This window comes from Somniosus microcephalus, chromosome 8 (assembly GCF_052327205.1).
Source record: "Somniosus microcephalus isolate GS21.2 chromosome 8, FLI_Smic_1.0, whole genome shotgun sequence".
Lineage (NCBI taxonomy): Eukaryota > Metazoa > Chordata > Chondrichthyes > Squaliformes > Somniosidae > Somniosus > Somniosus microcephalus.
In genome coordinates, this window is record NC_140994.1 from 69,793,977 (window position 1) to 69,866,065 (window position 72,089).

The window sequence follows — 72,089 nt, forward strand, 5'->3', positions numbered from 1 at the left end:
CTGGCATGGAGGCGGGTTGGGGGCGGGATGGGTTCGTGCCCCCCGATTTTGCAATTTTAACCCCCCACACGCATCCAATCCTGCCTCAACGGCCCAATGAAAATCGAGCCTGAGGTGTTATTCCTCGAGTTTACGTTGAGCTTCAATGGAACAATGTAAGAGGCTGAGGTCAGAGTGGGAGTGGAGCAGAGAATTGAAGTGACAAGTGACCGGAAGCTCGGGGTCACCCATACGGACTGAACGGAGGTTTTACGCAAAGCAGACACCCAATCTGCGTTTGGTCTCCCCAATGGCCTGGCTAAGTGTTTCCAGCACTTTTTCATACAAAGGTTAAGGGAAATCTGGCGACAGAGAGACTGAGGAGGGAGGGACAGAGGGAGGGAGGGAGGAAGGAAGGAAGGAAGGAAGGAAGGAAGACAGATAGATTTGCATAGCGTAGCCTTGCTGATCAAAACGGAATCATTTCAGGCTTGGTCCTTAAGCTAGTACGATAGCAAAATACTGCAGATGCTGGAAATCCGAAATAACAACAGAAAATGCTGGAAAAACTCAGCAGGCCAAGTAACATCCGTGGAGAGAAAATAGAGTTGGCGTTTCGGGTCTAACCCTTTTTCAAAACTGGAAAGGAAATGAAATAGATCGAAAGGCAGGGCTGGGAGAGAACAAAAGGAGTGAAGAGACATTAAGAGGTATTCAAAACGGGACGAGATGGTGATAGGACTAGTGGAGACAAAAGACGGCCCAGATTAGGTGTGAAATGTTCTGGCAGAATGAGAGACAGCTGCCATGAGAGAAAAAAAAAGGTGGGGGGGAAAGGCCAAAACAAAGATGTGGATAAAATATAAGCAAAAATGTAATGGGGGCCGAGGTTATGATCTGAAATTATGATCTGAAGTTCAACAATTTCAGATCATAACCTCGGCCCCCATTACATTTTTGCTTATATTTTATCCACATCTTTGTTTTGGCCTTTCCGCCCCCCCTTTTTTTTTTCTGTCCCACATGGCAGCTGTCTCTCATTCTGCCAGAACATTTCACACCTAATCTGAGCCGTCTTTTGTCTCCACCAGTCCTATTACCGTCTCGTCTCGTTTTGAATGCCTCTTAATGTCTCTTCACTCCTTTTGTTCCCTCCCAGCCCTGCCTTTCGATCTATTTCATTTCCTTTCCAGTTTTTAAAAAGGGTTAGTCTCGAAACATCGACTCTATTTTCTCTCCACGGATGTTGCCTGGCCTGCTGAGTTTTTCCAGCATTTTCTTTGGTCCTTAAGCTACCTGGACATGATCCAGTGAAGAGCATATTAAAGAGTAAAGTTCAAATCCAAAACTATTACAACTGGCTTGACAATGTGTTCAATATATTCTCACTCACTGCTTCAACAGAAGTCATGTTCTGGTAGAACTCTGATCGGTGCATCAGGTGGGTATTAAAATGTTAATAAGATGTTAATCCGAGACCCCATCTGCTCTCTCTCAAGTGGAAATAGATGATTCCATGGCACTATTTTAAACAAGAGCAGGGGAGTTCTCCCTGGTATCCTGACCAATATTTCTCCCTCTACCAACACCACTACCATAACTTACCTGATCATTAATATATTGCTGTTGTGGGACCTTGTTGTGCACAAATTGTCTGCCACACTTCCTACATTACAACAGTGACTACACTTCAAACATACTTCATTGATTGTAAAGCGCTTTAGGATTTCCTGAGGTCGTGAAAGGCACGATAACAATGCAAGTTCTTTCTTTTATTTCTGGTGGGCATGTTGAACGACACAGAAAACTCCCACCAGAAAAAAGCTGACGCTTCATTTCAATATTTTAACGAGGGTGTTGCCCTCATTTAGGCTACAATGGTGTAAACCCTTTGGGCGTGGAGTATAATGGGCGTCCAATTCGATATCACTCGATTTACACCGTACACCAAAGATCTAATCATGTCCATTTCAGTTGTATTCATTGTAATCAGTAAAAGAATTGTTCAAACCTTGTCATTAATTCAGAAATTTAAGGTTACCATAACTGTAGCTGCAACAAGTGGAAACGTGAATGCAGAATGACAGGGTAAATGAATAGCAACATAACCCAATGTCAAATGGTAAGTCTGTCAACTAATCTTAAGATTATTTTTGAACTATTTACTACAAAACAACACATTGAAAATGGGACTCAGTTTCTCAGGTAAATCGGAGACACATTTTAATATTGCCCTATGTAGCCTGACGCAGCTCACGTAGAGCACTTCGAAATTCTTCATTATCACGATCACACTCCAGGGCTTTCTCAAAGAATTCAATGGCTTCTGATTTCTTGCCATCAACCTGCTGTATTAGCCCCAATATACCAAAGGCTACACTGTCTCTTGAATATTTATTCATTCGATTTTCAGTAATTTGTTTCAATTTTGCGCGGCATTTCTCGTTCTTCCTGGTGTTAACTTTGAGTTTAAAGCATTCCTTGAAATGATGAATGGCATTCAGCTGGGATCCCTTCTCATACAGCTGGTATGATCCATAGTTCCAATGTATTAATTGTTTATTCCAAAGGTTGTAATCTTTATTTCTAAGCAGGTTGACGTAGATATCATCGACTTTGGAATATTCTCCAAATTTTGCAAGGATTTCTGCCAATTCAACTATTGCAAAAGTAAGCAAGGGTTTCTGATCAAACGCTGTTTGAAAATGGTACTTGCAAAGTTCAATCAATTTTCTGCTGTCTTCACGAGCAAAGTATTTACAAGGTTTTCTCTGCAGTGCAATCAGCTTAGTTTGGTAACATAAGCCGATCTGGTGGTGAAGGAGTGCAGAAGCTGATTTAACCTTCAGTGCCTTTTTCAATAGCTGTAAGGAATATTCAACAGATCCTTGTTTTCTTAAAGCTTTGGCTGCCTATTGAATTATATATGGATCATCAGGAGACTTCAGCAGTACTTCATCAAGTAATCCGTAACATTCGTCTGTTTGATTGAATTCCTGTAGTCTTAGAGCCAACATGATCTTGACAAAAGAGTCATTTGGGTTCAGTGCTAACGCGCGGTGTAACTGCTTCACTACCCTGCAGTGTTCAGGACGCTGTGGGTCTCCAAAGGTTTCTTTAATTTGAAACAGAGAAGTTGCATAAGCTGCATTCCATTCAGTGTCATCAGGATCCCCCTCCAGAGCCTTCTCAATACATTCATTTGCCTCTTCATAATATTTCATGCCAAATTTCAACAGTGACCAACCCTTCTCCCCGTATACTTCAGGTATCAGTGCTGTATACCGAGAGCCATCAGTAAATTGTTGACAGATCCTCTCCAGCTTGTCGAGGTAGGATTGGGCCTCTGCCAGTTCTCCCATGTGATAATATACCCAGGCATAGTTTCCATAGGTGATGATGATCCATTTTTCAATTTCAAATTCATGATTCTTCCTCAGAATCTCTTCAGCTTCCCATAAATTATTGAACGACTCCTCACAGTTGCCTCACATACAGTTTACAAAAGCAAGTAGATTGTAAGCCATGGCTTGATATTTCACAATATCAGACTTTATTGTATAATTTAGTCGTTCCTGCAAATCATCACACTCAACCTTTTCCATCGGCAGATTCCACGTGAAGTGACATTGTAGCTGAAGTAATTTCACTTTCAGGGAGTCCCTCTCGGTATCACTGTAAGAAATATGTTTAAATATTTATACAAAAAGAAAATACTGCAGATGTTGGAAATCTGAAATAAAAACAGACAATGCTGGATGTAAGAGCCATAAAAGCTTAAGAAAATACTTTAAAATAGTGGCTAAATGGCATAATACAGTTAATTTACCTGAACGACTTATTGTATTAAGAAACCCCCTATTTTCTTGCTCCAGTAGTATAGTCCGACACCCCCTTCATTCTTGCCACAATGGAACGGTCCCTAAGCCACACATGGGTGCAGCCATCTTACAGTTTTAAACTGCACGTGGTGAAAGAGGCAGAAGCTGTGAGGTTTGGAGCAGTACAGTTTTTGACCGTGTTCGTTTATACGTGTTTGCTTTGTAATTCTGTTTGTTAAGTGTTATAGTAAACCGTTTAAAAGACAAAGCTACGTTTGGGAACGTTTTATTTCGACACGTGTCTACTCGATGTTAAAAGCCCCACAGCCCAGTGGCCTGCCTGTTTGGAAACTAAGAAGCGCCACTACATTAGTCAAAAACTAGCTCCCTAAGAAGGAAGGGACGGAATCGTCGGCGAACGTATACATGAATGGTCACGGAGCCAGACGACAATTTAAGAAAGCGAAGGTACAGTGACTGTTACTTGCTTTGTTCATTCTGTTGAGAAGCTAAATAAGAGCTGCGGGTAAAATGGCCGCAAGTATACTCAAGTATAAGCCCTTCATCAGATCCTTTGAACAAGCCATTGACTCCAAGACAGAGAGCAGCAGTGATAAGTTGTACTACCTGGGACAGTACACCAGTGGTAAACCACAAGACCTGGTCAGAAGCTGTGAACACATGAGACCGGACCGGGGATACATAGAAGCCAGGAAGTTGCTGCAGGAGCACTATGGTAATGAGCTGAAGATAGCCACTGCATATATCGAAAAGGCTACCAAGTGGCCACAGATCAGATCGGAAGACGGAGAGGCATTGAACGCATATGTTCTCTTCCTCATAGGATGTCGCAACACCATGGAGGATGTTGAATTCATGGAAGAGATGGACAATCCTACGACTATGAGAATCGTCATCTCTAAGCTTCCTTACAGGATGAGAGAACAATGGAGAAGAACAGCCTTTGAGATAATGGAGAGACGGAAAAGTAGAGCCAGGTTTGCAGACTTAGTGAATTTCATAGACAAACAGGCTAAAATTGCTAGGGACCCATTGTTTGGAAACATCCAGGATGTCAGCCCGACCGCTGATGGAAGAGTGAAAGCCAAGCCTGCTGAATCAAAGACTCTCAGGAAAGGTGGTTCCAGGGGAAGCAGCTTTGCAACTATCGTCACTCAGGCCGAGGAAGAAAGGCCCCAGAACTCATCTCCCAAAAAGAGCAGCACAGTGACGCCTGCTAATGCCTTTCAGAAACCATGCTTATTCTGCCAGAAGAATCATACATTGGATTTCTGCAGCGACATCAAAGCACAGCCACATAAGGACAGAATCGAATTCCTGAAGTACAACGGCCTATGTTTTGGATGTCTCTCTCAGGGGCACCTGAGTAGAAACTGTAAGCAAAGAACAACATGCAGAGAGTGCACTAAGAGGAGTGAGAAGGTTGTGGAGACTTACGCCTTCATGGATCCAGGTAGTTCAGCAACGTTCTGCACAGAATCACTCATGCGACAGCTGAACGTTAGAGGCAGAAGAACAGAAATCCTATTACGCACCATGGGTCATGAGAAGTCAATGCAAAGCTATATCCTGTCAGACCTAGAAGTGTGTGGACTTGAAGAGAAGGACTTCATAGACCTGCCTAATGTTTTCACACAGAGGGAGATTCCTGTTAGAATAGGGAACCTAGCCCTGCAGAAGGATGTGGATAGATGGCCCTACCTAGAAAAGGTGCGTCTCCCATACATTGAAGCAGAAATTGGCCTATTAATTGGAACCAATGCCTACAAAACTATGGAGCCATGGCAGGTGATAAACAGCAAGGATGACGGACCCTACGCCGTCAGGACAGCCCTTGGATGGGTAATCAATGGACCGGTAAGGAGAGATGATGGCCACAAGTCGAACAAGGAGGAACGACAAAACGTCACAGTTAATCGCATCTCTATCGCAAGCATTGAAGAGCTGTTGATACAGCAGTTCAACGCAGACTTCTCAGAACGCAGCTGTGAGGAAAAGACAGAGATGTCACAAGAAGACCATCAGTTCATGGGTTTGATGACAAGGTCTACACAGTTCATTGATGGCCACTATCACATTGGTTTGCCACTGAGAAGACAGACCGCGAAGATGCCGAACAATCGCTGCATAGCAGAGCAACGCGCCATCAGTCTAAAGAGAAAGCTGAACAAGAACCCTGACTTTCACGAAGACTACAAAGACTTCATGAGAAACATCATAGCGAAAGGCTATGCTGTAAAAGTGCCCGAAGAACAGTTGAACAGAGACGATGGAAGGGTCTGGTACATTCCTCATCACGGGGTGTATCACCCAAAGAAGAAAAAGATCCGTGTAGTGTTTGACTGCGCCGCCTCATTCAGAGGAACTTCATTGAATGACCAGCTGCTTCAAGGTCCTGATCTTACTAATACCCTCATTGGCGTCTTGACTAGGTTTAGACAAGAGCTCGTTGCCATGATGGCAGACATAGAATCAATGTTCTACCAAGTCAGAATCCCTGACGAAGATGCTGATCTTCTGCGTTTCCTTTGGTGGCCAGATGGCGACGTTAGTGAAGCGATGGTGGAATGTAGAATGGCCGTACACCTGTTTGGAGCCACATCATCTCCCAGCTGTGCAAGCTACGCTCTCAGAAAAACTGCAGAAGATGGCAAGGGCAAAGCACCATCCGAGGCTGCGGAGACAATCTTCAGAAACTTTTATGTCGATGACTGTCTGAAGTCCGTGTCAACAGAAGACGATGCCATCGCACTGTCAAGAGACCTTAGAACTCTGTGTTCGAATGGAGGATTCCATCTGACTAAGTGGATAAGCAACAGCAGAGCAGTTCTAGCTTCTATCCCAGAAAAGGAAAGAGCCACTGAAGTCGAAGATCTGGACCTGAGCCACGATGTCCTTCCTATCGAGAGAGCTCTTGGTGTACAATGGTGCATCGAGTCAGACACGTTCAACTTCAGGATAATGGTGAACGAAAGACCATCCACAAGACGAGGGATTCTCTCCGTGGTCAGTTCCATCTACGACCCTCTCGGATTCCTGGCACCACTCATTCTGCCGGTGAAGCTGATGCTACGAGAGCCGTGTAGAGACAAGAGAGGATGGGATGAAGATATCCCAGAAGGTCAAGCTCAGAGATGGCACAGATGGCTGACAGATTTGCAACAACCTTCTAGCTTCAACGTCAGTAGATGCATCGAGCCCGCGAGTTTTGGAGTTACAAAGACGGCTCAACTACATCATTTCTCGGACGCCAGTGGGGACGGCTATGGCACGGCTACCTACCTCTTGCTGACAAATCAACAGGGCCAGAAACATTGTGCCTTCCTCATGGGAAAATCCAGGGTGGCTCCGCTGAAGCAGGTCACCATCCCGAGACTGGAATTGACGGCAGCGGTTGTTGCAGTTAAAGTTGACCAGGTGATGCGTAAAGAGTTACAGCTCCCATTAGAAGAATCTGTCTTCTGGACGGATAGCACGACGGTGCTGAAGTATATAGAGAATGAGAAGATACGCTTCAAGACCTTCGTAGCAAACAGAATCTCATCCATTAGAGAAGCTACACAACCATCTCAATGGAGGTATGTAAACACCTCATTAAACCCAGCAGATCAAGCCTCACGGGGATTGAAGGCTGAAAACTTCATGAGGAGTGAAACTTGGATACAAGGCCCAAGTTATCTGCTGGAAACAGAGAGATCATGGCCAGAAAGACCAGATATGCCAAGTCAGATTACTGAAGACGACGTCGAAGTCAAGAGATCAGTCACAGTAAATTTCATAACTACGAAAGAGAACTTTGACACAGTGAACAAGCTTGTTAACCATTTCTCAGGATGGCACCAGTTGAGGAAAGCAGTTGCATGGTTTCTAAGGTTGAAAGAGTTGCTGCTACACCTGAGCGGTAAGAGAAAAGAGTACCGAGCCACTATCAGTCAGTCTGAAAGTAACCCTGATAAGCAGAGAATGCTTCTACAGCAGTATATGCATCAGCACAAGACCACATTGAGCAAGAATTCATTGACCGTGGAGGATTTGGCCAAGGCTGAGAAGGAGATAGTTTGCTTCAGTCAAAGACAAAGATACCCAGAAGAAACCGAAGCTCTACAGCAAAATACTCCAATCAAGAAAGGTAGTCATATCTACAAGCTGGACCCTACACTGCAAGATGGAGTACTGAGGGTGGGAGGGAGACTAAACAAATCTGCTATGCCAGAGGAGGCCAAGCATCCTGCTATCCTTTCTAAGGACCTCCGGGTTGCTACTCTCATTCTTCAGCATATACACCAGAGTATTGGACACAGTGGGAGGAATCACGTGCTTGCGAAGCTAAGACAAAGATACTGGATTCCAGGAGCTAATTCCGTAATAAGAAAAATACTCTCTGAATGTATTGTTTGCAGACGGTTACACGCTAGAGCTGGGGAGCAGAAAATGGCAGACCTGCCTGAAGACCGTTTGTTACCAGACAAGCCCCCATTTACAAACGTAGGGGTGGACTATTTCGGGCCTTTCGAGGTAAAGCGAGGACGGAGCCTTGTCAAGAGATATGGTGTGCTTTTCACTTGTTTGACCATCAGAGCAGTTCATATTGAGGTGGCACACACGCTTGACACTGATTCCTGTATTAACGCCTTGCGGCGCTTTGTCTGTAGAAGAGGACAGGTGTCCATTATGCGTTCTGATAATGGCACTAATTTCGTCGGAGCGGAGAGAGAACTACGGGAAGCTATTGAAGGTTGGAATCAGCTTAAAATACAGGAAGCCATGATGCAAACAGGAATTAAGTGGATCTTCAATCCTCCGGCTGCATCCCACCACGGAGGTGTCTGGGAAAGACAGATACGCACCGTAAGAAAACTACTCAGTTCTGTACTGAAGCAGCAAGCGCTGGACGACGAGGGACTCCAAACCGTTCTGTGCGAGGTCGAAGCCATCATTAATGACCGACCGATAACTAAGACATCAGATGATCCCAATGACCTCGAAGCCCTGACTCCGAACCACCTGTTGTTGTTGAAAACACAGCCAGCCATGCCCCCGGGAGTCTTCAAAAAGGAAGATCTGTATGCCCGTCGGAAGTGGAGGCAAGTTCACTATATGTCAGACCTCTTCTGGACCAGATGGACAAGAGAATACTTACCTCTGCTACAGGAGCGTCAAAAATGGTCCAAAATAAAGAGGAACTTCACCGTCGGAGACATTGTCTTAATTGTGGATGATTCAGCCCCTAGAAATTCTTGGTTGATGGGAAAAATAATTAAGACCATGCCAGACTCCAGAGGCGTCGTTCGTTGCGTCTGTTTGCAAACCAAGACCAGTACCCTGGAGAGACCGACCACAAAGCTCTGCCTGCTACAAGAAGCAGCGTGAAAAGCTCCTGAACGAAAGAAAAAAGTGGACACTTGTATTGTAAATATGTTGAACTCATTAGTTTATGACTCTTAATGTTTGAGTAATTGATATGCTTCATGTGCCTAGTCAATTAGGGGCCGGAATGTAAGAGCCATAAAAGCTTAAGAAAATACTTTAAAATAGTGGCTAAATGGCATAATACAGTTAATTTACCTGAACGACTTATTGTATTAAGAAACCCCCTATTTTCTTGCTCCAGTAGTATAGTCCGACACCCCCTTCATTCTTGCCACAATGGAACAGTCCCTAAGCCACACATGGGTGCAGCCATCTTACAGTTTTAAACTGCACGTGGTGAAAGAGGCAGAAGCTGTGAGGTTTGGAGCAGTACAGTTTTTGACCGTGTTCGTTTATACGTGTTTGCTTTGTAATTCTGTTTGTTAAGTGTTATAGTAAACCGTTTAAAAGACAAAGCTACGTTTGGGAACGTTTTATTTCGACACGTGTCTACTCGATGTTAAAAGCCCCACAGCCCAGTGGCCTGCCTGTTTGGAAACTAAGAAGCGCCACTACACTGGAGATACTCAGCAGGTCAGGCAGCATCTGTGAAGAGAGAAACAGAGTTAACATTTCAGGTCGATGACATTTCGTCAGAACTGGAAAAAAGCAGGAAATGGAACAGATTTTTAAACAAGTATAGGAGCTGGGAAAGGGGGGAGGAGATGAAAGAACAAAAGGGAAGGTGTGTGATAGGATAGAAGGCAGGAGAGGTTAAGAGACATTAAGAGACATTAAGAGATATTCAAGGCAAAAGGAGATGGTAATGGAACAGGTTAAGAAACAAAAGATGGCTCTAGATGAAGTGTAAATTGCGCTGGCAGAGTGAAAGACAGCTGCCATGTGAGGGAGAAGAACAGAAAACACAAACAAAAAAAAAGGTGTGAAAAAAATATATATATGATAGGGGCCGAGGTTCCCAGCTCCTACACTTCCTTAAAAATCTGTTCCATTTCCTGCTTTTTTCCAGTTCTGACGAAAGGTCATCGACCTGAAACGTTAACTCTGTTTCTCTCTTCACAGATGCTGCCTGACCTCCTGAGTATCTCCAGCATTTTCTGTTTTTATGTTTAAATATTTCTTAGTTTTTTAAACAGTCAGCAAGAAATAGCAATAGGGAAATGATTACACTCTGGCCAACCTAGGAACTCAGGAATAAGCAGCTCCAAAAAAGCTGACAACTGAGATAACAACCAGAAGCTGAAACACAGGAACAAATGAAAACAACAGACAGGAAAAGACCAGCTGGACCATGGAGCCTGTCTCATACCGTCATGGTGCACTTTAACACCACAACCCCCATTGCCCCAACCCACCAGCCAGCCTAGTAGCCTCCCTGAAAATGGGCACAAGAGGGTCACAGTAAAGATCGTCAAAGGCTCAGGCCGCTGATACTAGGGAACTTGCAGCCAGCAGGAATCCAGAATGAGATCCTGGGATCTTTCTGATTACATGGCTGAGCTGCTCAATGCTTTAACCAGATGAGTCATCGGGAAAACTAAATTCATTCAATTGAACTAATACCTGTGTCAACCGTGGCTCAGTGGTAGCTCTGTCTCTTCTGAGTCAGACGGTTGTGGACTTAAGTCCCACTCCAGAGACTTCAGTGTGAAATCTAGGCTGACAATTCAGTGCTGTACTGAGGGAGACCTGCACTGTCAGAGGTGCATTCTTTTGGATGAGACATTAAACTGAGGCCCCATCCACCCTCTCACACAGACATAAAAGATGCCTTAGCAATATTTCATAGAATCATAAAGATACAGCACAGAAGTAGGACATTCGGCCCATCGTGCCTGTGCCAGCTCTTTGAAAGAGCTGTCCAATTAGTCCCACTCCCCATTTCTTTCCCCATAGTCCTGTAAGTATTTTCCCATTTAGTGTTTTTAGTACTCTCAGAGTACGCCATCATACGGCCTTTAAAATGGACCTCAAGTTTGGGATTTCTGCATGCGCTCACGCATACGTTAAATCCCGAACTTGTGATCTGTCAAGTTGACAGATCGTCCGCACCGACACGGCAGCAGCATTGAAAACCTAATTGCTGGCACTGTGTTGGGCTAATTGCCCACCAACTTCCCAGCAATTAGGTATGAAAATTTTACGGTTGGTGGAAACAGGCCAGTTTCCACAGCGTAAGGGGATACCTCCTGACAAATCCAAGTAATTAAAAAAATTTATGAGACCGGAAACGGAAGCATTTTAGGGCTTTCTTTCTGGAAAGTATTTATTTGTCCATGAGAAGTTCGGAGGAAGTGGTTGCTACATCGATAAAATTATTCGTTTTTTGGCATCTATATGGTGCATAAGCTTAAAAAAAAACTAAAAGTGTAATATTTTATCTCGGAAGGTTCGAGTAATGAGGGTTTGTTTTGTTTTGTTTTCCTTTCCGGAGATCGTAAGTGAATGAGAGACCTTCTGTTTGCTGATTGCAGCACCGGCTCACGTGATCCCAGGTACGCTTCCGTACACGCTGCGCCCCTGGGATCCGTGGGCCATTACACTGCCCTCTAGTACACAGCATCAAACAACAAGTCCGCGAAGAAGAGCCCCATCAGGTAAGTTCGCACTCTATTTGGATGCCGGCAGAATAATCCGTAATTCCTCAGGAATTCCTCTTTGCCCTTTACACTGTTATTTTCGCAGTCTATATTAGGATAATTGTAGACCCCCATTATCACTACTCTATAGCTCTTGCCTGCAAATATGCTCCTCTATCTCCTTCCGCTATTTGGGGGTCTGTAGTATACATCCAGAAGCATAATAGCTCCTCCACTGTTCCTTAATTCTAACTAAATACATTCTGTCTTTGAACTCATTTCAAAGCAGACCAGGGGCATTCTCCCCGATCTCCTGATCAATATCTTTCCCTCAGTCAACATGACAAGAAAACAAATTATCCGGTTATTATCACATTGCTGTTTCTGGGACCTTGCTGTGCGCAAAAATTGCTGCCGCATTTCCTTCAGTGACTACATTTCTAAAGTACTTCATTGGCTGTAAAACGCTTTGGGATATCCTGAGATTGTAAAAGGTACAATATAAATGCAATTCCTTCTTCCTTTACCTAATCGTGTTAATCTGAATTGCTAACTATCTGCATGTTGTACAGTTTGAACATTGTGCTGATTAAATATTGGTCTGTTGAGTAAATGTGCTAATTCAGTTTTGGCAGCAAGCCAGCATTTGGTGTCTCCGAGTTCCAGGGCTACAGGTAGTCAGTGCAGGTTAAAGCATTCCAGTGAGACTTGACACTTTGAGAGCCTTTAACCTAAAGCAAGTTACAGTCCGCAGTACCCAGTTTACATTGCTTGTCTACGGCCTGGCTGTAACTGTCCTGTTCAGGAGCAAGCTTTGTGCATGTCAGGAAACAACACGGTCAGAGCTCTCTGCCAAATGTTACAGATTTAAACAATAGAGAATGTGGAGAGCGGAATCTCAATTTCCTAAACATTGAAATTAAGGTTATAAAGGTTTGGAAAATACTCAGGGGATTCAACAAAACCCGAGCGTTTTGCAAACCAGATTTGACATCACACTTCCCTCTCCCCTACATTTCCCTCCATTTCGCTTCCTTCCCTTTCCTGTCAGAGCTGCTGTTGGAGAGAATGTGGGAAATGGTGAGAGAAAAAGAGAGAGGGAAGGGGGAGGAATAGATTGGCAATATCGTGCATTATTGCCAATGAGTATTGCAGGGTGATTCAGCTCAGGTTCCTTGATCTCGCTGGGAGATCCTCTCCTTCTCAGCTGCTGTCCTTCTCCAGGCTGCTCTCGGGTCTCCAGTCATCTCTACGCTGCTCTCTTGAGTTTTCCCCTTGAACTCTTCTACTCTCCAAACAGCTTTCTGGGCTTTATTTACCTCTCTTTGCCTTCCTGCATGCACTGCCCCCCTCCCCCAGTCTCCCCATGTTCCGTCTGACTTCACCCCTATGCCCACTTCACACGCCACCTTCTGAAGTGGCGCACCGCAGCTGTTCACGCTACTTCCAGAGCGTGCGGCATTGTGCCCGGGCATTCTCCCTCCTATCCACTGAATCACGGACAAACCGGGGCTGTAAGTGTCACTGTTAACAGTTACATTCTGACTTGTTCCATTGATAATAACTATGACAAAGAATGGCAACAGCCCCAGGTTGAGCAAGAGACATTACAACACTGCCATCTTAGTCCAACCCACTTCTGTCCATATAACATCTACACACCACCCACAAAACCTGAGAGGCTGAGACTGCAAGAGGAACAGAATTTCCAATTTCCCAATAGACACTCAGATTTGAAGATTAACCAGAATGATACCAGGTGGCCCTCAACTGGTCCAGGCTGTAGGTCGTCGAGGGGCTCGTTCAGCCTGACTGCCTGCCTCTCTTCTGCAGCTATGTTTGCGCCCGGGTGGCTCTGGAGTATGTGGTGTTGGCTGGTATGCTTGAGTCCTTTTGTGATCTGTGGGCATCGCAGGGACTGGAGTACTCCATTGCCCCCCTGAAACTAAATTTTAATTTAATTTGATAAGTTTCATTTAAAATTTGGTTAATTTACAGTTTATTGGTTGTGCCCCTTTAAGAAGATTTTATAGACCTCAATCAGGCCACCTCGCCAGCCTTTTCTTTTCTAGGGAAAATAGCCCCAGTCTGTTCAACTTTTCCTGAGAAGTATGTCCTCTCAGTTCTGGTACCATCCTAGTGAATCTTTATTGCACCTTCTCCAGTGCCTCTATATCCTTTTTATAATACGGAGACCAGGGCCGGAATTTTGCCTAACTGGGTGGGTCCGGTGTGGCCGGTGGCCATGTTGGGTCGCGACCCCACTGCTGGCTCCATCCCGCTGCAAAAATGAACTTGCCTTAATGGGGCCTATTAGGCCCGCCCGGCATGTTAACCGGCCCAATTAGATGGAGCAGGTCTGGTGACGTCATTCATGTCATGTTTTCAGCCGGGATCCTTAAAGGGTCCCTGGCCACATTACCTTTGACGTTTAATCTGACAAAGTGGGTGTTGAATCTTTACTCTACAATAATATAATAAAAGTTATATGAGTGACAAAGAAATATTTAATATCATGAAGTAATATGATGCCATCTACAAATATGATCAAGAACATAATTTAAAAAGTACATTCATTGTGAAGTTATTGGTTCCCAACCCGCTGTCAAAAATAACAACTTTCCCACCTGATCCGCCACCGATATCGCCCGCTACCACCCCAGAAAATTCAGCCCCAATCTCCAAGTGTGGTCTAACTAAGGTTCGATACAAGTTTAATAAACAAGATAAATATTGGCCAGGACACCAAGGAGAACTCCACTGCTCTTCTTCTTCAAAAAAGGGCAATGGGATCCTCTACATCCAACTGAGAGGGCAGATGGGGCCTCGGTTTAACGACTCATCCAAAATTCGGCACCTCCGACAGTTCTGCACTCACTCAGTACTGCACTGGAATGTCTGCCTGGATTATGTGCTCAAGTCACTGGAGTGGGACTTGAACCAACAACCTTCTGACTCAGAGGCTGAGCCACGGTTGACACCTTTACTATATATATTTATATACATGAAAATATCTCTTACCTCATGATGATCGGGATGAATAGGCCAGTTGCTTGTTTACTTTTACTTCTGTTTACTTTTACTTCTGTTATCTGATCAGCTGCAAAAACAGAACTAAGTGCGTTCAGCTCTTTGAAGATATTTATGCCATCAACACCCTTTAGAGTCAGATGATTTTGCATCTTGAGAATTATACTTGAGACTGGAAGTTGAAAACAACAGGTACCTTATCATCTGCAGAAAATGTGTTAATCAACGTCAACAAAACAAAATAACCCCTCCCCGGATTTTATGATTATTTTTGTGTTGCTTAGAACTTGCTGTGGGAATATTGGCTGCTCTGTTGACATTATCTTCTGCTGCAATCAATGTATGTTAAGTGCTTTGGGAATAGGGGAGCGATGAGATCATTTCCATGAACTGTTACCCAGGTGTACAGACACCAACATACTTTCAGTAGTGAGTGGAGTGGAAATTGGACCATACAGCACCTGTTTTTTTGGGTACATATTGGGGGCAAAAAGTATTAATTTCCCACTGTTTCTCCTATGCCCCAAGTATAACTGAAATACCGCCAGCGCCATATTGGGTCGATGATATTCAGGTATCCGTGACGTCTAAAACAGGCATTGGCCCCCTGCATAAGTTAATGAGGAAACGCGCCCCTGTTTCAGGGCCTCTCCTGAAAATTCATCAACGCTGAACAGAGCAGGCATCGGGGCCATGGAAGCCATCTTAGTCCAACCCACTTCTGTCCATATAACATCTACACACCACCCACAAAACCTGAGAGGCTGAGACTGCAAGAGGAACAGAATTTCCAATTTCCCAATAGACACTCAGATTTGAAGATTAACCAGAATGATACCAGGGCTTAAAAGGTTCAATTATAAGGACACGTTGAATAAACTTGTTTGGTATACACTTGAGTTTAGAATGTTGAGGGAGGATCTAATTGAGGTGTTTAAAATGGTAATGGGATTCGATCGGGTCGATACAGAGAAACTATTTCCTCTGGTGAGGGAATCCAGAACAAGGGAGCAGAATCTTATAATTAGCGCTAGGCCAGTTAGGGGTGAAATCAGGAAGCACTTTTTCATACAATAGCAAAATACTGCGGATGCTGGAAATCTGAAATAACAACAGAAAATGCTGGAAACACCCAGCAGGCCAGGCAGCATCCATGGAGAGAGAAACAGAGTTAACGTTTCAGGTCTGTGACTCTTTGTCAGAAAAGCAAAAAGTTAGAGATGTAACAGATTTTAAGCAGGTGCAGGGGGAGGGAAAGGTGGGAGGGGAGGAAAGAACAAAAGGGACGGTCTGTGCTAGGGTGGAAGGCAGGAGTAGTTAAATGTTGTAAATGGGGATGGCAGAATCATCAACTGCTGCCGCCTGAAAACATAGGGGCAGAGGTTATGGTCTGAAATTATTGAACTCAATGTTGAGTCCAGATGGCTGTAAAGTGCCTAATAGAAAGAGGAGGTGCTGTTCCTCGAGCTTATGTTGAGCTTCATTGGAACAGTGTAAGAGGCCAAGGTCAGAGTGGGAGTGGAGCGGAGAATTAAAGTGACAAGTGACCGGAAGCTCGGGGTCACCTTTACAGACTGAACGGACGTTTTATGCAAAGCAGTCACCCAATCTGCGTTTGGTCTCCCCAGTGGCCTGACTAAGTGTTTCCAGCACTTTTTCATACAAAGGTTAAGGGAAATCTGGCGACAGAGAGACTGAGGAGGGAGGGATTGTGGGATGGAGGGATGGTGGGAGGGATTGAGGCAGGGAGGGAGGAAGGAAGGGAGGAAGGGAGGGAGGAAGGAAGGAAGGAAGGAAGGAAGACAGGTAGATTTGCATAGCATAGCCCTGCTGATCAAAGCTGAGTCATTTCAGGCTTGGTCCTTAAGCTATCTAGACATGATCCAGTGAAGAGCGTATTAAAGAGTAAAGTTCAAATCCAAAACTAATACAACTGGCTTGACAATGTGTTCAATATATTCTCACTCACTGCTTCAACAGAAGTCATGTTCTGGTAGAACTCTAATCAGTGCATCATGTGGGTATTAAAATGCTAATAAGATGTTAACCTGAGACCCCATCTGCTCTCTCAAGTGGAAATAGAAGATTCCATGACACTATTTTAAACAACAGCAGGGGAGTTCTCCTTGGTGTTCTGACCAATATTTATCCCTCTACCAACACCACTACAACAGCTTACCTCATCATTAATATATTGCCGATGTGGGACCTTGCTGTGCACAAATTGTCTGCCGCACTTCCTACATTACAACAGTGATTACACTTCAAACATACTTCATTGATTGTAAAGCACTTTAGGATCTCCTGTGGTCGTGAAAGGCACTATAACAATGCAAGTTCTTTCTTTTATTTCTGGTGGGCATGTTGAACGACACAGAAAGCTCCCACCAGAAAAAAGCTGAAGCTTCATTTCAATATTTTAACGAGGGTGTTGACCTCATTTAGACTACCTGCTATTTCCGAGCCTTTAGACTGAATCTACGTTCATTCATAAAAAATGCCCACGTACAAGGCCCAATTAGGATTGCTAGGCAGTTTTTTTTTTTATTCGTTCATGGGATTTGGGCATCGCTGGCAAGACCAGCATTTATTGCCCATCCCTAATTGCCCTTGAGAAGGGGGTGATGAGCTGCCTTCTTGAACGGCTGCAGTCCATGTGGTGAAGGAACTACCATAGTGCTGTAGGGGGGGCAGTTCCAGGATTTTAACCCAGCGACGATGAAGGAACGACGATATATTTCCAAGTCAGGATGGTGTGTAACTTCGAGGGGAACTTGCAGGTGATGGTGTTCCCATGCGCCTGCTGTCCATCTTCTTCTAGGTGGTAGAGGTTGTGGGTTTTGGAGGTGCTGTTGAATAAGCCTTGGCAAGTTGCTGCAATGCATCTTGTAGATGGTACACACTGCAGCCATGTTGCGCCAGTGGTGGAGGGAGTGAATGTTTAATGTGGTGGATGGGGTGTCAATCAAGCAGGCTGCTTTGTCTTTGAGTGTTGTTGGAGCTGCACTCATCCAGGCAAGTGGAGAGCATTCCATCACACTCCTGACTTGTGCCTTGTAGATGGTGGAAAGGCTTTGGGGAGTCAGGAGGTAAGACACTCGCCACAGAATACCTAGCCTCTGACCGGCTCTTGTTGCCACAGTATTTATGTGGCTGGTCCAGTTAAGTTTCTGGTCAATGATAACCACAAGGAACTAGATGGTGGGGGATTTGGCGATGATAATATGAGGTGCACATTTAAAGGGCCAGAGGAAGATAAAGTCCAGGATTTGTAAGATGCTTTCTAAGCACTTCTGTCCTTGTTAGATTCTGTGTTTTTGGCTAACTTAGTTATAGTCCATATAGCATTACAATACATCTTCCATCAAATACTCCTCTTCCTGCTGCTTCCGATTGGTTAACGTTACCGGAGCTCCTCTTCTCAATGAAACTCAGGTGACCTCTCTCCCATCACAAGTTCAAGGGTCAGCTCTTAAACTCAAATTCTCTTTGACGTCAGGTTTGCAGATTAAAGAAACAACATTAGTTTTGATCGGTAACAATGTTTTAACCTTTTTTAGGCGTGGAGTATAATGGGTGGCTAAGTCGATATCGCCCGTTTTACAACATCGACCAAAGATCCAACCATGTCCATTTCAGTTTTAGTCATTGGAATCAGTATAAAATAACATGTTCAAACCTTGTCATTAATTCAGAAATTTAAGGTTACCATTACTGTAGCCACAACAAGTGGAAATGTGAATGCAGAATGACAGGGTAAATGAATAGCAACATAACCCAATGTCAAATGGTAAGTCTGTCAGCTAATAAGATTATTTTTGAACTATTTACTACAAAACAACACGTTGAAAATGGGACTCAGTTTCTCAGGTAAGTTGGGGACACATTTTAATATTGCCCTATGTAGCCTGACGCAGCTCACGTAGAGCACTTTGAAATTCTTCATTATCACGATCACACTCCAGGGCTTTCTCAAAGAATTCAATGGCTTCTGATTTCTTGCCATCAACCTGCTGTATTAGCCCCAATATACCAAAGGCTACACTGTCTCTTGAATATTTATTCATTCGATCTTCAGCAATTTGTTTCAATTTTGCGTGGCACTTCTCGTTCTTACTGGTGTTAACTTTGAGTTTTAAGCATTCCTTGAAATGATGAATGGCATTCAGCTGGGATCCCTTCTCATACAGCTGGTACAATCCATAGTTCCAATGTATTAATTGTTTATTCCAAAGGTTGTAATCTTTATTTCTAAGCAGGTTGGCGTAGATATCATCGACTTTGGAATATTCTCCAGATATTGTAAGGATTTCTGCCAAATCAACTTTTGCAAAAATAAGTGAGGGTTTCTGATCAAACGCTGTTTGAAAATGGTACTCGCAAAGTTCAATCAATTTTCTGCTGTCTTCACGAGCAAAGTATTGACAAGGTTTTCTCTGCAGTGCAATCAGCTTAGTTTTGTAACATAAGCCGATCTCGTGGTGAAGGAGTGCAGAAGATGATTTAACCTTCAGTGCCTTTTTCAATAGCTGTAAGGAATATTCAACAGATCCCTGTTTTCTTAAAGCTTTGGCTGCCTATTGAATTATATATGGATCATCAGGAGACTTCAGCAGTACTTCAAGTAATCCGTAACATTCGTCTGTTTGATTGAATTCCTGTAGTCTTAGAGCCAACATGATCTTGACAAAAGAGTCATTTGGGTTCAGTGCTAACGCGCGGTGTAACTGCTTCACTACCTTGCAGTGTTCAGGACGCTGTGGGTATCCAAAGGTTTCTTTAATTCGAAACAGAGAAGTTGCATAAGCTGCATTCCATTCAGTGTCATCAGGATCCCCCTCCAGAGCCTTCTCAATGCATTCATTTGCCTCTTCATAATATTTCCTGCCAAATCTCAACAGTGACCAACCCTTCTCCCCGTATACTTCAGGTATCAGTGCTGTATACCGAGAGCCATCAGTAAATTGTTGACAGATCCTCTCCAGCTTGTCGAGGTAGGATTGGGCCTCTGCCAGTTCTCCCATGTGATAATATACCCAGGCATAGTTTCCATAGGTGATGATGATCCATTTTTCAATTTCAAATTCATGATTCTTCCTCAGAATCTCTTCAGCTTCCCATAAATTATTGAACGACTCCTCACAGTTGCCTCGCATACAGTTTACAAAAGCAAGTAGATTGTAAGGCATGGCTTGATATTTCACAATATCCGACTTTATTGTATAATTTAGTCGTTCCTGCAAATCATCCCACTCAACATTTTCCACCTGCAGATTCCACGTGAAGTGACATTGTAGCTGAAGTAATTTCACTTTCAGGGAGTCCCTCTCAGTATCACTGTAAGAAATATGTTTAAATATTTATTAGTTTTTTAAACAGTCAGCAAGGAATAGCGATAAAGAAATGATTACACTCTGGCCAACCTAGGAACTCAGGAATAAGAAGCTCCAAAAAAGCTGACAACTCAAATAACAACCAGAAGCTCAAACACAGGAACAAATGAAAACAACAGACAGGAAAAGAGCAGCTGGACCATGGAGCCTGTCCCATACCGTCATGGTGCACTTTAACACCACAACCCCCATTGCCCCTCCCCACCAGCCAGCCTTGCAGCCTCCCTGAAAATAGGCACAAGAGGGTCACAGCAAAGATCGTCAAAGGCTCAGGCCACTGATACCAGGGAACTTGCAGCCAGCAGGAATCCAGATTCGGATCCTGGGATCTTTCTGATTACATAGCTGAGCTACTCACTGCTTTAACCAGATGAGCCATTGGGAAAACTAAATTCATTCAATTGAACAAGGACCTGTGTCAGCCGTGGCTCAGTGGTAGCTCTGTCACTTCTGAGTCAGACGGTTGTGGACTTAAGTCCCACTCCAGAGACTTCAGTGTGAAATCGAGGCTGACAATTCAGTGCTGTACTGAGGAAGTCCTGCATTGTCAGAGGTGCATTCTTTTGGATGAGACATTAAACCGAGGCCCCATCCACCCTCTCATGGATATAAAAGATGCCATAGCAATATTTCATAGAATCATAGAAAGATACAGCACAGAAGTAGGCCATTCGGCCCATCGTGCCTGTGCCGGCTCTTTGAAAGTGCTGGCCAACTAGTCCCACTCCCCATTTCTTTCCCAGAGCCCTGGAAAGTTTTTCCTTTTAGTATTTTTCCAATTCCCTTTTGAAAGTTATTATTGAATCTGCTTCCACCACCCTTTCAGGCAGTGCACTCCAGATCATAACAGCTCAGCGTTTAAAGTTTTTTCCCTCAAGTTGCCTCTGGTTCTTTTGCCAATTACCTTAAAACTGTGTCCCCTAGTTACCGACCCTCCTGCCACTGGAAATAGTTTCTCCTTATTTACCCTATCAAAACCCTTCATGATTTTGAACATCTCTATTAAATCTCCCATTAATCTGCTCTAATCTAAGAAGAAAAATTCCAGTTTCTCCAGTCTCTCCACGTAACTGAAGTCCTTCATCCCTGGTTCCATTCCAGTAAATTTTCTCTGCAGGCTGTCTAAGGCATTACCATCCTTCCTAAAGTGTGCAGCCAAAAAGATGGCCAGAATACTGCAGCTCGGTCCTAACCAGTGTTTTATAAAGGCTCAGCATTAGCTTTTGTACTCTATTTAGAAAGTCAAGGATCCCGTATGCCTTTTTAATAACCTGCTCATCTTGTCCTACCACCTTCAAAGACTTATGTACGTACACCCCCAGGTCTCCCTATTTCTGCACCCCCTTTATAATTGCACCATTTAATTTATATTGCCTCTCCTCATTCTTCCTACCAAAAGGAATCACTGCACACTTATCTGTGTTAAATTGCATCTTCCATTGTCTGCCCATTTCACCAGTCTATCTATGTCCTCCTGAAGTCTGTTACTTTTTCAGTTCTCCTCTGTACTGTTTGTATTCTGCTTGGTTCTCTACTGAATTATGAACCTGACGTTTATTATAAGCCTCCTTTTACTATTTCATTTTAATTTGTGTATCTTTAGTCATCCAGGGAGCTCTAACATTGGGCCGTATTTTCCGATCGGAGGCATCCTGCGTGCGCAGGTCTCCGATCTGGAAAAAATCTACGCCCTTACCTGAGGGCTCCCGAGGTCCAGACACTTCCACTCCTGGGCCTCTCCAACTCGAAATGTGCAGGGCCGACGTATCCCAGAGGCGCATGTGGTTCGCAAGCATCCCTGGGATCATGTGGGCCATGAGGAGCCAATCAATGAAGGGAATTTTCCTTTGTACACTTGACAGATAGACCTGTCAAATATATGAATGGAGATCACCCCAAAAACACAGTAAAACATTAAAAAAAAAAAAAAATTTTAATCACATTTTTAAAATGAGTTGAAATTACAATAAATTTATTTTAAACAAAAATTACATCTTTTGAAAAAAATAATTAAAGTTTTTTACAGGGCTAAAAATAAACTTACCTCTTTTAAAGTATTTTTAAATGATAAATGAGTGAAAAACATTTTTTTTTACTTTTTTCAAATCTTATGCTGGTAAAAGCAGGCCTTACGCCTGCTTTTACCAGGCGTAAGATTTTGAAGGGTTTTCTGCAGGCGGAGGTTCTCCAGAAAGCGGAACTATCCGCCCACAAAGGCCCTTCTCCAGGGCAGGCATCCGATCTATCAAGAACATTCTTGACAGATCGAAAATGCCGGTTTTCAGCGCATGCCTGAAACCGGTATTTCCGATGTCCCTACGGGTGTGTACACAGCACGTACACACCCGCAGGGATTGGAATATACGGCCCATTAAGTCCCTTACATTCCCACGAGGGGGAAAGGATCTAGTCTGTACCCAAACTATCTCCTCTTTGAAGGCCTCCCATTGCCGGCACGGACACAATGGGCCGAATGGTCTCCTTCTGTGCCGTAAATTTCTATGATTTGTAAATTTCTATGATTGCTCATTTATTGTTCTACCTGCCAATCTTTGATTCCAATGCACCTGGGCTATGATCCTTTTTGAACTCATTGAAAATAGCTCTCCTCTAGTAGAGCATTTTCACATTTGAATGTTCCTTGTCCTTTTCCATAACTACTCTAAACCTAATGATATTGTGATCATTGTTTTCTAAATGCTCCCCAGTGAAACAAGCTCCATTTGCCCCACTTTATTCTCCAGAATTATAACCAGCACTGCTTCCTTCCTCGTTGGGCTGGAAACATACTGGACCAGAATTTGCGTGGGTAGGACGGCGTACTCTGAGTACGCCATCATACGGCCTTTGAAATGGACCGCAAGTTCTAGATTGCCACTTGTGACCTGTCAAGTTGGCAGATCATCTGTACCAACACCGCACCGGCATTGAAAACCTAATTGCTGGTGCTGTGTTGAGCTAATTGCCCAGCAACTGCCCAGCAATTACGTACAAAAATGTTACGGCTGGTGAAAACAGGTGCAGGGAAGGCTTTGGTAATGAGGGATTTTTTTTTTCCTTTCCAGAGAACATAAATGAATGAGGGCCCTTCTGTTTGCTGATTGGAGCACCAGGCCCACGTCATCCCAGGTACGCTTCCGCACACACTGCGCCTCTGGAATCCATGGGCCATTACGCTGCCCGCGAGTACACAGCGTCAAACAGCAAGTTCACGAAGGAGGGTCCCATTCAGGTAAGTTTGCATTCCGTTCGGATGCCAGCAGCATACTCTGTAGGTTTGCCACCCACCGCAAAATCCAGGCCACTGAATGTTCTCTTGTACACTTTTCAGGAATTCCTCTTTGCCGCTTTACACTGTTACTCTCCCAGTCTATAATAAGATAATTGAAGTCCCCCGTTATCACTACTCTATAGTTCTTGCACCTTTCTGCAATTTGCCTACAAATTTGCACCTATATATCCTTCCCACTATTTGGTGGTTTATAGTGAATACCCAGCAGCGTAATAACTCTTCTATTGTTCCTTAATTCTAACCAAATAGATTCTGCCTTGGAACTTATTTCAAAGCAGAGTAGGGGAGTTCTCCTCGGTGACCTGACCAATATTTATCCCTCAGCCAACATCACAAGAAAACAGATTATCCGATTCCTTTATCCCTCATGTGCTTATCTAGCTTCCCTTTAAATGCATCTATGCTATTCACCTTAACTAATCTTTGTGGTAGCGAGTTCAACATTCTTAACACGCTTTGGCTAAAGAAGTTTTTCCTTAGTCACCAATATATCCAATAGGGAATTATCTATATATATAAACGATCGTTCTTTCTGTCTGTCTGTCTATCTGTCTGTCCTTCTGTCTGTCCTTCTGTCTGTCCTTCTGTCTGTCCTTCTGTCTGTCCTCGGGTGTGCGTCTGTCCGGCTATGCGCTCGAAAGTTACAGAGCGTACCTACGCGTGCGTTACGTCGAAAGAAAGCTCACCATTCCAAAACGATGGTAAGCGTATTTACGTTTCGGCCGGACAAAAATTGCGCCCGCGATATCCGAAAAACCTTCAAAATTCCGCTCATTAGCATCTCATTATCCGCTCATTAGCGACAGAGACCTCGAGGTCAACCAATCGTACGCCACGTTCCTGGCGCGTGCAGCCGGGCCATCCTACGGTCGAGTGACGGGACGATTGACCAATCCTACGCTTTGGTGACCTGACGGTCGACCAATTGGTGCGTGTGTGGGCGGGCCTTATCGTTCTGAACCGAGGTGAGTAGCCGCCATCTTGCTTCCATTCTTTTTCCTGCTTTCTGCGTCTTTCTTTTCAAATATACATTTCCAGCAAAATAAAATTGCTTTTATTAAATTGTTTTAAAAAAAACTTCATTCATTTGTAAATATTTTCTCTAACCTGAAGATTCTTTTTCCTACCTTTCCCCGTTTTTGTTAGGCCTGAAAGCCTGGGCCTTTCTTGCCCAGTGTGGTAAACCACTGTTATAACCTGTCTGTGTCTGTATGTGTATTCCACTAGGTACAGGTCTGGACATGCCTCGGATGACTCCTCCCACTATTCCAGGTATATAAGTGACTACCTCCCAGTCCCTTAGTATTCTGGACGGGTCGACCACTCGAGACAAGACCTTCATTCTTTAGTTAATATAAGCCTGATTGTTACTCGCTCAACCTCAGTCTTTTGAGTAATTGATGGCGCATCAATTTTATTAACTAAATTTTTTATAATGGAGAAGATCCTCACACCAGCATGCCTGGACCTGGACAGTCGGGAAGCGGACGCTTCCACCAAGTTTGCTCACTGGCTCACATGCTTCGAGACATTCCTGACTGCCTCCACTGCAGTCGAAACGGATGCGGACAAACTGTCTGTCCTGTTCTCCAAGGTGAACCACCGAGTGTACTCAGTCATCCGGGACGCGACCTCGTACACAGCCGCCCTCCAGCTCCTCAAGACCCAGTACACGCGCCCTGTGAACAAAGTATACGCTAGGCACCTTCTGGGGAGTCGCAAGCAACAACCTGGGGAATCGACTGAGGAATACCTCCAAGCACTGTCCGTGCTTGGCCGGGCCTGTGGGTGTAAGGCGGTAACGCCCACTAAGTACACGGAGGAACTGATCCGGGATGCCTTCGTAGCGGGCCACAGGTCCAACTACACCCGACAGCGACTGCTGGAGCAGAGTGACCTCACCCTCGACAAAGCCTCCGACATCGCACTAACGCTGGACGCAGCCTTCCGGGGCATGGATGCCTACTCCTCTGCACCGTGGACGCCGCGGGGAATGACAACCTGGGACACGGTAGGACAGCCCCATAGCACCGTGCCACCCCAGCCACAGCCCAACAACGGCCCAACTACCGCAGCAGTGTCCCAAAGCCAGACAGCAGTATCCCAAGGCCAGAAATGCTACTTCTGTGGCCAGGCCAAACACCCCAGAGCGCGCTGCCCGGCGAAGAATGCGACCTGCTCGGGCTGCGGGAAAAAGGAACACTACGCCAGTGTCTGCAAGGCCAAAGCCACCCCGAACGCCAGCAGCACAGTGTGTGGGCCGTGCGAGCCGCCATCTTGGGCCCCCAACAGCGCCGCATGTGGGCCGTGCGGGCCGCCATCTTGGGCCTCCCCAGCCATGTGCGAACCACCGCAGCAGCAGCCATCTTGGACAACTCCAGCCACATGAGAATCATGGACGCCGCCATCTTGGACACCAGCCGGGACGCAGCAGATCGCCAACCACCCCCCATCTGATACTCGCAGCGACACACCGACCCCTACGCTGGCCTCTGTGACGCTGGACCAAACGAGACCGCACCAGCTAGCTCGGTCCAAAATGGACGTTAAGGTAAACGGCCATGCAATAAACTGCCTTTTTGACTCCGGGAGCACAGAGAGCTTCATCCACCCCGACACGGTGCGGTGTTGCTCTCTCCCAGTCCTGCCTGCGCACCAGCGGATTTCTATGGCCTCCGAGTCCCAGTCAGCGGACATTGGCGGCTACTGCGTGGTGACACTAGTAGTAGACGGGACTGTGTTCAATAATTTTAAACTCCTGGTCCTGCCCGACCTCTGCGCTGCCGTTCTACTGGGGTTGGATTTCCAGTGCCACCTCAAAAGCGTTACGATGGCGTACGGTGGCCCCCTCCCCCCACTCACAGTCCGCAGCCAGCAGCCTCCAAATTGCCCGCCGCGCACCAGATGCAACCTCTCCACACTCAGGGTCCCACCCCCCCCCACTGTTTGCTAACCTCACCCCCGACTGTAAGCCCATCGCCACAAAGAGCAGGCGATACAGTGCCGGGGACAGGGTTTTCATCAAGACCGAAGTGGAACGGCTCCTGAAGGAGGGGATTATTGAGGGCAGCTCCAGCCCCTGGCGAGCCCAGGTTGTAGTCATTTAAGACCGGCGAGAAACAACGCCTGGTCATCGACTACAGCCAAACAATAAACCGCTACACCCTGCTGGACGCCTACCCACTCCCCCGCATAGCTGACATGGTCAACCAGATCGCGCAGTACCGCGTCTTTTCGACCATTGACCTGAAATCAGCGTACCACCAGCTCCCCATCAGCCCTGAAGACCGCCAGTATACTGCTTTTGAGGCAAACGGCCGCCTCTATCACTTCCTTAGGGTTCCCTTCGGCGTTACTAACGGGGCCTCCGTCTTCCAAAGGGAGATGGACCGGATGGTCGATCAAAACAAGCTGCAGGCCACTTTCCCTTACCTAGATAATGTGACCATCTGCGGCCATGACTTGCAGGACCATGACGCAAACCTCGAGAAATTCCTCCGCACCGCCCAACTCCTGAACCTGACATATAACAAGGAGAAGTGCATATTCCGCACAGACCGCCTCGCCATCCTTGGCTGTGTTGTGGAACACGGGGTCATCGGTCCCGACCCGGACCGGATGCGTCCCCTTATGGAACTCCCACTGCCCCACTGCCTAAAAGCTCTGAAGAGGTGCCTCGGGTTTTTTTCCTACTACGCTCAGTGGGTCCCCTACTATGCAGACAAAGCCCGTCCGCTGATCAAGTCCACCTCTTTTCCCGTGACGGCAGAGGCCCGCTTAGCCTTCCACCGTATCAAGGAAGACATTGCCAAAGCCACCATGCACGCAGTGGACGAATCCATCCCCTTCCAGGTGGAAAGCGATGCGTCCGACTTCGCTCTGGCCGCCACCCTTAATCAGGCGGGGAGACCTGTGGCATTCTTCTCACGAACCCTCCAGGGCCCGGAGACCAGACACTCCGCGGTCGAGAAGGAGGCCCAGGCTATCGTGGAGGCTGTGCGTCATTGGAGGCACTACCTGGCCGGGAAACGATTTACCCTGCTCACTGACCAGCGTTCAGTTGCTTTTATGTTCAACAACAAGCAGAGGGGCAAAATCAAAAATGACAAGATCTTGAGGTGGAGAATCGAACTTTCCACCTACAATTACGAGATCTTGTACCGGCCTGGGAAGCTCAATGAACCCCCAGATGCCCTATCGCGTGGCACCTGCGCCAGCATGCAGATCGATAGGCTGAGGGCCCTCCACAATGACCTCTGCCACCCGGGGGTCACCAGGTTCTTCCACTTCATCAAGGCCCGCAACCTGCCTTACTCCATCGAGGAGGTCAGGACCATGACCAAGAACTGCCAAGTCTGCGCTGAGTGCAAACCGCACTTTTATAGACCAGACAGAGCCCACCTGATAAAAGCCACTCGCCCTTTCGAACGCCTGAGCGTCGATTTCAAAGGGCCTCTCCCCTCCTCCGACCGCAATGTGTACTTCCTCAACATCATTGACGGGTACTCCCGGTTCCCGTTCGCTATCCCCTGCCCAGACATGACCAGTGCCACGGTCATTAAATCTCTGAACAGCCTCTTCACCCTGTTCGGTTTCCCCAGCTATATCCATAGCGACCGGGGCTCATCGTTTATGAGCGACGAACTCCGCCAGTACCTGCTCGCTAGGGGTATAGCCACAAGCAGGACCACCAGTTACAACCCCCGGGGGAACGGACAGGTGGAAAGAGAGAATGCAACAGTTTGGAAGGCCGCCCTACTAGCCTTAAAGTCTAGGGGCCTTCCGACCTCCCGCTGGCAGGAGGTGCTCCCCGATGCACTCCACTCGATTCGGTCACTGCCACCAATGCCACCCCTCACGAGAAAATGTTTGTCTTCCCAAGGAAGTCCACATCGGGGACATCGTTACCGCCATGGCTGACGTCCCCAGGGCCGGTACTACTGAGAAGACACGTGAGGGCCAATAAAACAGACCCCCTGGTCGAGAGGGTCGACCTCCTCCACGCCAACCCCCAGTACGCTTACATTGTGTACCCGGACGGGCGGGAGGACACAGTCTCCATACGAGACCTCGCACCCTCGGGGACCGCTGTAACCCACTACCCATTACCAGCCCCCCCCCCCCCCCCCCCCCACGACCCGATATCCAACCCCAGCAGCCGGCTCGCCTTGGACTGTCACCCACGAGGACTACACTCCAGGGCCCCAGCCTACACGGGACGCGACGCCGGACGCTCTACCACCCCTGCCGTCGCCACGTCAATCACAGCGGCAGACAAGACCTCCGGAGAGACTCCAATACACGAACTTTTAAATACACTTCACCCCGCCGGACTCATTTTTAAACAAGGGGTGAATGTGGTAAACCACTGTTATAACCTGTCTGTGTCTGTATGTGTATTCCACTAGGTACAGGTCTGGACATGCCTCGGCTGACTCCTCCCACTATTCCAAGTATATAAGTGACTACCTCCCAGTCCCTTAGTATTCTGGACGGGTCGACCACTCGAGACAAGACCTTCATTCTTTAGTTAATAAAAGCCTGATTGTTACTCGCTCAACCTCAGTCTTTTGAGTAATTGATGGCGCATCACCCAGCCAGGCCCGAGCTAGGTAATTGTCCCACGGCTTCTGCTAAGCTCCTCACCGCCCCCCCCCCCCCATGTCACGATACCCGGGGCAACGGATTTCAGCCACGAGGATCACGAGGGTCAGGGTGCGCGCGCAGCAGGAGCAGCTGAGACGCGGCGTCTCTCTCTGTTCCCCGCTCGGCTCGGGCAGGGGGGGCGGGGCTCTCGGGAGTGCGGATCTTGGGCGGGGCTTGGTGAGCGGGAAGGGTTACCCCGGCAACCGGGCCCGCCGGCCGTCTCTCACAGCCGCAATCGGCGGACTTGAAGCCAGCTCGGGAGGGCGGGGCTCCGGAGAGCGGGAGGGCAGAGGGCCGGTGCTCAGGAGATCGGGCCTCCGGAGTTCGGTGCTTGGTTGGGGGGTGGGGGCGAGCCTCGGGAGATCGGGGGGGGGTGGGGGGGCGAGCCTCGGGAGATCGGGGGGCGGGGCTCCGGAGATCCAGGGGGCGGAGATCAGGGGGGCGGGGCTCGGGAGATCGGGGGGCTCGGGGACTCTCCCCCCTTCCCCCCCCCTCCCCTTCCCCCCCCTTCTTCCCCCCACCCTCTCCCCCCCCTCCCCTTCCCCCCCCCCTCCCCTTCCCTCCAGTCGCGCTCTCTCTTCCCTCCAGTCGCGCTCTCTCTTCCCTCCAGTCGCTCTCTCTCTTCCCCCCCCAGTCGCTCTCTCTCTTTCCCCCCCCCCCCCCCAGTCGCTCTCTCTCTTCCCCCCCCCCCCAGTCGCTCTCTCTCTTCCCCCCCCAGTCGCTCTCTCTCTCTCTTCCAACAACAACATGCCCTCGAAAAAGCCTCGGCACCGCCGGGCACATCAGCTAGTCATATATATATGGCCCCTAGTTTTGGTCTCCCCACAAGTGGAAACGTCTTCTCTACATCTACCTATCAAACCCTTTCATAATCTTATAGACCTCAATCAGGCCACTCCCCCAGCCTTTTCTTTTCTAGGGAAAATAGTCCCAGTCTGTTCAACCTTTCCTGAGAAGTATGTCCTCTCAGTTCTGGTACCATCCTAGTGAATCTTTATTGCACCTTCTCCAGTGCCTCTATATCCTTTTTATAATAGAGACCAGATCTCCAAGTGTGGTCTAACCAAGGTTCGAAGAGAACTCCCCTGCTCTTCTTCGAAATAGGGCAATGGGATCCTTTACGTCCAGCTGAGCGGGAAGATGGGGCTTCGGTTTACTGTCACATCCAGAAGTCGGTACCACCGACAGTGCAGCACTGTCAACAAGGGCAGACGTCGATGACGAAGTCCAACACCGCCTTCAGTGTGCCAGTGCAGCCTTCGGTCACCTGAGGAAGAGAGTGTTTGAAGATCAGGACCTCAAACCCAGCACCAAGCTCATGGTCTACAGAGCAGTAGTGATACCTGCCCTCCTGTATGCTTCAGAGACATGGACCGTGTACAGCAAGCACCTCAAAGCACTGGAAAGGTACCACTAACGCTGCCTCTGCAAGATACTGCAAATCCATCAGCAGGATAGGCGCACCAATGTCAGTGTTCTCGCTCAGGCCAACATCCCCAGCATCGAAGCTTTGACCACACTCGATCAGCTCCGATGGACGAACCACATCATCCGCATGTCCGATACGTGACTCCCAAAACAAGCGCTCTACTCGGAGCTCCGACATGGCAAGAGAGCCCCAGGTGGGCAGAGGAAATGCTTCAAGGACACCCTCAAAGCCTCCTTGAAAAAGTGCAACATCCCCACTGACACCTGGGAATCCCTGGTCCAAGACCACACAAAGTGGAGGAGAAGCATCCAGGAAGGCGCCGAACGCCTTGAGTCTCTTCACCGGGAGCAAGCGGAAGCCAATCGCAAACAGCAGAAAGAGTGCACGTCAACCCAAGCATCCCACCCACCTGCCCCTTCAACCACCGTCTGCCCCACCTGTGATGGGGACTGTAGGTCCCGCATTGGACTCATCAGTCACCTGAGAACTCATTTTCAATGTGGAAGCAAGTCATCCTCGGTTCCGAGGGACTGCCTAAGAAGAAGAGACTCCCTCAGTAGTGCACTGGAATGTCAGCCTGGATTTTGTGCTCAATTCTCTGGAGTGGGTCTTGAGCCCACAACCTTCTGACTCCGAGGCGAGAGTGCTACCACTGAACCATGGCTGACACCTATACTATATACTTTATTTACACATGAAAATCTCTCTTACCCCATGATCGTCAGAATTTCTTGTTCACTTTTACTTCTGTTGTCTGATCAGCTGCAATAACAGAACTAAGTACGTTCAGCTCTTTGAAGGTATTTATATACCATCCACACCCTTTAGAGTCAGATGATTTTGCATCTTGAGAATTGTACTTGAGACTGAGAGTTGAAAACAACAGGTACCTTATCACCTGCAGAAAATGTGTTAATCAACATCACCAAAACAAAATAAACCCTCCCACTGGATTGTGTGATTATTCTTGTGTTGTTTAGAACTTGCTGTGTGAATATTGGCTGCTCTGTTGACATTATCTTCTGCTACAATCATTGTATGTTAAGTGCTTTGGGATTTCAATGATAGAGAAGCGATGAGATCATTTCCATGAACTGTTCCCCAGGTGTACAGACACTAACATACTTTCAGTAGTGAGTGGAGTAGAAATTGGACCATACAGCACCTGTTTTTTCAAGTAAATAATGGGGGCAAGAAGTATCAATTTCCCTTTGTTTCTCCTATGCCCCAAGTGTGCCTGAAATACCTCCAATGCCATATTGGGTTGACAATATTCAGGCATCCCTGACGGCCATCTAAAACAGGTATTAGGCCCCCTGCATATGTTAATGAGGGAACTCGTCCCTGTTTCAGGAACTCTCCTGGAAATTCATCAGCGCTGAATGGAGCAGGCATCTTAGTCCAACCCACTTCTGTCTATATCTTATGACATCTACACACCACCCACAAAACCTGAGAGGCTGAGACTGCAAGAGCAACAGAATTTCCAATTTCCCAATAGACACTCACATTTAAAGATTAACCAGAATGATACCAGGGCTTAAAAGGTTAAATTATAAGGACAGGTTGAATAAACTTGTTTGATATACGTTTGAGTTTAGAATGTTGAGGGAAGATCTAATTGAGGTGTTTAAAATGATAATGGGATTCAATCGAGTCAATACAGAGAAACTATTTTCTGGTGCTGGGGTTCAGTGTTGATCAAGGATAATATTACAGTTCTAAAGAGGGACAATAAATAAGAGGGTTCAAAGACTGAATCTATTTAGTTAGAGTTAAGGAACAGAAAAGGAGTTGTTACATTGCTGGGTGTTTACTATAGACCCCCAAATAGTGAGCAGGAGATAGAGGAGCAAATCTGTAGGCAAATTGCAGAGAAATGTAAAAATAATAGTGCTGCAATAGTCGAGGACTTCGAGTACTCTAATATAGACTGGGGATGGGAAATGGAGTAAAGAGCAAGGAGGGTGAAGAATTCTTAAAATGTGTACAAGAGAACTTCCTTAATCAATGTGTTTCTAGCCCAACAAGGAAGGAAGCAGTGTTAGATCTAGTTCTGGGGAATGAAGTAGGGCAAGTGGAGTGTGTTGCAGTGGGAGAACATCTGGGTAATAGTGATCATAAAATAATTAGGTTTAAAGCAGTTATGGAAAGGGACAAAGGAAAATCAAAAGTGAAAATACCCAACTGGCAGAGAGACAGTTTCAGTGATTTGCGATCTAGCACAGGTGGACTGGAAACAAAGATTGGCCAAGAAAACAGTTAAAGAGCAATGGCAGGCCTTCAAGGTGGAGATACTTCAGGTACAAACTAAGCTTATTCCCACAAGGAGGAAAGATGGGGCATCCACAGCTTGAGCTCCCAGGCTGACAAAGGAAATAAAGGTTAAAATAAAACAGAAAAAGAATGTTTATGACAAATGTTAGGTACAGAATACAGTTTTAAAAAAGGCAGAATACAGAGAGTGCAGGGGGAAATTGTAAAAGGATATAAGAAGGGCAAAGAGATAATATGAGAATCTTTTATCAACTTATAAAAAGTAAATGAATAGTTAAAGGAATGGTGGAGCTGATTAGGGACAAAAAAGGAAATCTTTTTGTGGAGGCAAAGGGCATGACTGAGGTACTGAATGAATACTTTGCATCTGTCTTCACAAAAGAAAAGGGTAAAGTTAATGTTGCAATAGAGGAGTGGGGAGTAGAGAAATTGGATAGGACAAAAATAAATAGAGAGAAGGTACTAAGTATGTTGGCATCACTCAGAGTTAACAACTCACCCGGTCCAGATGAGATGCATCCTAGGTTGCTGAGGGAGCTAGGGTGAGGATAGAAGAAGCTCTGACCACACCTTCCAATCCTCCTTGGATGTAGGAGTGGTGCCAGAGGACTGAAGGATTGCAAATGTTACACCCCTGTACAAAAAAGGGGAGAGGGATAAACCTTGAATGTTGATAAGGCTGTTATCCAAACTTAAGGAAGGATGTCAACCCTGGAGAGGGTACAGAGGAGGTTTACCAGGATGATACCAGGAATGAGGGAGTTCAGTTATGTGAAGAGATTGGAGAAGCTGGGATTGTTCTCCTTAGAGCAGAGAAGGTTAAGAGGAGACCTAATAAAGGTATTCAAAATTATAAGGGTTTTGAAAGAGCACGTAGGGAGAAACTATTCCCTCTGGCAAGTCTGTTGGTATCCAGAGGCCATAGATTTAAAATAATTAGCAAAAGAACTGGAGGGGAAATTAAGAGAAATTTCTTCACATGGAGGGTTGTTAAGATCTGGAACACATTATCTGAAAGTGTGGTGGAATCAGATTCTATATGAACTTTTAATAGGCAATTGGGCATGGACTTGAAGAGGACTAATTTGCTGGGTTTTGTGGAAAAAGCTGGGGTGCCTGACTAAATTGGACAGCTCTTTGAAAGAGCCGGCACAGGCATGACGGGCCGAATGGCCTCCTTCTGTGCTGTAAGATTCTATAGCCGGAATTTTCTGGCGTCCATGCGGACGCAATTGCTGGCGGGTCGGGAGGAGAATTTGAAAAACCTTGGAGCAGGTCAGAAACCTACCGCCATCCCGCCCCCAAGTGCCTTTCTCTTGGGCGTGTTTGCCAGCGCAGCAGCGACCTGACCAGCAGAGGTGGCCGAGGTAATTTAGAACATTATGAGGTAATTGTCAGACCCATAAGCGCCTTTTTAGTCCTACCTTTCAAATTTCCCTGGCGAGCACAGGGATCACGCAGCTCAGGAACCACGTCTGTGAACTTGAGGTGGAAATTGAGTGGCCATTGATCCACCTCATTAGTGAAAAGTACAATAGAAACACCCACCTGAAAGCTGGTCACTTTCCTAAGGCAGATGCTGTTGCTGACTGCATTGTCAGCACAGATTTACCTTTCTAGAGGTTGCAAGTGTTTCCAGCAAATTCAGGATCCACTGTCACCTCATAGGTTCTACCAATCTCACCATTGAGAGATTGCTTCTGTCATCTCTACTTGACCTGCCATCTATTCCATCAGCATAGGTGCTGTTTATACTGTCTCACCTTGGTCCTCAGAATCGGACCAGGATGAGCCCGAACAGCAGCAGCACCCGGTACACCAGCAGCACCAACAATAACACCACCAACCTTCTCTTCAATCACCTGATGTTGCACAGGAAAGAGGGCATCAGCGCAGGGCTGCACCGCACCAGAGGCAATACCCCCAAAATAGGGTATAAAGGCAGAGGGTGAGCTTCCTCAACATGACTGAGCAGTAGTGCCAAAGGAGGCTCAGGCTATTGCGTCAAGATGTCACAGACATTTGCTCATTGTTCGAGCAAGACCTGCAGCCCAGTGGAGCGGGTGGCCACGCCTTACCAGTGACCCCCAAACAGCAATGCTGAGGTTGGGGATGGCATTAAATGGGAAATTAGAGATGCATGCAATAAGGGCACAGCAGTTATCATGGGTGACTTTAATCTACGTATAGATTGGTCTAACCAAATTAGTAACAATACCGTGGAAGAGGAATTCCTAGAGTGTATACGGGATGGTTTCCTGGACCAATATGTCGAGGAACCAACTAGAAATCAGGCCATCTTAGACTGGGTATTATGTAATCAGAAAGGATTAATTAGCAATCTTGTTGTGCGAGGCCCCTTGGGGCGGAGCGACCATAATATGATAGAATTTTTCATTAAGATGGAGAGTGAAGTAGTTGATTCAGAGACTTGGGTACTGAATTTAAATAAAGGAAACTACGATGGTATGAGGTGTGAGTTGGCTAGGATGGATTGGGGAATGTTACTTAAAGGGTTGACGGTGGATAGGCAGTGGCAAATATTTAAAGATCGCATGGATGAACTACAGAATTTGTTCATCCCTGTTTGGCATAAAAATAAAACAAAAAAGGTGACTCAACATTGGCTAACAAGGGAAATTAGGGATAGCATAAGATCCAAGGAGAGGACATATAAATTAGCCAAAAAAAGCAGCAAACCTGAGGATTGGGAGCAGTTTAGGATTCAGCAAAGGAGGACAAAGGGATTAATTAAGAGGGGGAAATAGAGTATGAGAGTAAGCTTTCAGGGAGCATAAAACTGACTGTAAAAGCTTCTATAGATATGTGAAGAGAAAAAGATTGGTAAAGTCAAGCATAGGTCCCTTGCAGTCAGAATCAGGGGAATTTATAATGGGGAACAAAGACATGGCAGACCAATTAAATACATACTTTGGTTCTGTCTTCAGAAAGGAGGACACAAATAAACTCCCAGAGATGTCGGGGAACATAGGGTCTAATGAGAGGGAAGAACTGAATGAAATCAGTACTTGGTCACCTGGGTCTCTAACTGAGGGGGGAGCAATGGGGGAGAAGTGTGAGCACTTTGAGAGGAGCCCCCACTTCCATTTTCCCTCTCACCATCATCCCTCTCATGGGCCACCCGCACTTCCCTGCTAGCAGGGAGCTGGAGAGCACCTTGCTGCACAGCAGTGGGGCCATGAGGACCCAAGTCTACATTGACATCCCTCCTAGACAGGAGGTCTATGAACCTCTGCCATCTATTCTCCACAGAGACCATGTGCTCCTGTGAGTGGTGCATTAGCTGCTCCATGCAGATGGCCATCCTATCCATGGAAGAGCCTACAGTTGCCATCGCCTGCGACATGGTGGTGCTCATGTTGGAGATGGACTCCTCCATTCTTTGCACATTTGCTGACATTGCGGTCGCAAAACCTGTCAGAGCCTCCTGCACTTCTTGCTGCACCTCCAGGATCGCCCTCTTTCTGGATGGACCCCGAGGCTCAGCGTCTGCATGCAGCTAAGCAGAGCTGGGAGCGTCCTGCACCTTCCAGTGAGGAGTCTCCACTGCTGTCCCTGTCTCCACCATCTGCTGTTGTTCACTTGTGACTTGTGAGACACCAGGTGCCAACAATACTCTATCTTGTGTGGGACCCACCGAGGTGTGCTTATCTGCGCTGTTGCTGTGTGCGCTTATGTCTGGTGATGCTGCGCCCTCAGAGGCTGGAGGCTCCTCTGAGGAGTCGTCTTGCTCTTCCTCCTGGACAGTGGGGGCGAGGGGGGGAGGCCTCTTGATGGACCTGTGGGAAAGTAAAGAGATGAGTTCGATATGTCTTATCAAGAATGGGTAATGATACCATTATGCACATGATGAACATTGACTGGCTGCTGACATCAGTCCCCATATGAGTGACTGCTGTATGCCACGTGGTTGTATGAGATGTATTTCTGTCACTAGGTTACTGAGATGTCTCCCTCTCTCCGTCTCCTACCTCCAGCTGCTATGCGACTCCTGACACTTCCAAGGCAACCTCCTCTACTGCTGTTAAGGTGGCCAATGATGGAGTGCCACCTCCATTTCTCTCCCTCTCCCTATTATTGTGGGCTCTCTTTTCCTGCAAGGAGGGAAAGAAGAGAAGGTTGAGTGAGAGTGATGGAATGAGTGTAAGGAATGGATGGGTTACATATTTAAAGGGTGACTATGATGGAGTGGGTGGCAATACGAAATGGCCTCCTTGTGTGTTGTTAGTTGGTATTGCACTAGGATGAGGGTGAGTGTGAGGGGTGGTTAGTCAGCTGAGGATGTGATAATGTAGATAGAGAGAGAAGGATGGGTGGAGGTGCAAGGTATGGTGGTGTGACTAAGGATGTGCAGGAGTAGGGTTGGGAAGGCAGAGTGATGTTGATATGATAAGAGGCACAGCAGGATGAAGTTGAGTGTGGCTTTGCACTCACCTTTCCTGATCTAATGAGATCATTGAAATATTTGCGGCACTGCAGCCAGGTCCTCCTGACCACATCCCTGCTGTTGACCTCCTCTGCTATTTGGAGCCAGGCTCCTTTGGTCCGCTGGGCAGGTCTCTTCTGCCCATCGGAAGGGAAGAGGACCTCCCTGCGTGCTCTCACTCCTTCCACAAGCATATGGAGGGAGTCATCTGAGAACCTGGGTGCAGCCCTCTGCCTCTGTGCAGTCATGTTTGCCACTCTTTGCAGCAGTCTAATGATGCAGTTCCATGCCTGAACTATCCTGGATGAACCTTCAAATGCAATGTGGCCAGCTGAAAGCGCGTCGTCGATGACGTCATCAGACCTGCACCATTTAATAGGGGCAGGTAACGCGCAAGGCGGCCTTAATAGACACCATTAACGGAAAGTCGATCTCAGGAGCGGGATGGAATGAGGAACAGGGTCGCGACCCGCCACAGCGACCGCCCGCACCCGACCTGCCTAGGTACAGAAAATTCCGGCCTATGATTCTATGAATCCAGAACATGGGCACATAATCTTAAAATTAGAGCTAGGCTAGTTAGGAGCGAAATCAGGAAGCACCTTTTCCACACAAAGGGTAGGGGAAATATGGCGAGAGGGGGACTGGGGCAGAAAGAAAGAAGGAAACCAGGAAAGAAGGAAAGAAAGAAAGAAATACTTGAATCCATATAGTGTAGCCTTGCTGATCAAAGTTTGCCCCAGCCATGAGGATTGAGAAAGTGAATCAGTACAGGAAGGATAATAATAATTGGAGAATGCTTGCTGGGTGCTGACTCCATGCCCCAAAACTCACCTCGCCAACACCCACCACAGTTTTATGACAACATCAACTGCATTACCTTCATCAACCCTCTGCATTACTTCATCAAAGAACTCAATCAAGTTAGTCAAACACAACTTGCCTTTAACAAATCCATGCTGACTGTCATTTATTAACCCATATTTTTCCAAGTGACAATTCATTTTGTCTCGGACTATTGTCTCTAAAAATGTCCCTACCACCGACGTTAGGCTGACTGGCCTGTCGTTGCCGGGCTTATCTCTCTCCCCTTTTTTGAACAGGGGTGCAACATTTACAATCCACCAGTCCTCTGGCACCACGCTCCCATATCTAAGGAGAATTGGAAGATTGTGGCCAAAACCTCCGCTATCTCCATCCTCACTTCCCTCAGCAACCTAGGATGCAACCCATCCAGAGCGGGTGACTTTACTACTTTGATCGCTGCCAACCATTTAACTACCTTTTTATCCAGTTTTATCCTATCCAATTTCTCTACTACCTCCTCATTTACATGCGGCTACTTATTCAGTCAAAGAAAAAGAAAGACTTGCATTTATAAAGCGCCTTTCACAACATCATGACATCACAAAGTGTTTCACAGCCAACAAAGTACTTGTGAATTGTAGTCACCTTGACGCAGGGGTTTTGTTCAAAACTCTTTACTCAGGGAGATTTTCACTTGCACATTGTTTTTTAAATTGTCTGCTTTTTTGGGGAACTCTGTTAACTTTTTTGAGTTATATTGATGTGTATGATAATGAGCTGTACAAAACTAAATCGATGCTTTTGACTCTATTTTGTCACAAGATGGCACTGTTTATCAATGTTGAACTTCAAGATGTTCAAGACCAATAGATTACAGGTCATTTAGCCAATCCCAAACTACGTCAAGGGACAACTATGATTTAATTTACAAATATGATTATAATACAAGGTCAAGTTATCGAACAAATAACCGAGTTTAATAAATTAACAACAACAGCAGTTAATGCTACATTAAAATGAGTTAAATAACTGATTGAGAATGGTCTGATGAGTGAAAGGATGAGTATAGCCAGAGATAATCAAGTACTCTGAGGTACATTTTCCTGCATTTGATGATTTTGATGAAAAAAGTAAATCTGAGCATAAAACACTGTTTCCCGCTTTATATGTGTGTTGATTTTTCCAATAAAATGGAGAACAATATATCTCTCTATGATTCTCATTCGAGGAAATATTTTCAGTTCAAAGCACAAGCATAAAAATAAAGCAAATGAGCTCGAAGCACAATTTCAGCTTAAAGGGCATACGGAGCCCTGGCTACAAGCTGGGCATGACTGGGAGCTAAATATTGATAAAAGACTCTAAAACAACAGTAGAAAGATAGGATTTCAGTGAGGGTGATCAGACAATGGAAACACTGTGGGTAGAACTAAGGAACTGCAATTGATGCAAGACTCTAGTGGGAGTTGTCTACAGACCTCCTGATAGTAGTGATGGAGTGGGGGGATGTATAAATATGGAGATCAGGGAAGCATTTAGCAGAAATAATGTAGTTATAATGGGAGCTTTTAATTTTCACATAGACTGGGAGAAGCAGAACAGCTTAAGTAGTAAAGGCAATGAATTTCCAGAATGTATTTGGGACATATTTTCTGGAAAAATAGGGTTATTTTTAACTTTTGGAATAGTGTAAAATGGGTGATATCAGATTAAATTGAATTCTTGGATTGATGTCATTGGAAAGGAAAATCAAGAGAGGTATATAACAGGCAGCTGATCCGCTATCTCCCGTTCTATACTATCAGCAAAAGTTGAAATTACCGCCAATGTGTTTTAGAACCGATAAGGCAACAGGTCATACAATAGCAAAATACTGCGGATGCTGGAAATCTGAAATAACAACAGAAAATGCTGGAAATGCTCAGCAGGCCAGGCAGCATCCGTGGAGAGAGAAACAGAGTAAACGTTTCAGGTCGATGACCCTTCGTCAGAACTGGAAAAAGTTGGAGATGTAACAGGTTTTTAAGCAAGTGCAAGGGCAGGGAAAGGGGGAGGGGAGGAGGGGAGGAAGGAATTAAAGGCACAGTCTGTGCTAGGATTGAACTCAGGAGAGATAAAATGTTGCAAATGGGGATGACAGAATCATCAACAGCTGCCGCCTGATCATAGGCAACAGGTCACAGTAGCTTTAGTGTTGAGTATTGAATCAGAATGAGTTAACAATCTGACGGTAAGGGAACATCTTGCAAATAGTGACGAGAATATACTGTAATTGAATTTGATGTTCGGTTTGAGAGGGAGAAGGAAGTGTCACAAGCCAATGTTTTAAAGTTAAGCAAGGCAACCATCGAATGGATGAGACATAAATTGATCACAGTAAACCGGATAAACCTGAAGACAAAGGTGTAGATCTTGACTTTGTGCGATAGTGTAAAACGGTTGTTAGCGAATCGGCAGCCTGTTTAACATCTCTCCCGATTTCATTTCCATTTACTTCGACAGGGTAACAGCGTAAAGGTGCCCTCCTGCTACGGGGCTGCCTCACCTCCCTGGCATCCAAGATGAATTCCTGTTCATCCTCTTCCACCTCCTCTAAATACCACAGAGAGATGTCTCCCCCCACCCCCCATCTTCTGTCGTAACTCAACTAAAACTGCTGTTCACCCAGGGGTTTCCCTAGTCTACTGCTGGAGTTAAAGTGGGAGATGGGGGAAACCCACATGGAACTTCAGGAGCCGCAAATATTGAGGAACACAAAGAAGGGAGCCCCATTGTGCTGCAGAGGATGGTGCCTTCCTTAAACACCCAGATGCCACAAAAAAATCTGGCTCGCAGAGCAATCCTTCACCCAAAGCAAAGCTCTAAGAAATGAGCCAGTGCTCTACAAAAGAGCTTTGTGTTGAGCAATGGACTACCAGTGCATCTGTGTTTGAAATGTTGGTTGGGCTGCCCTGCAAAAGGCGAAAGTGAAGGAAACAGGTTGCGGGTTGCTATGATGTCACTGGGACGCAATGAGCATCAAATTTAAATAGAAACCACCTCTTTGTTTTGTCTCCTGTCTGAAGCCTGGCAGGAAGAGTTCAGGCAGTGCAATTAGGGTGGGGACCAGACACTGTGGGTTATATTTTGACTTTTCGGCGGAGCACGCTGGTCGGCCACCCATTCCGGCGGAGAAGAGGCCGCCCTGTGATTTCGAGTCTCCGGCCTCATTTACATTCACCAGGTGAGCGACAGGGCGGCAATCCTGAAACAGCTCACCAGATTCAGCCAAGGAACACAGGAAGGTAAGTCGCTAGGGGGGGGAGGCGCAATCATGGAAGTTGGGGATCCCGGCTCGGCAGGGGACCAGCTTATTTTTGTAGGCCCCGGTGGTGCACTCCTGCTCCTTTGAGGCCCACAAAAATAATTCAAGGCTTACCTTTGCTGGGCTTCTTCTCTTCCATGGCCCATGGAACTGGTCGGAGTCTGCACTGCGCAGGACCCCGATTTACAGATTAAAAGGGGCCTATCACCTGAATCAGGAAGGCGCTTTGGACACTTGGTGGTAGGCCCCTTTTAAAATGGCGTCGGCCACCATCGCCTGTGTTAAGGGAGCAGTAAGGAAGCCAACCCCATTTTGAGGCCCTCTTAACACCAGGCGAAGGCAATGAAAATCGACCCCAGCGGGTCGACCCATTTCTCCTGTGCGTTGCACACACAAAATAGGCTGGCTCAGGACACAACACACAGGAACTATGCTGGAAATTTACTCAACTGAATTTGGGGGAACATGGAGAAACTTTTCTCAGGAGAATAAATAAATTATACAGAGCCTATGGTAGTTTTTACTTGCTTCATGCCTTGATATCCTTTTATTATTCTAACCAATGAACTCAAAATGATTCTAACCAGCAGGAGGTGAGAGTGTCCTGTGTCACAAGTTACTTGTACAATGGTCTCCAGCTTTTCCCTGCAGGTTCTCATCTACAAGCTGCCCCTCGGTGACATTATCTGGCAACACAACGTGAGTTTTCACATGTACGTTGATGATACTGTAGAAGTGCCTTACTTCTTAGCTCTGGGTAATGACTCAATACACACTTGGATTCGTCAGACGGACAGGCCTTTTATTTAACTTCTCTTGCAAGGGGAATCAGTACCTCCACTCAAGGGGTGAGGCTACTATTCCAATGATACAGTGTAAACGTTCTATATTTATACAGTGTAACAAACAAGTTTGATTGAAATCCCTTTGTTCCTCTATCAGGATACATTTTAGATTAATCATCAGGTAGAAATAACATATTGACAGAAGGATCCTGGACACATAAGTCAACCGTTAATCTATAACAGGGCATGAATCGTGTAACCGGAGGTCCTCTTTAATCATATATAAGGGAGGCAAGCTTTGCTTTCGGTCACAAGTTATCAGGTCATTGGTACCATTAGGTGGGCAGGCATCTGTTCTTGGCTGTAGTTCGAGTACGTGCAATAGCTCTAGTTACACATCGACACTTGCCTAGTGTCAAGTCTGAAAACTTTTACCCAGCAAACACTTGAAATTAACCCCTTATATCATGTAGATTTCCTCAATACCCAGCTCTACCTCGCCTCCACCTCTCTCGAATCCTCCACCATCTCTATACTGTCGGACTGCTGGTCCGACATCCAGCACTGGATGAGTAGAAATTTCCTCCAATTAAATATCGGGAAGACCGAAGCCATTGTCTTCAGTTCATGCCACAGACTCCATTCCCTTTCCACTGATTCGATCTCTCTCCCTGGCAACTGTCTAAGGCTGACCAAGTCTGTTTGCAAACCCTGGTGTCATACTTGATCATGAATTGAGCTTCCTACCTCGTATCCATTCTATCACTAAGACCACCCATTTCCACCTTCATAATGTCACCCGTCTCCACCCTTACCTCAACTTACCTGCTGCCAAAATCCTCATCCATGCCTTTATCACCTCTAGACTTGACTATTCCAATGCATTCCTGGCCGACCTCCCTAGTTCTACCATCCATAAAGTTGAGGTCATCCAAAACTCTGCCGCCCGTGTGTTAACTCGCACCAAGTCCTGCTCACCCATTGCCCCTGTGCTCGCTGACCTACATTGGCTCCCGGTTAAGCAACGCCTTGATTTAAAAATTCTCATCCTTGTTTTCAAATCCCTCCATGGCCTCGCCCCATCTTATCTCTGTAATTTCCTGCAGCCCTATAATCCTCTAAACCCCTGTGCTCCATCTATTCTGGCCTATTGAACATCCCCAATTTTAAAAGCTCCACCATTGGCGTTCATGCCTTCAGCTGCCTAGGTCCTAACCTTTGGAATTACCTCCCTAGATCTCTCCGCCTCTCTTTCCTCTTTTAAGACGCTGCTTAAAACCTACCTCTTTGACCAAGCTTTTGATCATCTGCTCTAATATCTCCTTATATGGCTCAGTGTCAAATTTTGTTGTTTTTTGATAACACTCCTATGAAGCGCCTTGGGATGTTTTATTACGTTAAAGGCGCTATATAATTATAAAGTTGTTACATAGGATTACATAGGATATACAGCACAGAAACAGGCCATTCGGCCCAACCAGGCAATGCCAGCATTTATGCTCCGCACCAGCCTCCTCCTGTCTTTCCTCATCATTGTTTTTGTTGTTAATTCCAAATGGCATCTTCTTACATCATGTCAGCTCCAGTAGCTTCTACCTCCCTCAGCCACTGTCTCCATTCCGACTGCCAACAGCTTACCAGAGCTTCAAACATTTTTCTCTTTTAACGCATCACAATTTATTTTTCCCCCCGCAGATTGCACCTGGACCAGATTTTGTACCAGTCTTGGAAATCCATTTAAAACCTGACTATGAGACTTAAAACCACAATCATTCTGTACTGGTATTTCCCCTGTGCGTTCCCTTTATATCCCAGTTCTTCTACTCATGGCCATCGCTTCCTCTTTCTGATGATTTCTAAGCTGTGAGTTTTTCCCCACAAGTTCTACTTTAGTAGATTAATTCCACATTCAAAGGTTATGTTAGTTGGGAGGAGCATCAGTAAATTTTAAGTAGTGTTTTTAGTTGCAGTAAACATCATCCTTGAGGCCGCAGTTCAGTATTCTACTTACTCTTTCACTGCTTTAAAATCCCCCTAAAAGCCTATCCCTTTGACCGTGCTTTTGGTCACCCCTCACCACCTCTCCCTTCCTGGCTCAGTATTTCTTTTTCTTATGCCTATCTGTGAAGCACCTTGGAATTAACGTTACATTAAAGGTGCTATATAAATGCAAGTTGTTGTTGTTGATTTCTGTACAGTCAAAGTGCTAACTTTTGCCCTCCATTTACAAAAAAGAAAGATCTTGCATTTATATAGCACCTTTCATGACCTCAGGACATCCAAAAACGCTTCACAGCCAATTAAGTGCTTTTGAGGTATAGTCACTGTTGTAATGTAGGAAATGCGGCAACCTATTTCCCAATTCTCACACAGCAAGTTCCTGCAAACAGCAAACTTGATAATCTGTTTTTAGTGATGTTGGTTGAGGGATAAATATTGGCCAGAACTCCCCTGATCTTCTGCGAAATAATGACATTATGTCAATGGATAAACGCATAGAGCAATACCAAGCAGGGCAGCCTAAGGTTCAGTCCCTGGGATCTGCTGATTTCAGTGGAGCAGCAGTGGAAGGGTTATCAACAGGTTTGACTGGGGAGAGAATTAATCAGCTATGATCTCCACACCAAGTGCACACGTAAGGGCAGAATCATGCTCTGTGGTAATGGTCCCACATTGTCAAACAGCCCACTGATACTCCCTGTCCAGCTCACAAGCCAACAATGACCACTGGGTGAGATACTGAGCACCTCGCAATGAGAGATTACGGCTCATATTTTCTCAATCAGAATGAACGGTGATTAACTGTATTTATGTAGTGGCATTAATATAGTAAAATGTCCCAAGACGCTTCCCAGGAGCATTATCAAACAATATTTGACATTAAGCCACATAAGGAGATATTAGGACAGGTGGCCAAAAACCTGGTCAAAGAGGTAGGTTTTAAGGAGCGCCTTAAAGGAGGAGAGAGGGGTAGAGAGGTGGAGAGGTTTAGGGAGGGATTTCCAGAGCTTAGGGCCTTGGCAGCTGAAGGCACGGCCGTCAATGGTGGAGTGATTAAAATCAGGGATGCGCAAGAGGCCAGAATTAGAGGAGGGCAGAGATCTCAGAGGGTTGCATGGCTGGAGGAGGTTGCAGAAATAGGGAGGGGCGAGGCCATGGAGTGGTTTGAAAACAAGAATGAGAATTTTAATACAAGATAGTACAAATACTGAAGTAAGATTTAAAAATGAGCGTAACAGGGCACGTTTAGTAGAACGCAATTGCGCAGCAAAATGTTTAAAGATGAAATGTACTAATTACTCGTATGTTTAATTGCAGAAATGACCATACCAGTTTAGAGAGATGAAACTTACAAAAAGAGACAATGACATAACCCTTTTCTGGAAAAATGAAACTCAGTAGTGGTCAAGAGAGAGAGGGTCTCGTTTCTCAGAAATCACATGACCTGATGACTCATTTCCAAGAAATCAGAGGGGCCACAGGCCCATACAGTGAAAAGTGAAACTTATGTTATTGGTTACCTTGTAGAAGTTAGGCACACCTAATTAGTGATTAATGTATAGACTTTTAAATCGATTGGACCTCTGGAGTAGGAGGTCTCGGAATATGTGTATAACTGTGTAAACCTCAAGAGATTTGGTGGAGTTGGAGCCTTGTGTTGGGACGCAAGAGCCATAGCTCCCCAGGCCTGAATAAACCGTTTTTACTTCAATTATTGGGTCTGTCTTTCTTACAACAAGCCAGTGTTGTCGACTGTGTATATCACTCAGTCCACACTTTGGGGGCTTACATCAAATACATTACTTAACAACTTTTTATGACTGACAGTGCCCCTTTCATGATCCCTAACTCTGTCGCGGATCCAGGTAACGGGCCTTCTAATATCTGTAGAATTCGCAAAATTGAACATTGTCCTATAAGGGTCTATTGGCAGAAAAGGCCTTAACTTTTAAAGACTGTTTTAAAAGAAGCCCAGAAAAAGGGACACATAAAATGTCCGCCAGACCCCATGACCAGCTTTTGGGACACTTTAAAATGGTTCCTGCAGTCCCCAGACAGCTTTTGTGGATTCAGCCCACAGTAGGTTCTGGAAGGCAGTTTCAGGGAAAACGAAACCAGACAGAGCCCCATACATATAGATTGGATGCAGATCCGATCAGATCGGCCTGTAGATAAAGGCCATCAAAATGTTTACCCAGACAAAGGGAAACAGTTTCATATTCATAGGGGGAACATCAGGCACCGTTTAAGACATCAGAAGGACATTAAAGACAATACAGGGTCGTTCCAGACCAGAGATGGCAGTTACCAGCCATCCGAAGATACTTTAAAAACAAAGACTACCCCGCTGTGCTACAAGCCCGCCAAAAGTTAAACAAAGACTAACCTTGATTTGGCGGGAGATAAGGGCCTCCACGGAAAAGTATAACTGGAGTCCCGGGGTAGCCATCGGTAGCTTGCAGTTTGCAGCTTGTAGCTTGTAGCTGGTAGCATCTTGGAGCTTGATCGGTAACTTTTTGAGCTAGCTTGCTTTTTCGAGAGCCGTGGAGGAACGTCGATCTGGAGACCAGCCAAGAAGGTGATTCGAGTCTGCGTCCCGCCCCGGGGTAACCATCGGGAGATCATCGACAAACCCCGGGCCATTGACGAGACGAAGGACAGCAGCCCTTCAGAAGAAACCTATCTGAAAATGGTAAACCAGCAGGGCTCTGCGAAGAAACCTATTTGACCATGATCAAATAGGTGGTCTCCGTCCACGCCGCCGTCCAGGCCCGCCAGCATCCAGCCTGTCCGTGACCTTCACTTCGAGGAAGAAGAGAGAGTGTCGCAGCCCGCAGCGTTGACCACGTGGAGACAGGACGCCTGAGAGGATCAAAATGCAGGCCTTTCAAAATCTTATACTTTCTCATTGGATTGGTGAGCATGTTTCTGGCCCCTCATAATCTGATCTAGCTAGGCTTAGTGGGTGGGCATTTTGGGTATAATTAATTATGAGTTGTTGTCCCTCGATGTTCCGTGTGTTTCCCCATTTCAAGATGACTTTTGTAAAGTATATCATGCCTGTATATACGTTGGTTAGTCCTGTATTATGATTTGTTTTTCCCTCCCATGTACCTTATTGGCTTACATTCAATTTTGTTCCTTTATGCAATAAAATTTCATTTCGTTTTCATTAAACCTGATCTATAGAGTATTCTCTGCATTGTAGTTCCTGCCTCAAAGTCCAGTGTATAGAACCTAAGGGGCGAGTGGATCGAACCACTCAAGGTTTTTTTACTGTGCAAGAGAGAGAGGCCTCTAGAGAGAGAAACCTCTGCGATCTAAAAACCCCTTACATATCTCACTACTTGGATGTATGCCCACTTACTTGTACTATTTCTTCAATGAAGAAAGCGCTTAACAGTAGGACACATCGATAACCAACACAGAGATGTTCAAAACACAAAAAGTACAAGCATCGGAGGAAAGCTCAGTAAACACACACGACAAGTGCTTAAAAACATACTCAAATTAAATCATATGAGTCATTCTTTAATTATGCAGAAGGGAAAAAAAGTAAGGGCTCGATTTTCCCAGGCCCGAGGAGGCGGGATTGGAGGCGTGTGAGTTGTTAAAATTGTCAAAACTGGTGGGCGGGCCCGATCCCACCTCCATCCCGCCTCCGAGTAATTTTCCCAAATGCGTGTTTTCTGACCCGCTTCCCATCCCACCATCCAAGAGGCAGGATAGGCCCTTAAGGCTCTTAACAACCACTTAATTGCCTCTGTAATCCCATTTTGAGAGGCCTTTCTGATTTTAACACATTTCCCCCATCCTACACACCTCCTCTGGAACATGCCAGGTAATCCTGGTGGCCTCTCAAGTGGATTGCTTACGAACAGCTGCAGCTCCACCATTACAAAGGAGTTTTTACCAGTGATCATTTGCAGGTGGCTGAACTTTGTTGTTTCAGGTCTGGGGGAACTTTTAGCAGGCATACTCATTGTTGTGGAAGTTTGGAGCCTGACACCCATCTCCAGTGTGACCTCCTGGGAAACCCCTCTCCCCACCTTGACTAAGCGCTTCCTCAACTGAGGCATATACCAGAAGCATGGCGACCATTTAATTCCTTTCCTCCTGGACATCAGAGTCTGATGAAGACCAGCCGCGGTAGCAGCAGAACCATGAGCAACAGCAGCACCAGCAGCAGGAGCATCAACAGGAGCGCCAAGCTGCTAGTCACCCACCTGAAGATGCAGAGCCCAGAAGGCACCAGAGCGCGACCATATTGCTGCCCGGGATGCATGTTGGTCACATTTGCTTAGCCTGTACAATCAAGCACTTTTGCCTTGCACCTTCTTACATAGAAACATAGAAGATAGGAGCAGGAGTAGGCCATTCGGCCCCTCGAGCCTGCTCCGCCATTCAATGCGATCATGGCTGATCATCCAAGTTCAGTATCCGGTCCCTGCTTTCTCCCCATACCCCTTGATCCCTTTAGCCTTAAGAAATATATCCAACTCCTTCTTGAATTTATTTAATGAATTGGCCTCTACTGCCTTCTGTGGTAGAGAATTCCACAAGTTCACCACTCTCTGGGTGAAGAAATTCCTCCTCATTTCTGTCCTAAAAAGGCCTACCCCTTATCCTTAGACTGTGACCCCTGGTTCTGGATTCCCCGACCATCGGGAACATCCTCCCTGCATCTAGTCTGTCCAGTCCTGCCAGAATTTTATAAGTTTCAATGAGATCCCCTCTTATTCTTCTAAACTCCAGCGAGTACAAGCCCAATCGACCCAATCTCTCCTCATACGTCATTCCTGCCATCCCAGGTATCAGCCTGGTGAATCTTCGCTGAACTCCTTCCATGGCAAGAACATCCATTCTCAGATAAGGCGACCAAAACTGCACACAATACTCAAGATGTGGTCTCACCAAGGCCCTGTACAACTGCAGCAAGACATCCTTGTTCCTGTACTCAAACCCCAGAGCATCGACAATGGACAAGAACCTGCGGATTCCTATCACTCTGACCACCATAATGACAATTGCAAGTCGCCCTAAGCCCTCAATGTGGAAGTCCCATTTGCGAATGACACAGGCCACAACTTCAACAGTTTAGCATCAGAATTTTTTATCACAACAAGCCACTGGTGGCATTTCAAAATTAAACACAACATAACACCCAAGTGACGACCCTTGTGACTACTTGTGCATTATCTTCCTCTTACGCGTGCTCCTACATGGTGCTTCCCCTGTGGCTTCAGCAGATGTGGAGGCCCCTTGCTCACTTTCTTGCTGCTCCTGTCTCGACACCTTTGGCGGCCGTCCTCTGCGGTTGCGAACCTGTGAGGGCTCGGCAACAGTCTGCTGCTCCTGCGGCTGCAGGGGATGAGACGCCCATCTTAGTTGGGTGAGGACTCTGGTGGGGCTCTGACCGAGGGCTTTGCAGTGGCATGGTCGTGTGAGCGCTTGGAGAGGAGCCCCCGCTTCCTTGTTGTCTGCAGGGATGTAAGAGTCAAGTGGGATGTGGAGGAAGAGGTTGGCAAAGCAGAGTGCTGGTGAGGAGAGGCGATGGGGATCAGATTGAGGGTAATGGGAAAGTCATACTCAGTTTTCCTGTGCGGAGAAGGCCATGAAACCTCTTCCTGCACTGCAGCCAGGTTCTGCGGCACATAGAGATGGAGTTGACCTCCTGGGCCACTTGCAGCCACACAGCTTTAGTCTGCTGGGGTGGCTTTTTTCTCCCTGAAGAAGGGAAGAGCACCTCCTTATTAGATCTTGCTCCCTGCACCAGAGCTTGGAGGGAGGGCTTATCAATGTGAGGTGCACACTTTTGCTTGCTGGTGGACATGGTCGGTAAATGAAGTCTTTCATACAATGTCCAAAGCATTTCCAGTCTCCAGAAGAAGCAAAGCTGCTTCCAGGCCTTAAAACCAGCAGCACTGATGATGTCATCGGAGGCGACTTTCAGGATGAAAAGACTAATTGGGCCAGGGTTCCCACACACTGGAAATCAAGTGCCCAATTAGGGGAAAATCGCACTTTTTTCCCACATCACATCGGAGTTGGGGTCCTGACAGGAAAACCACCTGACACGCCCCATCCTGCCCACACTGGCAAAATCGAGCCCAATATGTCCAAAAGGCAGGTATGCAAATTGATTGACTCATGAGATGTTCCCTGTGAGGGCCTGGAAACTCCCTGTGGCATGAAAGTGTTAATCAACGACAAGCTTATGTGCGGGGGACCTTATCAGTAAAATGCACACCTTCACATTGTTATTCGGGTTGGTCCCTGAATCAAAAATATTTGTTACGTATTTTGACCTACCCAGATCTTGCTACTTAAAAGTTTCCATTTCCTTTTGCACCTTACAGTTTACTGGTTTTATTATAAGATTACATCTGCTTTTAATGCTTAACCACTTCTTCTGAAATGGTATCGATCAAATTAGTATTCACAGCTTTTCCACAGAGTCAGTCCACATATTCACTACTCAATAAATCATCGACCAATGTCTAATCTTTTATGAGGCTTGTTCATTCTGTGTTCACATCCTCCGGTTCTACACAACTTAAGTACTTTGGATCCGAAACCCTGCCTAAGTGCTGAGACGCAACTGCCCAGGACTTCCGCTTCTGATTGTGTCAAAGTTCATGGGGTCATGGGGGGAGTTGCACTAATTAGCATGTGAAGCGCAGTACTAGGGGCACTCACCTGCTGAAGAGGCCGAAGGGTAACAGTCGAAGGGTAACCCGGCAGGGAACGAGTGCCAAATCCTTTTCGGGAGTGCAGGCCGTGATCCCGTCCTAGACACCCACCAGCTGAGTCCCACATCTGCCATTCAGTGGCCTGGTATGCCTGGTCTCATACCGACCTTCGATCGGGCCCTCAACGAGATACCTGGCCAATTGGGAGTTTCCGCTCAAGACTCGGTCCCAGTGTATTCAGGTCCCAGCCTAAATTCTAAAAAAAAGAAAGACTTGCATTTATATAGCAACTTTCACTGCCTCAGGACATCCCAAAGTGCTTTACAGCTAATTAAGTACTTTTGAAGAGTAGTCACTGTCGCAATGTAGGAAACGTGGCCGTCAATTTATGCACAGCAAGGTCCTACAAACAGCAACGTGATAATGACCAGACATTCTGCTTTAGTGATGTTGGTTGAGGGATAAATATTGACCAGGACACCAGGGAGAACTCCCCTGCTCTTCTTCGAAATAGTGCCATTGGATCTTTTATGTCAAACTGAGAGGGTAGACAGGGCCTCAGTTTAACATCTCATCCGACAGTGCAACAGTCCCTCAGTACTGCACTCTGGAGTGTCAGCTTGAAGTATGTGCTCAAGTCTCAGGAGTGGGCCTTGAACCTATTACCTTCTGACTCAGAGGCAAGAATGCTACCAACTGCGATACTGGAAGGGCCAGAGATTTCTAGGGCCCTTGCTTATATCAAAATTATCCATGCCTCTCAGTATTTTGAAGACCTAGGGGGCTAAATTCAATATTCCTCTGAAAGGGGAGGTGCATTGTGGTTGGAGCAGGTGCTAGGAGTTGTGGTTGAAGAGATTCTGACCTGGGAAAGTGTGAGGGATGATGCAACAGGTGAGAGAGAGTGGGCTCCAAGGTTTCCCAACGATGTACTGGAGGCCTTGGCAGAGGACATGGAAAGGAGGAGAGATGTGTTGTATCCACAGGGAGCCAGGAGGCCCTCCAGACACATGCTTATGAAGACAATGGGAGCAGATAGTTGCGGCAGTCAATGCCAGGAATCAAGTCCCGAGGAGCAGGATGCAGTGCTGTAAGATGTTCAATGACCTCACACGAGTGGTCAATTTCAGTGAAAGCATCTTCAAATGCCATATCCCACCAACTGCACCACTAGCCTCAGCCACTGCTTAATGCACCACACCCCCATCACACACCTACCAACAATCTCTATAAATCAGGACTCAAACGAGTCTTGGGGGGGGCGGTCTGGGACATCCCATTCCCCCCTGAATCTAGGCCTTCATAACGAGAGGATTCGAATACGGGGAGTCCAGAACCAGGGGTCACCGTCTAAGGATAAGGAATAAGCCATTTAGGACTGAGATGAGGAGGAATTTCTTCACCCAGAGAGTGGTGAACCGATGGAATTCTCTACCACAGAAGGCAGTTGAGGCCAATTCATTAAATATATTCAAGAAGGAATTAGATATATTTCTTAAGGCTAAAGGGATCAAGGGATATGGGGAGAAAGCAGGGACAGGGTACTGAATTTGGATGATCAGCCATGATCACGTTAAATAACGGAACAGGCTTGAGGGGCCGAATGGCCTACTCCTGCTCCTATCTTCTATGTTTCTATGTTTCTAAACCTAACAGTCAGAGCTTCACCTCACCCTCACACACTTATGCACTGCTGTAAACCTCACACCCACATCTCACAGCTTGCACAAACTGCCAGCTATTCAACCATGACAGCCACATCACCCAAACACATTGCAGGACATTCACTAACAAACTTCCCTCTCTCTTGCAGGAAAAGCTGGAGCACAACCAGAGGCAGCAGGAACTGACCAGAGGGGGAGAGGTGTGCTTGCATGTCCTAACCCCCTTGGAGGAGACGGTGCTGGTCATCATTGGGTCGGCCATTGCTGAGGCAATGGCCAGCGGCGGGGCTGAAACCATAGAAGATGACGGTATCCTTATACCTAATCCTCCTTCTCACATTCTACTTCCCCCTCATCCCACAATTTCTTCTGATTTACAAGCTGCAAATGTAGTAAGCATGCACCTCTTGCTTTCCCCCCTCCCCTCACCACAACCCTCCCCTTGGGCCTTTCTCCTTTCAGAGAGCCAAGAACTGCAACTTGGCCAGGCAGTGGTGGAAGAGCAACAAGACAGTGACGATGAAGAAACACCGTCACTCGATTTCACACTTACTGCCACCAGCTAAGATACTGACATTGCATGTAATTTAGAGGATAGCACAGAGGCGGGATCTGCACATGGTGAGACACCGAGCACAAGTGGCCTGCAGCCAGGGAAGGGGGCAAGTGTTGCGCAGGTGCCAGCTCGCTGGAGGATGAGGTTGCACACGAATTCTGCTGCAGAGGGCTCAGATGAGCACTTCGATGGGGCGGGCTACAGAAGAAGAGCACATTGAAATGCTTGGTGCATTGGCAGGCCTGCCAGAAAGCCTGTGTGCAATGTCAAGAAGCATGAAGTGTCCAGCACCAACTTGGCACAGGGCTTTGCGCAGAGCTTGGAGCCCATCCTTTCCAGCAGCATGGACCTGGTGGCCAACTCCATGAGCACACCTGTGGACCCAACCATGATGCAGCATCTGATGGCAGATGTCGCAGCTTCCATTGCAGCACAAGCAGCAGCCACCCAACGTCTGAGTGCTGCAGTGGAAGCTTAGACTTCTGTCATGCAAAGTCAGCTTGCTCCCATGCAAGCTCAGGCTGCTGCCATTGTGGCTGCAGTTACCAATGTTCAAAGGGGCTTGCTGGGTGTCACAGCAGTCCTGCAATCTATCCTCCAATACATTACTAGGATTGCCGAGGCACCGCCCCGGGGGAGTGGCAGTGGCTCATGGAGCAAGAACCTGGTGTCCTCTCTCAGGATGACAGCATTGGTGCTTCCACCACTGCCACTCCGCCAGCGCCCCTGCTGTTTCCTGTCAGCCAGCCAGCCCGGACTGCTGCTGCCCATGCCAAGATGGTGCAGACCAAAGCCGGGCCTTCTAGGCCCAGAGCTGCTCGAGGCCATCCTGCAAGGCCATCTGCAATCTCCCCCACTGAAAGTCAGCAGCCTTCCACCAGCCATGCTGCAGCCACTGGTGTAGCACTGTGTAAGGGCAGTAGGACAGGCAAAGGCATATGCAAGACAGGCACTAAAGGAATGCACAAGGGTGATTAATTTACATTTGCATGCAATATAGCATGCTTTGATTTATAAATTTGGTTTGGAATGTTTATTTTGTGTTGGCATTTATTTTTGCATTGTGGCCAAGCGGATGCTGTGATGGTCAGTGGCAGAGGGAAGGTAAAGTGTGGGACTGTTGGTATTGCAGTCGGATGAGTTGTTCACAGACAGCCCAGCCAGGAAGGGGCTGTCTAGGTTGCCTGCTTTTTCCCTTCCTCTTCCTCTTCCTCTTCCTCTTCATCCTCTTACTCCTGCTCCTCCTTCTACTTCTCAGCTGCTCGCCAAAGAGCTGGTGGCAAGGGCTGTGCCCTCATGATGGCGAGATTATGCAGCATGCCGCAGACCACCATGAATCCAGACACCCGCTCTGCCGAGCACTGCAGGGCTCCTCCAGAGCAGTCCAGGCAGCAGAAATGTTGTTTCAGCACACTAATGGTCTGCTCTATCACATTTTGTGTGGCAGCATGGCTTTCATTGTATGCATGCTGCACATGTGTGTGTGGGTTACGCACTGGAGTCATGAGCTGTGTCGTCAGTGGATAGCGCTTGTCAACCTGTAGCCACCCTTTGGTTTGCCATGGTGGCTCAAATGCAGCTGGCACAGCGGACTGTCGCAGAATGAAGGCGTCAGGACTGCTGCCAGGATTCCAGGCATTGCCCTGCATGATTCACTGAGTATGGTCGCACACCAGCTGAACATTGAGGGAGTGGAATCCCTTTCTGTTCCGGTACATCTGAGAGTTGACATGCGGTGCCCACACAGTGTTGTGCCTACAGTCAATCACACGCTGCACCATGGGGAAGCCTGCAATCCTCGCGAAGCCATGTGCCCACTCCGCCTGCTGCTCTCTGACAAGGGAGAATGAAATGTAGTTAGCTCTCTGCAAATATCTCCAGCTCTGGCCTGGAAAGAGCCTGACACACGGCCATGGTCACCTTCACATCCGCTGGCAATGCGATCCTTGCCCTGCTCTGAGGTTGCAGTTGTGGCTGCAGCAGGTGGCAGATTTCAGTGAGGACATCTTTACTGAAGCGCAGACGTCTCACACATTGTTCCTCACTGAGGTTCAGGGAGGAGAATTGCTCTCTGAACACCCTGGATGGATATGGCCTCCTGCTGAGGTCCCTTCTCCCCTCCTCCCTCTTCTATCAGCTTGCCCTGCTCTGTGTAGGCTCTGCTCATTCTCCCAGTCATGCTGTATTCCAAGGGGAATGCCTACTACTGCACCCATATCTGGGAGCAAGCGGTTTGTGCAGAAGTCTTGAAGTCAGGACAAAGTCCTTCAGCACCTCCCACACCCTCCCTGTAGACTTTTGCAACATTAAGGAACTCTAGAAAGCACCAAACACTTGTAGAATCGTAGCGACAGCCAGTAGAAATCAATCAGCAATTAAACTCTAAGTAGTTAATGATCTCTTTAAATAGCACTGGTGGGGAGGGGGGTGTCCCTCCTTCTGCTGAACATGTGTTCAGCTGTATGAGCTTAATGGGGGGCATTAGCTGGAGTGTTGAGCAGCAAAATGGCAGTTTGGCGTCAAATCAGCGTTACACGCTGATTGATATCATGATCTGTCGACTCTGCATACTTCCAGCAGCCAGTCACGGCTCACGTGCTAACGCCCTCACCAATATGCTGTCTGGCGCGACTCCCACCAGTAGTGTGCATGCACACAGCGGACACCGTTTTGGACCTCCAAAAACGGGCGCTACGAATCCGAATTTTGTGCCCTTGGAATATAGGGCCAATTTTACAAATGCGCAATCACATTAAAATTGAAATAAATGGATGATAACCCGTGGGCAGCAAACCTGCGGTTGAAGCCCCCCTCCTGTAGTGTGCAATCGTAAAATTAGCCCTCATGTGTTCTCAACAAAAAAGGTAAGAGCAACATTTGGGGCTCACTACAGAACATCTCGAGCAAAAATAAGGAGTTTGACTTCATGAAGATATTAGAAGGATGATCAAGGAAAGCAAGATGATACTGATGAGGAACCGCAACCTACCCAACACTATCTGGGAATGCCCAGGTGAGAAGGACTCTGGGCTTATCAACATAATGCATGACTGCTTCCTGTCACAGCGCACTGAGGAGCCACACAGGCATTTCCCTTCTATTCTAGTTTAGTTTGTGAATGAGCAGGCATCGTTCAGTGAGCAGAAGTAACATAGATGTGGTTGGCGGGAGGCTACTCATGAGTAAATCTGCTGAAGATAAGTGGATGTACTTTATACGCACCTGAGACATGCAGGACAAGCATATATCTAAGTGCAGCCACGAAATATTTTGAAACCTTGTAGGAAGGAGGGAGAGGGTGGCCATTGGGTTGAATACAAGATTATACACAAGCAGGTCAAACAAAAGAGATTAGCAGTGCTGAGAGAAATGGAATGGGACATAACACTGTTACAAGACATAACACCAAAATCCTCCAAATGTTAGAGGAAAGGATGTTCAAATCCTAAGCATACATGGAACAGCCATCATTTTAATATCCCAAATGTGTGATGCAGACTATTACCCTATTTATAGGTGAGATGCAGTGCCCTAGCCAGGGAGGGAGCCCACACCCTCCATATTAGTCAACATGCACAGGGAAATGTTACTGTAAATCAAATTGATTGCAACTCCCAGACTGCAGGCAGTCAGATCCACCTCAGAGCAGAGAATCCAGCTCTTCAGCCATAATTCTACAAACCTTAGTGAACCTTAGGGAGCGATTTTCCCACTGGAGGCGAGATGGAGGCGGGTTTCAGTTTGGGTGGGTTTAAAACCCGTCTCCACTGACAGGTTTCAAAAATTTGCAATTTTCCCACGATTGGCCACTTGATTTCAGAGGTGTGGGATGCCTTTGGTCAATTAGTGTTTTGGGACTGAAACTCGCCTCTGTTGACAGCACTTTTCCAGTCTGATTTTATGGCTTCTTGCTCCCTTGGCTCATTCCACAGCATTTCTGCGTCTCCTGCACCACCTCCAACATCTTTTGAGAAACCACTATGTCCAATTCCAAGGCAAGGGCCTGCCCGAGGCTCTCGGATGAGGCACTGCAAATGTTGTTGGAGGAGGTGACAGCTAGCATGGAGGTGCTCTTCCACTCATCTCAGAGGAAGAGGCCTGCCAAAGAAACCAAGGCTGTGTGGGTACAGCTGGCAAGGGATATAACCTCCAGATCTGTGTGCATATTGGGAGACTGTTTCTGTGTATTGATGAAATGCCATCCCTGTTGGAAAACATTAAAATGATTTGAAGCCATAATGTTGGCGTTATGCCATCTGTTCTTTCAGCTTAGGCAGCTCCACATTGTGGGCACCGGCACACTTGCGTTGTCAGGTTGGTGGCCTGAGTGAAAGGAGGCCAGAGAATCCATTGTCAATGATGTCCTAGGATGGAGCAAAGGACATGTGCCAACTTGGGCAGCCAATGCAAATCTGGCCATGATAAGTTCATCCCTTGCATCCTGGGCAGCCATGTGCTCGTGTGCTGCCGCTGCCGCTGGTCAATACACTGGCGCTCTGATCTCCTCCTCCAGATCCTCCTCCTCCTCATCCTCATCTGAGGTCCATGCAGAAAGAAAACGAATGGTTCCCATGCTGCTTGTAGATGCCTCCTTTGGGGAAGCGCTCACTGCAAGCAGCGAGAGGGTCTTCCAAGGTTGATGGAGTCAAGCTGCAGCACCTCCGACTTCGGAAGGCCTTCTAAAAGTGCTCAGGGACCTTTTAAAGCCAAGGTCTGGCACCTGCAAGTAATCCTTGCTGCAATAAACGATGTCTTGTTAGACCTGCAGCAGTGAGGAGGCCACCCAGGAGTCAATCCGCCAGGTTTACCTGGCGTGGTTTAGGAGGTGTGTGGATCACACCGAAAAGCTGGCAAAATCATGAGGGCCTCTCCAAATAGGCTTAGAGAGGCCCTTAACGAACATTTAAATAGTGCAATGGCCAGCTGGAGGCAGGAGCATCTCCTGACCTCCAAAACCAGCACTGGCAAAATCCCACGGAGGCGGATTCCAAACCCAAACTCTTTGAATCTAATTTTCCCACCTTTCCTGCCTCCAAACTCACCACCTCCGACGTCAGAAAATCGCCCCCTTAGTTTTTTTTATAATGATTACAGTGTGTAATGAATTTTATTACCAGCACCAGAAAATAAATGTTTTTGACACAGCCAACAGAGCAAAATAGGTGAGACATTACTTTTGATGATTATGGCAGATAAACACTTAAGACTTTCGTATAAAATTCCACTGCCTGCTATTTTAACAGTAAAGTAATGTGACATGAACGTGCTAAGCCCTTGTCACTATTCACACCATTAATTTCTTACTTTGTGGATTTTAAGGTTTCAAAAACAGATAAAGGTCAAAATGTACAACAGGTTGATAAATGTGTCCAAAAAGAAAGATAAATGATGTGGGACCCTAGAACCTAACTCATTTATAAGATGTTATTATTCCAATAATAGTGACTCGCTGTTCTCCCCCGGGAACTGTTTAAAATAATTGTCTAGTAAAGGAAGTTGAATTTGCATAATATGGGTCTATTTAATGCCCATGCTACCTTTGAGCTGGGCGATACTGATGCAACAGTGAGTCCGTTTCTTCTTGTGAATGTAGGATGCACTTTCGATTGAGACTATTGTAGATGTGTCTGTATGTTGTAAAAGGGTTCAGTTCACAACATAACATTGATGTATCTGGGGGTAGATTCACAATGAAAGGATTGGATGCTGTAAAGTTATATTGACGTCCCTACACTAAGTTTATTTTCATTTTTAAAGTATATGTAACTCTTCTAAGAGAAATTATTTTGAGTATGAAAGGTCGAATGCCAGAAAATACATCAAATAAAGTGTCACAGAACAGAATTTTCAAACGGGATGGAATGCTGCCAGACCTCATATCTTCCACACTCACACCTTCCAATTTCCACATTCCACACTCACACCTTCCAATTTACTCATTCCACACTCACACCTTCCAATTTCCACATTCCACACTTACACCTTCCAATTTCCACATTCCACACTCACACCTTCCAATTTCCACATTCCACACTCACACCTTCCAATTTCCACATTCCACACTTACACCTTCCAATTTCCACATTCCACACTCACACCTTCCAATTTCCACATTCCACACTCACACCTTCCAATTTCCACATTCCACACTTACACCTTCCAATTTCCACATTCCACACTCACACCTTCCAATTTCCACATTCCACACTCACACATTCCACACTCACACCTTCCAATTTACACATTCCACACTCACACCTTCCAATTTACACATTCCACACTCACACCTTCCAATTTACACATTCCACACTCACACCTTCCAATTTACACATTCCACACTCACACCTTCCAATTTACACATTCCACACTCACACATTCCACACTCACACCTTCCATACTCACACCATCCAATTTACACATTCCACACTCACACCTTCCAATTTACACATTCCACACTCACACCTTCCAATTTACACATTCCACACTCACACCTTCCAATTTACACATTCCACACTCACACATTCCACACTCACACATTCCACACTCACACCTTCCACACTCACACCTTGCACACCCACACCTTCCAAGCTCACACCTTCCACACTCACACCATACACACCCACACCTTGCACACTCACACCTTCCAAGCTCACACCTTACACACTCACACCATACACACTCGCACCTTGCACACTCACACCATACACACTCGCACCTTGCACACTCACACCTTCCATGCTTACACTTTCCACATGCATACCTTCCACACTCACACCTTCCATGCTCACAACCATCCATGCTCACACCTTGCACACTTACACCTTGCACACTCACACCTTCCATGCTTACACCTTCCAAGCTCACACCTTCCAATTTACACATTCCACACTCACACCTTCCACGCTCACACCTTCCACACTCACACCTTCCAAGCTCACACCTTCCACACTCACACCTTCCACACTCACACCTTCCATGCTCACACCTTCCACACTCACACCTTCCATGCTTACACCTTCCACACTCACACCTTCCACACTCACACCTTCCATGCTTACACCTTCCACACTCACACCTTCCACACTCACACCTTCCATGCTCACACCTTCCATGCTCACAACTTACACACATACACCTTGCACACTCTCACCTTCCATGTTTGCACCTTCCAAGCTCAGACCTTGCACACTCACACCTTCCACACTCACACCTTCCACACTCACACCTTCCATGCTTACACCATCCATGCTCACACCTTGCACACTCATACCTTGCACACTCACACCTTGCACACACACACCTTCCATGCTTACACCTTCCAAGCTTACACCTTGCACACTCACACCTTCCACACTCACACCTTGCACACTGTTGAGATTCATGTATCTCTGGTAAACAGGATCAAGTGCAAACCAATATGGTGGGTATATTGTGTTTAATCAGAGTTTAGGATGGAATATAACACACTAGTAATACAGCAAAAACATACGACCGTGACAGGCAGCTGATATCGGACCCGGTTGGACAGACGGCTGGCATGCGTAAACAGTTCTCTGGCTTCAGGTCTCTCTCTCTTTCTCTCTCTCTTTGGCCTTCGATGGTGAGCATGGGATCACTCTTCAAAGAGCGTTCGACCAGCTGTTCGGCTCTCCCTTCCACCGTCTGTGTGCAAGTCCTTGGGGTGTCACTTTTTATTCTCTTCTTAGGGGTGGGCCTGAGGCCAAGTTATTGACAAGATCATTTAACCTATAGAGATTCCTCCAAAACTTTATCAACCAATGACAGCTTAAGTTCTTTGTCTTGGTGTTTGGAAGAAAGCCCTCCTCAAACGAAGGTCTCATTACTTCATCCTTGTTTTTACATTTTGAAGGTTCCTCCATTGGAATCCATCTTATCTCTTTTTACTCTCGCCCCCTTAATCCAGTAAGTGCAAGGCCCCAGTCAAAGCTGTCGCACATTAACCAGTCGCTATCTCACCATTCTGACCTTCACAAGTAAGGTCTATTATTTACTCCCTTTCTCTGCTGTGATCTTTTCTCTCAGAACTTTTACATTCCCATGAATTATGGTTTCGCGCTGCTTTCAGTGTTCAATAGCTGTTGCTTTATACTTTTTTTTCCCTTTCAAAAATACATAGCAACTTACAGCTGCTTGGGCTATCTCACCTTCATTTAACAAATCTGTGGAGATTATAATATGGTTATTAGTAATAATGGAAGAAACATAGGTTGGGCCTTTACTGGCCAAATTAAAGATACATTAACAAAGTCAAAACCCTAACTTACAAGCAACAGATAACTAGCCTGGCAGGACCATCCTATGGGCCCCCGTGTGGAATGTTTATGTTTCACCTAATCTAACTGATTAAAAAGACTGTCTCAAATTCTAATGCAAGCTTCCCAGGAAAACAAAACTTATTTAAAAGCCATATACATTTTTAGGCACCCCTAGTTTCTAACAACACTCACACCTTCCATGCTTACACCATCCATGCTCACACCTTGCACACTCACACCTTGCACACTCACACCTTCCACACTCACACCTTCCACACTCACACCTTGCACACTCTCACCTTCCACACTCACACCTTCCACACTCACACCTTCCATGCTCACACCTTGCACACTCACACCTTCCACACTCACACCTTCCATGCTCACACCTTGCACACTCACACCTTCCACACTCACACCTTCCACACTCACACCTTCCCCGCGCTCACACTGCCCACTCTCACACATTCCACAGTGACATCTGTGGAAGTGGTAGCAAGACATTTAGAAAATCATAATATAGTCAAGCAGAGTCAGCATGCTTTTATGAAAGGGAAATCATGTTTGACAAATTTGCTGGAATTCTTGGAGGATATAACGAGCAGGGTGGATAAAGGGGAACCAGTAGATGTTGTGTATTTGCATTTCCAGAAGGCATTCGATAAGGTGCCACATAAAAGGTTACTACACAAGATAAGAGCTCACGGGGTTGGGGGTATTATATTTGCATGGATAGAGGATTGGCTACCTAACAGAAAACATAGAGTCGGGATAAATGGGTCATTTTCAGGTTGGCAAACTAACTAGTAAGGTGCCATAGGGATCAGTGCTGGGGCCTCAACTATTTACAATCTATATTAATGACTTGGATGAAGCCAAATTTGCTGATGATACAAAGATAGGTGGGAAAGCAAATTATGCGGAAGACACAACAAATCTCTAAAGTGATATAGATAGGCTAAGTGAATGGGCAAAAATCTGGCAGATGCAGTTTAATGTGAGAAAATTCGAGGTTATCCACTTTGGTAGGAAAAATAAAAAAGCAAATTATTATTTAAATGGGGAGAGATTACAAAATGCTGAGGTACAGAGGGATCTGGGGGTCCTTGTTCATGAATCACAAAAAGTTAGCGTACAAGTACAGCAAGTAATTAGGAAGGCAAATGGAATGTTAGCCTTTATTGCAAAGGGAATGGAGTAAAAAAGTAAGGAAGTCCTGTTACAACTGTACAGGGTGTTGGTGAGACCACGCCTGGAGTACTGCGTACAGTTTTGGTCTCCTTATTTAGGGAAGGGTATACTGTACTTGCCTTGGAGGCAGTTCGGAGAAGGTTCACGAGGTTGATTCCGGAGATGAAGGGGTTGTCTTATGAAGAAAGGTTGAGCAGGCAGGGCCGATACTCATTGGAGTTTAGAAGAATGAGAGGGGATCTTATTGAAACATATAAGATTCTGAAGGGGCTTGACAGGGTAGATGCAGAGAGGATATTTCCCCTCGTGGGGGAATCTAGAACTAGGGGGCATAGTTTCAGAATAAGGAGGCACCCTTTTAAATCGGAAATGAGGAGGAATTTCTTCTCTCAGGGGGTCATGAATCTTTGGAATTCTCTTCCCCAGAGAGCTGTGGAGGCTGGGTCATTGAATATATTTAAGGTGGAGATAGACAGATTTTTGAATGGTAAGGGAGTCAAGGGTTATGGGGAGTCAGCAGGGAAGTGGAGTTGAGGCCAAGATCAGATCAGCCATGATCTTATTGAATGGCGGAGCAAGCTCGCGGGGCCAAATGACCTACTCCTGCTCCTACATTTTATGTTCTTATGTTCTTAAATTCAAACTGTTTTTGTGTGCTTCAGATTTTTTTCCTTCTGCAACAAGAGTGATGCAATGTCAGATATACCTGCAGCTTAAGTTAGGACAATCCAATATCCCACTGCACTTTCAGACTAGCTCCTTGTTTTTATGTTTTATAAGGCAGGGTTTGTTTGCTTTTGAACTGTTAGCTTTGTTGAGGCTCTGTCAGCTTTTTCAATGGTATTGGTCAACATCTGCCAGTTTTCTAGACTGACATGTATGCATAAGGGAATGATATGGAATTGAACATGAGGGTGAATAGGAGATACCCGAATGACTACTCCTTGGAGATTTTTACCAATGGAGGAAACTAACCATCAAACATCAAATGTATGTCATGTACGGTATGCCATTTAAAAATTAGTGAAGCAGAGGTTCAAGATAGGCTAAAGGGTTTGAAACCAATGAATCCATCAGGATGGATGAGCTATAAAGATGCACGAGTTAAAATTTGTGAAGCACTGACAATCATTTTGAGGAAGTTAATAAACACTGGGGAGATTCCAACAGATTGAAACATGCAAGAAAGGCAACTAGAGACCCATTATCCTTATCTCAATAATGGAAAAACTAATGGAATCAATAATCAGCAACAACAACAACAACTTGCATTCATACAACACCTTTAATATAATAAATATTCCAAGTTGCTTTATAGATAGGTGTATAAAACAGAAACCAAGCTGAGGAGGCAGAGTTTAGGAGGGATGACCAAAAGTTTGGTCGAAGAGTTGGGATGTGAGGAGGTTTTTAAAGGAGGAAAGGAGAAGAAATGGAAGAGTTTAGGATGGGAATTCCAGAGAGCTGGACTCCTCAGGTGGCTGAGGTGGAGCAACGGAAGAGAGGATGCACAAGAGGCCAGAGTCAGAGGATTGGAGAGTTCCGGGGAAGATATAGGATGGGAGGAGATTTCAGAGGCAACATAGGCAAAGCCAGGGAGAAATGTAAACACAAGGATGAGGATTTAAACTTGAGGGGGGAGAAATTCGGTGGAGCCGCAAACGGGGCGCCAAGCTCGCCTGGGCGCCGGAATTAGCGCAGCGATCGGAGCAGTTGCGACCGCCGGAAATTCAGCTTGAACGCCCCAAGAGGGACATGGGGGCGAGGCTCGAGGTGCTCCGTGTCCCTCTTAGGGCGCTGAAACTGAATATCGCAGCGCAACGTGCTGCAGCGCCACACGCTGCGGCACAGCGCACTGCGGTACTGCAGGCCTTCCTCCCATTCTTAAGGGGGAGGGGCCTGCACCAGCATAATCGGAGATTGCGAGTGCTGGCAAAAGAGCCCGGCACCGAGGAGAAGTGCCGGGCTCTCGGAAAACAGCCGGCACTGCCGCGGGGGGCGATCAGGAGGCCGGGGACGGAGGTGCTGGCAGGCGGCCGCCGTAAAAAACGGCCGCCCCGCACCTCCACCTTAATTTGCACCACTGCCACCACAGGAAGGCCCCGTGAACCGGGCGCGATTTGCGAACGGCGCTACAGAGGCGGGCGCTGTCGAATATCGAGATCGGGGCAGTAGCAGGGCGCTGCACACACCGATGATGTCATCGGTGGCGGCGCAGCGCAACAGGCTAACGCCGCCATTAGCGCCCCAGCTAAATATCGTGGGGGGGCGTGGCCAGCGGCGCTAAAGCCACTGAGTGCCCTCTTTAGGTGCTAACTGGTGGCGCAGCCCACCGAATTTCTAGGCCGAGGTGTTGGAGGCCGGGGCGCCAATGTAGTTATAGAAACAAAATGGTAGAGTACCTAAAAATGGTATTATGCAATGTATAAAAAATATGCATGGCTTTACAGTGGTTAGATCATAGAATCATAGAATGATACAGCACAGGAGGAGACCATTCGGCCCATTGTCTTACAGATATTTTTGAGGAGATGACACCTGAGGTTGACAGGAGGAAACCATGTGACATGGCTTCCCCAGGCTTCCCCAAGATTTTTTGATAAAGTATCGTACCAGGCAAAGTAAGTCCAGTAGATATCAAGGGTAAGGCGAATTAAAAACTGTTTTAAGGGAAAGAAGCAAAAGGTTTAGAGGAGCTAAATTGTAATGGGGAAATGATTGAGTGAGGCGCCCCAGGGTTTCCCTGCTTGTTACTAATACACAGAAATGACCTACATTTGCAGTCTCAGTGCAAGGTAGTTAAATTCACAGATGGCAGTGAACTAGGCGAGGACTGTGGGCTCAGATGATCTTCCTAAGATCTTGAAAGGAGAGCTTAACAGGGTTTGCATCTGAGTTGATCAATGCCAAATGAAACTCACATATGGACAATTGCATGATATTGAATATTGGAAGAAAGAATAGAATGCATGTATAGCCCGTAGGTGGAATAAAACTCGCCAAGAGGGAAAGCTGATAGCTCTAGATGTGTTAGTTGACTCATCGCTCAGCAAGCCCAGACAGTATAAGGTGTCGGTGAACAAAAAAAGGATGCCAGGGTATAATGTCAGATCAGTTAATTTCTATTCCCTGTAGTTATGCTGAAGTTACACAGTGCCCTAATCAAGAGTATTGTATATATGCAGTTGCTGTGACATAAGGAGGCTGTCCGTGTCCAGAGGCAGTTCAGGCCAGTGACACTATTCAGTTTAACTTCTTGCCGTGCCCACACTATGGAACCGGATTATTGTGCTTCCCTATTACTTGACTGGTTAAGTGAGAGATCAACCACTTGAGAAGCACACAATGAGCAAGTTTGCTGGCAACTCTTCATTGACCAGGGTTCTGCTGATAAGACGAATGAAATCTGAAAGGGCAAGCTTACCCAGTCTGTCTAAAAGTGGGAAACCCCCGCTTTCGATTTATCACTGCAATGACAAAAACACTCAAAATTAATTTCAGAAACTCATTTGTCACTTTCAATTTCATGTTTCTATTCATTTCTGGTACGGGAATATTTGGTGATTCACGAAAGTGAAACTCGGCGCGGAAAAGGCATACACAGCAGAATGTAAATGCTGAAAATCCCCAGGATCCTCCTTAAAGGACCATTGCCTCCCTCAATAATATTGGACAAACCCTTTTTATGTTGAAAGAGAAAAGCACAACGGTTATGCGATTATGTATTAGTTATACCATGTTGACCTCAAATTATGCATTGATGATATTTGACATGATTTACTGCATTAAATGTTTTTGCAAATGACACCCTGTGAAGTGTTTTTTTCACGAAGGCAGCATTCATTTAAAATGAGTTGCAGGAAATGATGCCCCGGAGCATGGTACATCGGCGAGACCATGCAGACACTGCGACAACGGATGAACGGACACCGCGCAACAATCACCAGGCAGGAGTGTTCCCTCCCAGTCGGGGAACACTTCAGCAGTCAAGGACATTCAGCCTCCGATCTTCGGGTAAGCATTCTCCAAGGTGGCCTTCGAGACACACGACAACGCAAAATCGTCGAGCAGAAACTGATAGCCAAGTTCCGCACACATGAGGACGGCCTCAACCGAGATCTTGGGTTCATGTCACGCTACATGTAACCCCACCTGATGCAGGGTCATCCAGACTCGAGTCGACATTGGCTTGTTCTCTCTACACAGATGCGGCCGGACCTGCTGTGATTTCCAGCCAAAAAAAATGTTTTTTGTCTGTTTTTTTGTTTTTCATACAGACCCCAGCATCTGCAATATTTGACCCCTTGTGACCCCACCTCATTGTTCTTTGATGTAATGTTTCCCTGACTGACCTGTTTGGACACCATTCACACCTTTGACTGCTGTGATTATCTCTCTGCCGAGGTGTGATAAATGGCAGTTGGAAAGGTTACCTGTAAACATCTGACATGATTCTCTGACTATATAAGCTGTGTCTTTATGCATTTCTCCACTTCACCTGAAGAAGGAGCAGCGCTCCGAAAGCTTGTGATTTCAAATAAAGCTGTTGGACTATAACCTGGTGTTGTGTGACTTCTTACATTCATTTAAAATGAAAAGTCTTGTCAACATTTCCAGGGACATTAGACGACAACTTTCTCTTCACTCACTTACTAACAGTAAGGGGCAGTCCAGAATTTCTACCTTCTGAAGAATAGAGTTTTCATTTAATTCTACACTCTCCCTCTCAAAAACATACAGGGAAAAAAATGAATGAAAATCGGTCATTTGTGTATAGAAAAATTACCTGGAGCATTCCCCCCATGACCGAGTTTCTTGCACGCTTGTGAAAATTATGAATTGCCCTCAAGTCACCACCTCAATAAGAGGCGGCCCCAAAAACATGGTATATATTGCTGCTTCATATCACTTGTACTACATTAACTTAAAGCGACCCTATCCCACAGGGTCTGAATAAAGCCGTTTAATTATTGTCACTGAATGGGGATTTTGATTCCTTTTATTTACTTAAACATTCTATTAATACTGCAACATAAATTCAAATAAATCCTTAATCGGATAATCGGAAACAGAAGGCACAGGAAACTGATCAACACTCTTAAAACCGATAGGTGGAATTTTCCAACAGCTTCGGGTTGTCCCATCCTTTAATTACTGTGACTTAGACGAAACTGAACCTTTCAGCAATCCATCCAAATGTAAACAGGTTAATGACTGCGGCAAAATAAAAGCACACTTCACTATCAGAAGAGATTAAACTCAATAGAGAGTTGGCAAGTGAAAACCAGGAACCTCCCCACAGTGGAAAAAAAATCAGTCACAGTGCGCCACTCATAGCTGGTTACGTAGCGCCCGTGTGATAGTGGAAAGGAAACAGATGAGAAATATAGCGAACTTATACTTGGTGGGGATTTTGTTTAGTTTATTCTTGGGGTATGGGTATTACTGGCAAGGCTGGCATTTATTGCCTATCCCTAGTTACATAGAATTCCATAGAATGTACAGCACAGAAAACAGGCCATTCTCGTGCCCCTGAGAAGGTGGCGGCGAGTCTCCTTCGACTGCAGCAGTCCTGTGATGAAGGTTATTCCACCTGTAGGGAGTTCCAGGAAAACGATTGCAAAGCTATTTGCTTACTGCATTCGGACCTTTCTCTGACTGAGTCTGTCCACTTTGCTTATTTTGTTCCTCTTCCTGGAGTTTCTTCCATTTCTTTCCTTCCTTTGCCCTTGTTCCCAGCCCGCCCACCTGTCAGATGTTACCAGCACTGAGATTGAGTGCTCATCTCATTATCTCATGGAAGCCAAATGTTTACCCCTTGGACACTCTTAAAGTAAGAAAAAAGAAAGACTTGCGCTTATATAGTGACCTCCCAGCGCGTTTTACAGCCAATGAAGTACTTTTGAAGTGTAGTCACTGTTGTAATATAGGAAACGAGGCAGCCAATTGCGCACAGCAAACTCCCACAAACAGCAATGTTTTAGTGATATTGATTGAGGGATAAATATTGGCCAGGACACCGGAGAACTCCCCTCCTCTTCTTCGAAATAGTGCCATGCGATCTTTTATGGCCACCTGAGAGGGCAGAGGGGGCCTCCGTTTAAAGTCTTATTCGAAAGACGGTACCTTCGACAGTGCAGCACCCCCTCAGTGTTTAGCTGATTTGACTGGTGCAGGTTTAAACTTTAAGAGCACCCCCTCAGTGCTGCTCTTAAAGTTTAAACCTGCACCAGTCAAGTCAGCTAAACAATTTGGAAGACCCCTAGTATAAACTAAGCATTTAATGTTAAAGGTAAATTTAGCGCTGCCAGGTGGTTGTGGTACACTGAACGGGAGCATGGGTTGAAGATGGGGATACAGCATTCTCGCATTAGCTCTTCAACCGAATGGGGCGGAACGCTGCGATCACTTAATTTACTCTTTATGGAATCGCTACACGGTTACCTATAGACAAACTGGTTAGATATCGATTTAATTCGATGTTAACAGTAATGTCTGTTGTGATGGTTTGGGGTCTTAATTCTGTCCGCCAGCCTTCACGTTCACAGCCCATTCCCGGATCCACGCTGGGAGCGCACGCTCGCAAACACACAGCGAGCAAAACAATCATTCCTTTTGAAACCATAATTTCTGTTTAATACTGTAACATTCACGAGTGGGTTAATCCAGGGCGCTGCGGAATAAAAGGGGACCCGAATGGAATGCTTTATTGCACATGGTCATTAAAACGCAGTCAGATTTGTTGGGTTCGGGAAAGCCTGTAAATTGTTCAACAGTGTATCATCGTCTTTTTAAATTAAAGGATCGTTTTTCCTGATTGCAATCTGGATGAGATTCTTCCATTTAGCTCAGTACCCATTCCGACACGCCGCCTGTGTAATGCGGAACTTGAGTCTGGTGGTGAACCGTTTCCTTACGTCGAGGAGAAAGTGTCAGAGGGAGGGGCCTCACCCTGAGGATTATAAAAGGTTCCCTTCTGATAAGCCGGCACAAACCACACAGCAGCCGCAACAATGAACAGCACCGCCGGGCTGGAAGCTGCACACAGCGGCAGCACGCTGGAGGAGGCTCCTCTCTGCTTGCAACCCGTCTGGGACCTGGTGCGGAGCAAGGAAAGCTGGATGAAGTCGCCTTTCTTCCCGGTGATCTTCGCCTTGGGGGTCTACGTGTCTTTCTGCTTGCCTTTCGTCACCCTGGACCTGCTGGCGACCCGGCTCACCTTCCTGAAGAAGTACAAGATCCAGGCTCAGAACAACCCCAGCCTGAGGATGATGGCCAGTTGCGTGGGGCAGACCCTGTACAACCACCTGGTCTATATCTTCCCACTGTCGGTCGCCCGCTGGTACTGGCGCCCGGTGCACTTGCCGGAATCGGCCCCCGAGCTCCCCGAGGTCCTGCTGGGCATCGCCGCCTGCCTACTTCTCTTCGACTTCCAGTACTTCATCTGGCACCTGCTCCATCACAAGGTGCCCTGGCTCTACCGGACCTTTCACAAAATTCACCACAAGTACACGGCCACCTTCGCCCTGACCACCGACCACTCGGGCGCCTGGGAGACCCTGTCCCTGGGCTTGTTCGCCGTCGTCAACCCGGCCATCCTGCGCTGCCACCCGCTCACCACGTTGCTCTTCTTTATCGTCAACATCTGGCTGTCGGTGGAGGACCACTCGGGTTATGACTTTCCCTGGTCGACGCACAGGCTGGTGCCTTTTGGACTGTACGGAGGGGCTCCTCACCACGACCTACACCACATGAAGTTTAAAACCAACTATGCTCCTTACTTTACCCACTGGGACAAGCTCCTGGGCACCTATGCCACACTACACAGCAAGTCCCACTGATTTGCTTGTATCTCATTTTGGTGAGGAGTGGGGGGGAAAAAGACAAATATCTATTATTATTGACTTTGGAAATGTATTGAGAAGGATTGGGACACTGCTGGTCAGTGAGCTCTATAAGATGGACTTAACAGAAGGCTAACATTCGTTTTGGTGAAGGTGTCTTAAAATGTACTGTTTGTTTTATTGTGAAGCACTTTAGTTATAAGAAGGACTTTATTTTTGATACTAAAATTGTTAATTTTTTATTGTTAAAATTCATGTCTAATATATAGCAGTAGGATTTTATACATTGAATATATTTGAATAAAATCTATATAGTTTGGATATAATTGCATTGGTGTGATGTTTGAAGATAAAAGTGTCTTAAGGGTCAAATGGTTCCACACATGCGCAGCACATTCAGCTTTCTGCTGATGGGGAAAGCTTCAATTTTACTGCAGTCCCCACCAATTCAAATGTCCACATTTAAAATGGGCAGTCATTTATATCAGCCAAAAAGCAATAACAGTTAGCCATTCGCTTTAACGGCAATTTCAAAGTTGCTGGTTGTAGTGTATTATGTGCTCCGTTTATATCGGGCAGCAGTAGCTGTCCAGAGAGATCCTCCATTGATATTATTGCCAGGAACAGGATAGAATTTATTGGAGAAACTCTGCAAACCCAACTCGGATTAATAGAAAGTACAGACCCCACCACATGTACACGGTGGATGGTAAATCCATCAGACTCCCTAATAATTTCTACCTCCATCAAAAATTAGATACACATTTCAATTGCACTCATTCAAGAGGGGACAGCCCTAACCAGAAAATATTTAGTAACAGTACTTGTCTATCAGATTCCACGATGTTTATTAAACGGTGCTCAAATTGTGCGATTCATTTTTCAAGAACTCTTAAATGTTGGTTACTAATAGTTTAAAAAAAAACAATTATTCAATGCAAATTTTAAACACAGACAGCACAATGATCTGTCATAGCGTTACCCCGTTATACGGGCCATGGCGTCTAATGGGCAATCGTGATTGCACGAACATACCCGTTATAAGTGGTTGGGATTGTAACAATCTTCAGCTGCGGGCGAGCTGCTGTTTTCGCGAGTCTAATGGCGGAGCAACGCAAATCATCGAGCAGCTTGTGGCGATTCGCAATTCACGGGGTATCTCTTCCTCTCCACAAGTTACACATTAATAACAACTTGCGCATTAAACTGCCCACAGCTGTCCATGCCACAAGTGTCTGCTCGTGCTCACTTGTGAGTTGTGAATCACCAGGTGAAAACACAACTAACTGTCTTACTGGATCCACTGAACTGCAAGTATCTGCTGGTGCGTGGCTGTACATCCTGTGACGGTGCACCCTCAGAACAAATGAGGTCCTCTGAGGAATCTGCCTCATGGATGTTCTGCAACACTTGCTGTACATGTGAAGGCCCTAGAAGGCAAAAGAAAGGGATATGATTTAGTCGTGGCAAAGTCACAATCTTGACAATCACCATGCTCAGTCTTCTCATAGTTCAATCATTGATGAAATTAAGTCAATATATGTGTGTCAGAGATATTTGTAATTCTGTCACCAGCTATCTGTGAGTTTCCTGTCTCTCCATCTCCGATTGAGAGAGACACGGATGTGCCACTTATCTTCAGGGCCTCCTGCTCTGCATCTGTTAGCTGGACTATTTGGACTGTT

The 72,089-nt window shown here is 46.2% G+C and overlaps 1 protein-coding gene, 1 long non-coding RNA gene and 2 pseudogenes across 2 annotated transcripts; 2 read left to right on the forward strand and 2 right to left on the reverse strand.

Annotated features, from left to right (window-relative positions):
• Positions 1–1,747: 1,747 nt before the first annotated feature.
• Positions 1,748–3,650, reverse strand: LOC147113628 (interferon-induced protein with tetratricopeptide repeats 5 pseudogene; annotated as a pseudogene).
• A 7,672-nt stretch (positions 3,651–11,322) lies between these two features.
• LOC147113629 (uncharacterized) lies at positions 11,323–45,892 on the forward strand. Its single transcript, XR_015079244.1, has 3 exons — positions 11,323–11,788; positions 23,259–23,425; positions 45,499–45,892. It is a non-coding gene; the product is annotated as an uncharacterized LOC147113629 (long non-coding RNA).
• On the reverse strand, positions 18,435–23,030 carry LOC147113630 (interferon-induced protein with tetratricopeptide repeats 5-like; annotated as a pseudogene).
• Positions 45,893–69,538: 23,646 nt separating the features above from the next.
• On the forward strand, positions 69,539–70,730 carry ch25h (cholesterol 25-hydroxylase). Its single transcript, XM_085994032.1, has one exon. The coding sequence runs from the start codon at positions 69,574–69,576 to the stop codon at positions 70,399–70,401; it is 828 nt and encodes a 275-aa protein (XP_085850158.1). The 5' UTR covers positions 69,539–69,573; the 3' UTR covers positions 70,402–70,730.
• The last annotated feature ends 1,359 nt before the right edge of the window (positions 70,731–72,089 follow it).

Excerpts from the sequence above, each read along its gene's own strand:
- ch25h (XM_085994032.1), top strand. The coding sequence starts at position 69,574 with ATGAACAGCACCGCCGGGCTGGAAGCTGCACACAGCGGCAGCACGCTG.